The 72,089-nt window shown below is 39.6% G+C and overlaps 2 protein-coding genes across 4 annotated transcripts in view; one reads left to right on the plus strand and one right to left on the minus strand.

Annotated features, from left to right (window-relative positions):
• Positions 1-1,124, plus strand: part of USH2A (usherin) — a gene marked incomplete at both ends in the record, with an annotated part of 700,457 nt that extends 699,333 nt beyond the window's left edge. For both annotated transcript variants that reach the window (XM_080825193.1, XM_080825194.1), the window contains one exon: positions 1,035-1,124. In XM_080825193.1, coding sequence (XP_080681319.1) covers positions 1,035-1,124 — 90 coding nt within the window. The remainder of the gene's footprint in view (positions 1-1,034) is intronic.
• Positions 1,125-5,399: 4,275 nt separating this feature from the next.
• On the minus strand, positions 5,400-56,747 carry KCTD3 (potassium channel tetramerization domain containing 3). 2 transcript variants are annotated; one of them, XM_080824916.1, is made up of 18 exons: positions 56,618-56,747; positions 52,702-52,755; positions 52,151-52,196; positions 49,981-50,054; positions 45,768-45,826; positions 45,418-45,498; positions 44,357-44,497; positions 43,843-43,933; positions 38,644-38,834; positions 28,563-28,678; positions 21,152-21,239; positions 20,917-21,033; positions 19,059-19,229; positions 15,221-15,376; positions 11,534-11,630; positions 8,346-8,530; positions 8,127-8,265; positions 5,400-7,149 (listed from the first exon to the last, which is right to left on the minus strand). In XM_080824916.1, exons 1-18 carry the CDS (start codon positions 56,698-56,700, stop codon positions 6,591-6,593), a joined length of 2,448 nt encoding a protein of 815 aa, XP_080681042.1. In that variant the 5' UTR covers positions 56,701-56,747; the 3' UTR covers positions 5,400-6,590. The 2 variants fall into 2 exon arrangements, with proteins under 2 accessions (XP_080681042.1, XP_080681043.1); XM_080824917.1 differs by having other exon boundaries at positions 5,413-7,149; positions 8,127-8,259.
• Positions 56,748-72,089: the final 15,342 nt, after the last annotated feature.

Consider the following 72,089-nt stretch of genomic DNA (forward strand, 5'->3'; position numbering starts at 1 on the left):
GGAATACAGCAGATTTCCTGGCTCCGGGTTCCAGTCACAGGGAAAAATAGAATAAAATGCACTGTCCTCCTTGGCTGGTTCAGGACGATGTTTTACAATATGCATTTTGAAGTTACGGGCCTGCTTGACGTTGTGAAGGCTCTTGAATTCCCGGATTCCATTCCAGATCTGAAGTTTCTAAATGGAGGAATAATTACATTAGGTTGAAACACAAGGGATTGCTAATTGATCACATTTGACATGCAAAATGGCGAGTTTATGGGAGACAACATGACAACGTAATTGAGGGCTTACATGCCTATGTGTCCCCACCCAAGGATACACAGTCATTTGTCAATGGAATTGGTATCTTGAAGCCATCCTTTGATTACAGAGCCCTCAGTCCTCACTGTGACACTCTAGTGCCAGTTTTGCTTGCTTTTGACAGTAGCAGCAATAGGCGATGTGCGAGGCAACTTGGCGAAAGCTTTGGAAGTTGCCAGTACTTGAAAAATCATCTGTTCATTATAACGTTATAAACACTCTTACTAGCCCGCTTCGATAAATACAAAATACAGTAAGAGAGTGGGAAGCAATGGAGCAAAATAGCATGCATTCTGTCTCTTCTGCTTGCATTTTGAACTAAATCTTGGTTTATATCACGCATATATATATATATATATGTTATACATATATACATATATATATAAAAACACAAATAAAAATATAAAATAAACATGAAAAATATAGTCTCCCCACTTTACAGATGAGAAAACTGAGGTTTAGAAAGGTTGAGGTATGGCGCACCGTAACACTCAAACGACATTTTGGATTAGTCCACAGTTCATGTGTACATGTGATGTGATCCTTTCTTTAAGGTAAACTTAAGGGAAGGGCAGTCTCGAACCACGCCTTAGAGTTTTGAGCATAGGATGTTAGCCTTTAACAAAATACTTACTGAGTACTTTTTATATTAAATTGATAGAACTATCAACCGATGGCCAATACTATTAACAGTGAATGTCCTAATCAATGGTGATTGGCTTATTTTCCAGTATGTGGATGAAGAGGACCTGATGAATGCCATCAAAGGCTTCAGCTCTGTGACCAAGGAGCACACCACGTTCACCGACACCCACCTGTGAAGGCTGGAAACTTGCAACACAGAAACATGAAATGCCTGCCCCACGCCCCATCCCCACGGGGCTGTCACGGACTGACATACCATATATGCTAAAAAGCCATTGCTTCTTCTTATTCTGTAATCCTTTTTAAAATAACAAGGATTGTTTTTGAAATTGTTCCTTCTTAATAGAGGTCTGTTTTTCTGGTGGTCTGAAATAAGGGGTACTGTCAGTATGAAAATACTTATTTTGCTCTAATTTTGTGGAAGCTTAAATAAGCATATAATTTTCACTTGGCTCCAACAGTGACTCCATTGGTTAAATGAATAATTAGTGACAATTTCAAATTGGCCCACAGTTGTAACAAGTAAGTGAAGTTACTAGTTTAAAAACAAAGCAGGTTTTCTGAGAGGATGTCACTACTGCTCCTTTCAGTCCCTTTTTCCCATTCAATCCTGTAAGAACATGATCCTGGACGAATAATTCCAACGATGATAGCTACAAAATAAAATTCGAGTTTCAGGCCAAGCTGAATCAGTTACAGAACTGCACTGAGGGATACACACTGGACTGACAGTCCAATTTGATGACAACGTTTAGAGATAAGTATTTACCAAACTTAATGGGAAAAAAAAAGTTTTCATCAACCTTTTGACAGAGCACCACATAAACTTGTAAACCTCCGTCCTTGTATTTCTGAATCTTCTGAAAAGGACTAAAGAGCTATTTCCCACATATTTTACATGGCTTTGAAACTACAGAACTTTCCATAAAACTCTGTCAATTCACTGATTACCCCAGGAATACTGACATCTTTAACTTAGCACCTTTCACTTGGTTAAATATTTGCATTATTTAATTAGCCTATGTGGAATTTTAAAAAGGCACATTTTATGCTCCTTCCAGCTTTGAAATTGTTTAAATTAACACTTACACATAAACACAAGATGATACATAACCATATAAATCCTACGTATAGCTACGTCTATTACTCTGTACTATATCCCTTCATTTCAGGGACCTCACTGTTTTAGCCCTAGAGTCACTAAGAGCGGGTGATTTTCCACAGTTCCAATTTCCATGGGTCACAAGTTCTGTCATCTGCTCTACTTGGATTAGTCATTGGTGAAAGTCCTACAGTAAGACATTTTTTCCCCAAGTTATCAACATAAAATTAAAGGTATTCAGGTTTGTTCTTCATGGAAAACAATGTTAGAAAAAAAAAAAAAAAGTCTTCCTTATTCTTAGAGGTCTACTTAAGGATCCCAGGAAACTATTTTGAATCTCTAGGTCTCATACACAATTGTCTGACAGCATTTTGTGAGTTAATCGAGGGGTAGGTGGATTTTCCCAAAAATGAACTGGCAAAAATCTGTAAAATAAGGGATAACCTTATTCTGGCTCAAAACAAGCCAGACTCTGGATTCTGGGGTACTGAGGCTTTCGCCACATCTGTGGAGGAACAGCTCGTCAGACTGACCAACTCCGAACAAACCTTGCCAACTTAGTGTCAAAAGCACAGACCAGTATTAAACACAAGTTCTGCCCCCTCCTCAGAACTACATTAAGCAAACAAATCTGAAATAACTATGCGCCCTTGGCAATGGATGTACAAATTATAAGATTCTTTTTTTCTTGCCAAGTTTTATACTTTCTAAAATGGAAACACAGGATTGGCTAATTTAGTTTACTGGTTTTAATACCATTTGTTGATTCTGGGTCAAGTAGTTTAAAGCTCACTTCACAAATGAGTCTTAACCAAGCCTGAGTTTCTGAATCACACGAGCTACTTAAGGCCTATAGGGGAAAAGTGTTTTCTTTCCAGTCGTAAGCTTGCATCTTTATCCTTGGTCTACTCTTCTGCAAATATGATTTGCTGGTTACAGGTGGATTTAGGAGATTGAGGTCTTTCTCATTTTTGAAAAATTAACTAAATACCTTTATCACAATTTAAAACTTTTTTTAAGTGGTTTCCTCACATTGCTACTTTTTTTTTTTTTTTTTTTTTTAAATTCATGAGAAACAGAAAGAGGCAGAGAGAGAAGCAGGCTCCCCACAGAGCAGGGAGCCCAATGCGGGACTTGATCCCAGGACCCTGAGATCATGACCTGAGCCGAAGGCAGATGCTTAACCAACTGAGCCACCCGAATGCCACCACCACAGCGTAGAACCTAAAGAACACAGAGAACTGCAGGGGATTTTATATTAAATCATTCTCCATTTAACCTAATTAGACATTTAGTTATTACATGAATTATTTTCGCTGCATCGTTTACATTTTGATCCCATAGCTGGACAAAAGCCTGTATGGCTCCCACCAAGAACATTGCCCCCTGCAACACTCTGAACCTGACTTTCACCTTTTCCAGAGAAGCCCAAGGTTTTGTTATTTGCGCTGGTATTGTGTCCGCAGCCTCAGTGACGTGTAGACTCATCCCTAGGGATTGATTCAGTTGTCTGCCACGGGGCTGAGGCATCAGAGCTTTTCTTTATTTTTATGTATGTATTTGACAGACAGAGATCACAAGGAGGCAGAGAAGCAGGCAGAGAGAGGGGGAAGCAGGCTTCCCGCTGAGCAGAGAGCCTGATGCGGGGCTTGATCCCAGGACCCTGAGATCACGACCCGAGCCGAAGGCAGAGGCTTAACCCACTGAGCCACCCAGGTGCCCCAGAGCTTTTCAAAGCCTACAGGAGATCCAGGGGTTCTGGTGTCGAGAGTCAGTAGCGAAAGTCGGAAAGCAACCCAGAGGCACGCAGGGGCTGAGCTGTTAGCTGTGCTCAGGGATTGTGCCCCTGGGGTACACCACAAAGGAGGACGAGCAGGTCTCTACGACTCCTTTTAAATTGGTTCTAAATCTCCCGACACAGGTCTGACCACTCCCAGAGGCCACCTTCCCAGCTTCAGAACTACTGTTACGCCTAATATTAGCGGTTTGATAAGAGTGTGCAGCTATGTTTTTATAATCTCTATTAAAAATTTTATTTATAGATGAGATGTTGTTGTTTCCACTAAATGGAAAACCTAAATATTAATGTCTGTGTACCTGATGCTGATCTTAAAGTCATTGCTGTCATCAATAGAATTTAGCTCGAACAACCTGTAAATAAAACATAGGCCAGATGGAGTGATTCAGGGATAAGGAACTTAATGATGTCACATCCGAGTAGTTTATTTCCAACACACAAATATCATGTAAATTCATCTCAAGATGGTTTGCTTAATTTTTCCACGTAAACAAGGTTTATGAAAACACACCAACAGCTCTGAGTTATAATGTACACATAAATGATGATAAGGGTGAGCCCATTTCATAGGATGTTCTGATCTCTCAGCCACCAGTGTCCGTTAGAATCAACTGTGGGGCTTTTTTCAAAGCGTGGGCCCCACCCGCCAGATTTGAACTTGACAGGTCTGGAGGCCCCGCCAAGTGTCCGTGCGTGACCTGAGGTGAAGGCCGCGTTATCGGCCTTGATGAGGAAGCCAGGAACAAGTCCACAGGCTCCCGAAACAGGCAGACATGGGCTCAAACGTTGGCTCGGCAGCTGACAAGCCTTGTGGCTAAGCAACTTCTCCTCAGTGATCTCCTCTGCGAGCTGCGGGCGGCAGCACCTCTGCGGCCGGTCCGTGAGGCCTTCCGAGGCCACCCTGAGATACAGTTAGCGGAAACACTCTCCTCGTCGTGACAATTCTAATTCCGGTCCTGCTGTTCACCAAACACGAAGGAGACGGATTCAGCTCAAGTGTTTTCAGGGACAGAAACGCCTCCTGAGGTAGGCAGAAGGAAAACGCTGAGGCCCAGGAGGGCTCATCCGCTCCAGGCGACAAAGCGCCAGGCAGGCTGCAACCCCCGCCACAGCATCAAGGTTCAAACTCTCGGAAGTGAGAGAAACAAAAAGATCTGCCTCCGAGGAGACGGGCAACCGGCAACCGGCAACCTGCGCTACAGCGAGCTGCCTTCTCGTGGGCTTTTACTGTGCAATAGTCTCCAGCTCCTCCCTCCCCCGTGGCCTTTTACTCTTGCAGAAGGCTGGTTAAATACAATTTTTTCCACTCATTTTCTTACTCGCCCACCCACCTTTTACCTGACCGTGGGAAGGGGGAAGGCGGCTACGGAGATAATGGCAAATCCTTAGCGATATGGCAGTGATGTTGGGCCCGGCCCTCCCCCTCAATGAGAGTCAGTCAGCCCTGCGCCTCTTCCGCTCCCCCTCTGCCCTCGCCCCTTATCATCGCCGGGAGGAGACCCCAGCCAACCTTGTACGTGTACTTCAAACAGCATAACTACTCCTTAAATAACCGAGAACACATCGTCTTAACCATTTTTATTAGACTTCATTGATAAATAAATACAAGTGTTGTGAAACCACTAGCAATATAGTAAACTTTAAAGACTTTATTTCAATTTCACTCATTTTTTGACGGGGAATATATACATTATTCACCAATAAATGCTTAATGCTTTAAATTTACAACTGCCCTATGTGCAGAAACTTGAAAATTATTCCAAACGAAAAAAAAAGGTACAAAAAATTGTCTCATAATTCAAAATATATTTTAAAACAATTATTTGTTATAGCAGCCAAAACCTTTAACCAAAAGTTGAGAACTGCAGTCTGAGAAGCTTAACAAAATGGCAACATTCTGACTTAATTATTTTCATTATTGACAGTGGGGGGAAACGCGTGGCCCCTAAATCAGACAAGGCAGATGGAAGACTAGGATGGTTTCCCTTCTGGGCACGCAACGCTCTAGCCTTGATTATTATTTTTTATTTCATCTGTTCGAACACAGACAACTGCTCCAACTTTAAAGAAAAGTTTAAATGGACTTTGGGTATTTAATATTGGTGACACTTGCTAAGATTTAAGAACTCCAAATAATGAGAATCGGAAAATGACCCACGATTTAAGGAGAGTATCCGGAGGGACTGCCTACTACATAGTGTAATCTGGTGGTCAACATCAATAGTGTTTCTGAATTAGGTATTTTTTCACAAACATAGCACCTCATTAAATATCTGGTAAACACGTGGCAATCACAGAAGTGTTGGGAGACTATCCAGGGAGATTTAATGTGATTCGCTTCACAGGACGATTGGAGACAAATCTCAAGCACGATGAGATCAGGAGCGCCATCTGCTGGTCCCTGCGCCCTCGGGGATGCCCAAGTGCAGTGCGCCCCAGGTCAGTACGACTCCACTCGGAACTTTGCTTCCAAAATCCAGGGAGTAGCTAAACGTTGAAATGGACTCCTGCTTTACAAAGGATCTGTTGAACGAACTTGTAAAACTAAAAAAACTTTCCAAAAGGTCCGAAGAGACAGAATTATCTTTACCTCCTCACTCCAGGTAATTGTTAAAAAGATACCAAATGAGTCCGGCTTTAGTTTCTTGTGAAGTTTTGGTGTAAAGGCGAACGTACTGAAATCCAGTGAAGTTGTGAACCTTCATCTAAATTAACAAAACAACTATTTAATTTGGTGAGTTTTCACAAGCTGTATTCTTGACCTGAAGAATCGCTTTTTTTATGCCGAGGAGATGGCGTGGTCTTCGTCGGAGACGGGGATGCGGTCCCGGGGGAGTCCGTTCCTCCGTCAGAAGTGCTCGGGGATGAGGCCAGATAGGGAACTTTCTTTCTCCCAAGGAATCCTCCTCCTTCAAATCCCCCTTTCTTCCGTAATTCCACCTTATTTTCATTTTCTTCTTCTGAGGACCTCTTCTTGGACTCTAGCCCTTCGGCTGTTTTGTGCACTTCCAGTCCGCTGTCTGATTCTCTCAAGCTCTTCACTTCTGTTCCAGGAGACTTTCTCTCTGCCACGTTACACTCCCCTGTTGCCCGCTTTACTTCGGCTTGTACTGGACCCACGTTCCCATTTTCAGGGACACCTCTGTCTACATTTCTGTTCAAATTAACAGTCTGGAAGTCCCTGTAACTGTGGAAGCTCTCGGTCCTCCTGGCTCTTGCTAACAGGGGACTCTCTCTGTAGGGCCTCACGGAACCGTAAGTAGCTGCTTCGTGGATGGTTTCGTGGTGCTGGAGCTGAAGGCTGAAAGAAGAGTTTTTTAAAATTATAGTTCAGATTTCTGAGATTCTTCAGGGGCATATCTCATTAAACTACCTGAAAAGACATTATTTAAATACATAAAGAATCATGTAGGGGCGCCTGGGTGGCTCGGTGGGTTAAAGCCTCTGCCTTCGGCTCAGGTCACGATCCCGGTGTCCTGGGATCGAGCCCCACATCCGGCTCTCTGCTCAGCGGGGAGCCTGCTTCCCCCTCTCTCTGTCTCTGCCTGCCTCTCTGCCCACTTGTAATCTCTATCATATAAATAAATAAAATCTCTAAAAAAAATAAAGAATGATGCATCCTTACTTCTATATATACAAGTTTACTTATTAAGACTCTTTATAGTATGTATTAGCATTTGCATAGGTGTATGTGTATCAAATTACCAATGAAAATAATACCATGTACATATTCAGTCCAGCTGGATTTCTGAATAGCTGAAAAAAGCGAGGCGGGGACCGTTTAAAACTAATGCGGAACTAATATAAATCCTTAGTTCAAATTCTGGAATTGTTAAAAATGTGCTAGTTGGAAGATACACTAAGCCCCTGTATAAAAAGTACGTCATAACTAAATCCAAGATTAGACAGATGATGTAATCACTTTAATATGTCCCTGAGGCAACAGGAACAAAGGTCCACATACCATCCAAGGAGACATGTGGTTTTTCTAATTTCCTTTGAATGAACTCTTGACTGCATAAAAGGCATCCAGATTGGCAGCAAGTCACAAAATAAGTTAAAGGGAAGAAGTGTGTTTCTATGAAAAGAATCAGGTATGCTTGAGGATGAGAAATTACTAAAGCTTTTTTTTAAAAAACTGAGTATCAACACGAAGTCTGAATTAAAAACGTGCCTTGAACAACGTGGCTTCCAACAACTATGTCATTACGGGATCTCCCAATCTTCCCCAAAGCAACCAAGCGAACTCGCCACACAGTGCCCGACCCCGGCCCGCACCTGGAACTGGACTCCCGGAGGCGGCTGTGCTGGAGCACGGAAGTTGCTGGACTGATGTTAGGAGTAGCGCAGCGAGATGTGCTCAGGTCGCACTGATCCAGTAACTTGAGCAGCTCCTCCTCAGTGGGACCACCTACATCTTGGGAAAACACACCCTCATTACCATCACTGCCATCCGAGGCTCACCCTGCGACCCAGAGCTCTCGGCACGGAACCTACCCCTCTCTTCGCTTTTGTTCACCATATCCATGGCAGTGGTCAGGTCCCACATCTGAATGCTGCCGTTCGTGTGGCCCGTGAACAGGTAGCGCCGCGGCCGGGAGCCCATCCTGCTCGAGCCCTCACATTCTCTCACCGTGAACGACGATATTGTTGTGCAGTCAACAGCCTGGATCTCACAGATTCTGCCGAAGACGGGGAACAACTAACGCTTTGTAAGCCAGATTTTTGAAATCAATTGTTTATGTATGAGTGTCCTCTATGTGTAAAACATTAAAAAGTTCAAGGCAATTTGATAGAAATAAAATTTGAATGATGTTTCTTTGAGTACAGAGAAAAGGCTCTTATAAAACAATGTATTTGAATAACTGAAATAATGCAATAATTTAAGTCACCCTTAAGAGAAAAACAGAAAGAAAAAAAATAATGAAAAAATAAAAAAGAGAAAAACAGAAAGAACCTTGATAGGAATTGAGTAATTCTTTAAAAAGACATTATAAAACTAAAAAGGCAGAAAGAAACAAAGCAACTAGGCATGAAACTAGAAAAGATCTTGAGAGGTCATTTAAAACTTATGTGCAAATTACAAGTCTGAAACCAGAAAAAAAATGTAGAGCTGTATGGAGAGGTCTAAGTAGCACCCTCCATTAGGATAATATTCTTCACTTTTCTGAAGCATTTTTATAACTATTTCATTAATTTTCATTAAGGGTAAAAGAACCTGAGAATGAACAATTAATCCACGTTTGACAAATAAGAAAACTAAGGAATAGTATCAGCAAATGATGTGTCAAAGTCATGTAAGAGTTGACTGAACTGCACTTAATTGAATTATTTATCCCAGTCTACTTCAAAACAGAAGGGGCTTATAAATAAAAAAAATTAAAAAAGAAACAATTAGTACCAGGCAAATGCAAGGTCAAAAAATAAAGGAGGAAGGGGAAATGCAATCCTTATCAATGTAAGAAACAAAAAACAGAATATGAAGCATAGCTGAGCTTCCTGGCAGGCAGGGCAAAAAGTGGTAAGGGGAGAAGGGTTAATTACTAGAGGCCCGCATATAGTGATAGAGGCTGTCCTAGTCTCACTCCCAATCTAACGGAAAAGTTTTCAATATTTCACCAGAGTATAAAGTGTACTATAATTGTTTTTATAGGTATTATTTTCAGATTAAAAATAATCTGTCATTTTAAGTACAAGATTCCTTTTTTTGAAGTCAAAAATGGGTGAACTATCAAATGTTTTTTCTGTGTTTCTGAAGATAATTACAATTTTTCTTGATAGAGTGAATTATATTTAACTAATACCTGTAAATTGATATAAAATATTTTATAAACCTAGATTACTGTTTACATTTAAAATAAAGTGAAATGAAACAATATAAACCTATCTGCTTGAAAACAAAGATGATTTTGCTTTTTGTTTTTTCTATGGGCTAAGATTCCTTAGAATTACTTCTTCCTTTAGAAGGCTGACAAGGTTTGTTCGCTGCCCACTTTCAATAAAACCTTTTCATTTTACTTCTCATTCTTAAGAATCTGAACTATCTTTAAACAAAAGCTTTGCTTCACATTAGCTTCATAAAGGGTTGATTTCCTATTCAATTCTATAAAATAATTTCTGATTATTTTTATAAACTTATCTTTTCCTCTGGAATCATAAATATAAAAATTATAAAATTTATTTTGTGATACAGATTATAATTGATTCTAACAGTCTGCTACTGTTTACAGTAACAAAAAAGGGGCGCCTGGGTGGCACAGTCGGTTGAGCTTACGACCCTTAGTTTAGGCTCGAGTCTGATCTTGGGGTCATGACTGAGCTCCACATCAGGCTCCGCACTCAGTGCAGAGTCTGCTTGGGTTTCTCTCTCCTTCTCCCTCTGCCCCTCCCCCTTCCTGCTTGATCTCTCTCTAAAATAAGTAAATAAATCTTTAAAGTAACAGAAGAGGGGAGGCACTAGAATTGAACAAGGATATGAAATGTTACATCGTTAGAAGATGTTATGTGGCAGTTTTAATAAATATGCAGAGAACGCAATAAATCACAATGACTTATAACATTTCTCAAGATAATAATTCAATTCTAACTACATCACAGGCTTCTAATATATTTTCTTTAAGAAAAAAAAACAAGGTGACAAAAAGATAGTTTAGTACATAAAAATCATTCTCTGCAATCAATTCGTTTAACAACTGCTGATGACTACATGCAATGAACTTTGATGGAAGAAAATATACCTCCAAGAGATTATTCTTTAAAATATCAGAGACCACATGCTGAAGTGTAAGAACATCAGTAGCATTTGTTAATATTTATATGAAAATCCGTAAACTTCTTAATGACTACTAATAGGAATTCTACATTTTACTTGTTTGGCATGCAAAAATATCTTAGGTTTTCATTTTTATTTATTTTATTTAAGATGTTATTTATTTATTTGACAGAGAGAGACACAGCAAGAGAGGGAACACAAGCAGACGGAGTGGGAGAGGGAGAAGCAGGCTTTCCACCAAGTAGGAAGCCTGATACGGGGCTTGATCCCAAGATCCTGGGATCATGACCTCAGCGAAGGCAGATGCTTAACGACTGAGCCACCCAGGCACCCAAATCTTAGGTTTTTAAAGAAGAGAAATGTACAGCAGCTCAATCTGTGTGAAGCTACATGTAATAATTTAAAAGAAGTAAAATTTCACTCAAATGGAAAAGGAACGGGAAACTAACTTCCATTGTGCATCTGTTAGTGTCAGGGACCACACAAGATATTTCATGTTTTTAACTCATTTTATCTTATAATATCTTGCCAAGGTAGGTGAACCTTATTTTATAAAGAAACTGGGGGGGGGGCTCAGAAAAACAAAGCAACAAGTTGAATTTTCATAGCTAGTAAGAGCAAGTGCAAAAATTAGAATTTAGTCCAACTCTCTGCCATCAAATTCATGACTACTTGCTCTGTAACTTGTCCTTCACTATCCACAGCATGCTTGAAAATCTAAATAAATGCTAGAGGGTAAGGACTAAATACTGTCTTTATTTTAAGCTAAAATGATCACAAGATTATGACTAGATTTCTTTTTTCAACAATTTGTTTCTGGTAGCACTCTTTCATCAATATGCCAAATTATTCAACAGGTTTTTTAAGACAAAAGTGACTTCTGAATATAAACACCTCTACAATAAAGTTTTACCTTTTCCCAGTCGATGAGAGTCTTACGAACAGTTTGTTGGTGATGGGAACAACTTTCTGGATAAAGACCTGTTGATCATCTCGCTCTCCGAAAGGCCCTGGGTTAGGAAACAGACAATGCCAAAACAAGTTAACTTATTTGGTTGGTTTCACTGAAAAAAAGGAACGTGAGTTATCAATACCAAAGAGGAAAAAAAAGAATTTTCCATGCCTATCACTATATGGCATTGTGTATTCCATGTCCAAGTCAGATAAGAATGAAGGGCTTTGACAAGTACTCCAACTTGCATTAAATCTTTCTTAAAGAAATACATAATATTTCAAGTCACATTTTATGCACTACAGCCATTAAAGCTGAAGGCACTAATTTGCATAAGACTATACATCAAGAGTACTAGAATGAGACCTGTTAAAATATAGGCTCTACATGTTTTATCTCTGAGACTGTGCTCAGTTTCTTATAACCTCAGAAAAAGGATATATAAGTAAAATTATGTATTACGGATTTTACTCTTTTTTTTTTTGCAAAGCTGCATGCAAACTCTTAAAGAATAAAGTACAACTTCATTAAACAGAATTTAATAAAAAAACCAATTTAATTAATCAGAAGTCTGCTGTATCCTGCAAGGTTTTCCATCCGAAAAAAAGGATTCAATTATTTTTACTTGATTGTACTTGGCAAGGCAGGTGAATTGCTCATATATTTTAGAAAGATTCTGAACAATATAAAAAAAAGTATTTCATGCAAAACTTAAACATAACATTCTAATAATTCTCATTTTCATACTCACTCGCTAAAATAATACCAACTCGTTATTCACAAAAAGTATGTGATGTATGATACAATTTTACCTTATGTGAATCATACCTAATTAATAAATGGAACATCTTTATTAGCTAGCAAGTACCTACACTATGCTTACTGTGTGCCACAGTAAATGCTTCCCAAGTAACTCATTTTAGTCATCTTAACAACCACATAAGGGATACACTATTATTATCTTCATTTTACAGATGAGAAAAGTAAGGCATCAAGAGATCAGGGAACCAAAGACCTCACAGGTCCTGCCTAATGGAACTGGAGTTCACACCCAAGACGTCTGGCTCCTCGCTAGGCTGCGCAGGTGCTCAGCGACTGGACAGTCTTCTGAAGCCTGATTCTGAGAGGAAATGACGGTCCTCGTTCAACAACCCGTAACCGAAGTCAAAATAGTGACGATGAATAAAATAACCAGGAACGAAGGTTCTGGGACTGTATCTTCTCTCCCTTCAACCTTTACCTTCATGGGAGATTCTCACGTAACTTTTCGTACCTCAATGATCCACACCCCCCCACCCCGAACTTCAAGTTTCTCCAACTCCTCTCCCCAAGCTGGCTCCTTCAGAACACAAAACGCTCTCCGGTGTCTATCTTCAATGGTGAAGAAGGAGCAGGGAATCGGAAAGACTCCTCTGAGTCTTCTGAACTTCTGCCTCTGAACTTCTCGCCTTCTAAGTCGCTCTGTTCTTTGTTTCACAGTGGCCTCCGAGACTTAGTACTCAGCTGCCCACTGCCGTCCAGATCCCACCCACAGGAGCCTCTCTCTGAAGCTGGACTTTTTTTACTCTGTTCCACTAACCTGAATGTCTAGCTCTTAAAATATTTTCTTAAAGAACTATAAAGGGAGGGGGAAATCTCCCTTCCCTCTTTCAAATATTTCACAAGGCTACTGTCACTTACAGGGCTGTTCCAAAACATCTGTTTATTCACAGTGCACATGTTCTCCCAGATCCGACATTCCGCGGCGATCGGAGCCTGCCCCTCTACCCAGTCTCACGCCCTACTATTCTTACCCACGTACCGGCAACTACTAATGACCTTGACATTTTCTTAAACTCGCCAGGTTCTCTGGGCCTCTATCCCTCTAGCATGCTGTTTTCTCTGCCAGTAACGTCCCGATCCAGTAACGTTCTATACCTTCATGTCTCAGTTCAAAGTTTTAGTTCAAACATTAAGACCTTGCCAGTTTCCATCAATGTTAAGTGGCAATAATCTACCTCATAAAAATGTCAGGGAGCTGAACTGAGATGGTAGGCCGCAACGCCTAGCATGGAGACTAGTCCTGTCTGCCCTGGGTGCCTCGCCCCATGTAACTGTTTGCTTTTTATCCCCACTGGTCACTACACTGTAACTTGAGGTTCACTGCATTTCTTTTCTTTTTTAAGATTTCTAATACTTCGAGCAAAGGCACTCAATATAATTGTTGATGCTGTAACTTAACCCTGCACAATGTTGTATGTCAATTATAGCTCAATAAATCAGGAAAAAAAAAACATTGATGAGATAAAACTAAACTTCCAGTGCCAAGATCACATAGAAAACTGGGTCACAGAGCAATTAGTTCAAATCACCAAAACTGAGTGTTTCTTTGGAAAAAAAAAACACTAAGACTGTGATAGTACAATTCCCATAAGCAGCCTGTATTTTTTTCAAAGATAACTATTTTGACGGGCCCCTGGGTGGCTCAGTGGGTTAAGCCTGTGCCTTCAGCTCAGGTCATGATCCCAGGGTCCTGGGATTGAGCCCCGCATCAGGCTCTCTGCTCAGCGAGGAGCCTGCTTCCCCCTCTTTCTCTCTGTCAAATAAATACAATCTTTACCCAAAAAAAAAAAAAAAAGATAACTACTTTGAAATCTTTACCATGAGGACATATACTGGATGGACATATATTTAAATGTTTCACATAAAACAAATCTGGTAAAAGACCTCTCACGTACTCCCTATTTTCCATCAGTGCTACAATTTCTGCTTATTTAAAAAATGACCAGACAGGCTTAGGAGTCAGTGAGCAGGTCTTATGGAACTATTAAAAGTACGTGAGACACAATGTATATACACTAGAGATTCTTCCAAAAGGGTCCCTGGGGAAAATGACTGTCTCTGTGAAGACTGTGTGTGTGTGTGTGTGTGTGTGTGTGTGAGAGAGAGAGAGAATCCACAGCCGCACGTGTCATATGGTGTCATGACAGACAGGTCACACCAACTTTATATACTTTTGCTGAAGTATAAAGGGGGGGGTGAGGGGGGGTGGAGGGGGGGGAGAGAGAGAGTGTATGTGTGTGTGTGTGTGTGTATGAGAGAGAATCCACATCCACATGTGTCATATGGTGTCATGATGGACAAGTCACACCAATTTCATATACATTTTGCTGAAATCAGAGCGTGTCCACTGACATGTGCTATTATCATTTCCTAAAAGCCACTGCAATGCCATCAAGACAACTGCCAGCATGTAACAGCCAGCCCTTTGCCAGCTTCAAAATTTTATTTTCAGATTATTAGCAGTAAAAGAAAAAAAAAGCTGTAGGTGTCAAATGTGCGCTGCTATCCTGGCTTTTATTTATTTATTTTTTTCCCTATCCTGACTTTTAATTATAATCTAAAGTGGTTAGCATTTGGAGATATTATTTTAATAAGGAAATGATAAACAGATGAAAAAACTTTGCTCTCAACTTTTTAAACAGAAAAGGGCTATAATTTGTGAATTTATAGAACTAAGAAACACATTAAATTTCTTTTAAATGAGTTTCAAAACTGAAGTGAAAAATTTCTATTTGAAACTCAGTTTTAGGTTTCTACTACAGTTAACATACTACTTCTGCATTGCCCACAAAGTACCTGAAAATGCCCCCAAATTATCTAACCCACCTATGTCATTTCCAGAGGAATAGCTTCCGTGACTTTCCGTCTCCTCCAGAGACAGTATCTTGAACGACGCTAACGGAGTAGAACCTGGCTGAGTAGAGATCATGCCTCTGAATCGTGTTACCGTCCATGTCCGCACATGATTATTATCAGCACACACTAGGAAAGAAAACAAAAAATAAGTTGTTAAATATAGATTATAAAAGCATCAACAAAATAACTTTTATAAACAAATTTTAACTTTTTAAACTATAATCTTGGATAGATCACAGCATATTTTGAATGGCCGATGACATATTTATCCTAAAGTTATGTTTAATCTGTACCTAGCCAACAAAATTGAAAGAACTGAATACAGTTTACCTTGCTACAAATCTAAGGAATGTGAGTAAATCCATGGGTCCTTATAAAAGTAGCCTGTTGAGTATAAATGTAAAAAAGGTTAAAAAAAAAAAAAAGGTGTACACAAGACAAAAGATACTGAATATTATTTTGTTCTGTGGCTAAACTACATAGTAAATGAGTTGTGCAGTTTATTTTTTTCAACCACTAAAACTGCTTCTGTTAAATATTAAACAACCTAGATCAGGAGTTACTGAAAATTTACTGTCACAAATTACACTTGTCAAAAAGCTTGTATCGCCCACTCATAGCTATATTAAGAAAATTAAAATAAAGAAGTATTTTAATATAAAATGAGAGGTTGCATTTAAGAAACATACTCCAACTAGTTTTTTTTCATGTAAATAATATTAAGTGGATATACACTGAGATATCTAACAAGTACCTGACGTCTATTGTTTTATCTAAATACTCCTTTAGAAAATATAAACCAACAACTGCTATTAATGTAAAAAATAATGTACTTTTGTGGCATGCCTTATTAAAAAAATGTGCTTTTGTGGCATTACTTTTTAATGGAAAAGTGCAATTTATTTGGATTCCAGAGAATGTGCTATTATTAGCAGTGAGCTATGAATTCACCAGTAAATACTAGGAAAGTATCCAAACTTTTATATATACAGACCTTTCCTACTGGGTAAATCGCCACAGTTGGAAATTTGAAACAAATTTAATTTTAACAAATAGCAATAAAAATTCAAAGTATCAGGTGTTACTTATGTAACAAAATTCTCATGTCTCAGGATACTGGTTTCTGGTGAAAAAGGAGACATTTAGTTCTAGGCTGTTTAATCAACTTCATGGAAAATAATTTTCTGATTTCACTCTTACACTTACTAGGATTCAGAAAAATACCTTAAAAAAAAGAAAATACCTTAAACACTTAAAGTGATTCAATAGGCAATTATGGCTATTTTGCTAAAATTAATCATTTAAGTTTCTATTTAAGACATGAAAACTAACACTATCAGAAAAAGAATGCCGTTATATACATGTTGGTATCCACCAGGTGGCAGAATAATGTAACTGAGTTAACATAAAATACTCTATAGATTTTTGGCTCAACTGGACATTTTTCTTGACGAATTTAAATTTCAAACCTACAAGAAATATTTGATGTTAAAATGCAGATCGCACTGTGTAGTTCTCTGGAACCTCATCCTGCAGGAGCCTCATCACCATCAAAACAACAGCGATTATGAGTCTAAGTGTGGTCATTTGAACATCACAATAACCTTGGCAAAACAGTCTTATTTTCTCATAGGATCTAATTACCTCATTTTACGTAACATTTATTCAGCATCTTTTATGTGTCAAGAAGTATGGTAAGTGTTGAGAACAGAGTAAAAGAGCTTCTGCTACTGTAAGACTGACATTCTAGCAGAGGGAGACAGATGATAAATAAGCAAACAAAACAATGATCCAGGGGTAAGTCTATGAAGAAAACAAATCGAGACGGTGACAGGGAAAGCGACCTGGAGAGAGGTCCGGCTAAGTGGGACTGGGCTGCCCCACTGAGGAGGTCCTGGAAATGGACCCGAATGACAAGAAGGCAGCCAAACAAATATCGAGGAGTGAAAACATTTCAAATAAAAAGAAGTACAGTGGCTCCTGGGTGGCTCAGTGGGTTAAAGCCTCTGCCTTCGACTCAGATCATGATCCCAGGGTCCTGGGATCGAGCCCCGCATGGGGCTCTCTGCTCAGCAGGGAGCCTGCTTCCTCCTCTCTCTCTGCCTGCCCCTCTGCCTACTTGTGATCTCTGTCTGTCAAATAAGTAAATAAAATCTTTAAAAAAAGAAGTGCAAAAGTTCTGAAGCATTTTTAACAAATCAAAAAGCCAAAGGGTTTGGGTGTTGTGAGCAATGAGGAAAGTGACATGAAGGGCGAGAGAAAAAGAGGCTTGAAAAGAAGACAGGACCCGTAACTGGAAAAACCCTATTAGTTTATTTATCCTGCACTCAATAGGAAGCCATTGGGAATCAGCAAGGTTTACATTTTTAAAAGATATTTCTGGCTCTATGTACTCTAAGGAACATGAACCACAGAGAGGCAAGAGAGAAACAGACCAAAAAAAACACTTGAGCTCAGTGATCCGGGGGAGAAATGATAAAAGCTACCAGGCTGGCAGCAACGGACACCGAGTGATCAGATCTCTGACATACGTTGAAGCAAAGCTAAAAGGACTTAGTGACAGATTACACATTTGTGGGGAAATGTGTGAGAAAAGGGAAGAACCAAGAGCGGTTCCTAGGTCTTCAGCTTTAGGAAATGAGCGCTGGTGATACCGCGTACTGAGAAGGCTTCTGAGAGAAACAGCGAAAGTACTGTTTATCCAGGTGAATTCTGACATGTCTACCCAGCCGGAGACAGACACTAGATATACAGGTCTGGAAGTCTGTGAATGGTCACACGTGGAGAAAAAGTCTGGGGGTCACTGGCCCACAGAGGATAACACTCAAGTCACCAAGAACACCACAGACAAGGAAGAATGGAGACTCGAGGAAGAGCTCTGAGGCAACCCAACACTTAGTAACTGGGCAAAAGAGGAACCAACAAGAGTGTGACAAAGACTCTTCAGAGAGGCAGGTGAGTTGCTTTAAGAAAACCTAAAGAGGAGATGGACTGTTTGGGGTGGGGGTGGGGGGGCATAAGCATACTCAAAACCACCTGACTTTATACTCAAGCAATTAAATATCAATAAAAGCGCACCCATCCACCCACCCATCCACCCACCCATCCATCCATCCACGGACAAGGTATTTCAGCCCCGTGAGTGTTTACTTAGACTGCAGATTAGTCAAAGATGCATCACCTTTTAATATGACGTAGTCTTCAATAGACACTAAGCTTGATAGATGAAAATGATGCTTATAAAAAGTTTAAGTTAGGCAGGAACTGATCTACGAAAGACTTAATGTAAAAGCAAACTCTATTGATACACCTGACTCAAAAGAAAATTAAAGCCTTTTAGAAATTTCATATACAGTGAGCTTCATCAATGGAATTTTACTGTGTGATCATCATACTGTGAGTGTCACACTCATTAAAAGCTTAAAAATCTGTATCATCTAAGTATTAGATCTAATAGAATCTACATTTAAAAAAAAACCTAATGACTAAGGAACAACAAATGCAAAAAAATGTAATTTTCCTCAAATAATCTGCCAGGAGAACAAAATATTAGACTAGAGAGTAAGTAAAGATATGCCCAACTCTTTACTAGATTTATGTATACTACAATCAGGCAAAACTAAAAATAAATTTTCTTTAAAAGACAACCATAACATTTCTTCAGTTATTAAACTTTCCTACCATTTCTTTTAATATGTTTTTCTCACATAAACCAGTGTTTTTTCTCTTCTTTCCATTCGTGGAGTCTAGAAAATTACACACAGGCAACAAGGTTTTAAGGGGACACAGCTCCTCACCAGGACTTTACCTGACACCAGATGCTTCTCGGACAGCATGATTTTTGTAACAGGACTTCGGTGAACGGTGAAAGTCTGAAAAAGCTGCGGGCCCGAGCCCACCGTCTCCGGGTGCTGCACGATCACCCGCACCGCTCCAGAGCTCGTACCATAGGCAATCTCAATCCAGTTCCCAGAGACACCTGCACGAGGGCAGAAGTTGAAAGGGGGCACATCAGATGACGACAGAAAGCTGCCCTGGGAGAGAAGCGACAGAGCTGGATTCGGTGCTTTCACGAGCCCCAAATCCAGCCCGGCACAGGCACCGTATTAAAATCGTTGTTTCCTTTGCAAGTCCTTTCCCAGCCCTGCCTCCCGGATAGACTCGTGCAGCCCTCCCCGTGCTGCCTGTTAGGGTCTATCGCAGTCACTCTAACACCCGCTGCTCCTCTGTTTCCAAGTCTGTCTCCACTCGTCACTGACAGGGACTCAATCACCACCATCTTTTTATTTGTATCACCTTACGGAGTGCCTGAGACACGGCAGGTCCTCAAGAAATGTTTGAAGAACTAGTAAATCTGACATGCTAAGTATTTCCTAACAGAATTTCTAAAGCAATATGCCATTACCACTTCTAGCCTGGAATAACCATGTGTTTTACTTTTACTTTTGTTATATTATTGATTCTTTCTTGAATACTCACGTATATACTATTTAACAGACTCAAAACACTTAGCTCCGAAGCAAAGACACCCATGACGTCGCTTACATCATACTCACTGCGGTGCGTCTTCTAACTACGCACAGCTCACTGTGTCAAGCTCGCCTGTGTGTGTGTTTTTTTAAAAGACAAGTGTTCAGACTCCATCACATATTTAAGGATAGAATGGAGTTCAGTGACCACTATACTTAAGAGGTTCACAGATAGAGAATCTTTTGGCTTTAATAGTTATTCTGCCGATTCACCTGAAAACAGCTGAGTCAGAAGAGAAGGAGCGCCCCGCAGCAAACACTTCTAACCCAGAAAGTCACCCCGTTCTCCCCCTGCCACTGCAAGGGTTTTCCTCCCTTTTTAATTCGATTGCAAAGAAATGCACACCTCCTATAGCAGAGGACAGCAAACTTTCTGTAAAGGGCTGGATGGCAAATATTTCGAACTTTCCCTGCCCTACTGTCTGTCACAACCACTCAACGCTGTCAACTGCTGCATAAAAGCAGCCAACACGTAAGACCGTGTTTACAGACCCACTTTAGCACAAGACAGCTGAAATCCTACTGTAATATTAATCAAAATCATCTGCATGCATTAGAATATTTCCACTGAAGATCACTTCCTTCAATGAATTCAATAAAGTGATGATTTTAAATAAATACCACATTCAAATATATTAATATTGCTAGTCACGTTAGTATTTCCTGTAATTCATTACAGATAAATTTTAAATCCCATTTACTAAAATGTTTTTTTTCCATAACAAATCAAAATCTTTCCAAGGAAATAAGGCAATTTCCAACAGAGATTAACAGTCTGAAAGCTTTCTCAATTTTAGTTAATAAAAAGCTCCCAATTTCAAAACAAAATCGGCTACAGTAAATAGGAAGGTAAATGTACAGATTTTTTTTTAAATAACTTTAATTAAGACTGCAACGTTTTACTTAAATGTAACTCAGAAGAGGAAAAGTCCTATTTCCCACCTCAACTTATGCTTGCTTATGGGTCATGTCTGGCTTCAACACATAACCAAATATAAGCTTCAGACTGAGAGATGATCCTCCAAAATGCAGTTCTCAAAAAGAAACTATTATTAGTTTTAGCATAATAAACCAATAAATAAACATACATTCTCAAAAAAAGGTTAAGAATTTGTAAGAATTTTGCTGGGTACTAACTTGTTTTGGGTGTGAGGTAAACGCTCAGCGCCGTAATGGCATCATTTGAAGGATCGTGGTAAAGCTCAGTTACAAGAAGATCATTATCCTTCATTCTCAAAGGGAACTTCTGCATATCTAAAACATAAACATTTTAAGTATTAAAATAGTGCATCTATTTAAAATTTTAAAAAGTAGTATTTTATTTTTAAAAAATCATATTAAATAGGACCAGGCTAAATGGCCACAAACTAACCTATGTAGTATATTGATCCATTGTTACATCCCAGTAGCAGGAATGAGCCAGCAGTGTCGTAACTCGTTATAGGAACAACATCTTGGACCTGACGTAGGAAGATTATTATTAGATGTTAGGTATTAATTAACATTTACATTTCCTGCTCAATCTGCTGAAAATTTTGACTCTTAACTAAAACAAAACAAAACAAAAAACTCACTAGGGCTGTCTGACTAACTGAGTAAAGCAAGGAACTCAATCATGAGTTCAAGCATCATGAGTCTGAGCCCCACATGGGGTTTGGAGATTACTTAATTAAAAAAAAAAACAACAACCTGGGGCTCCTGGGTGGCTCAATGGGCTGAGCCTCTGCCTTCAGCTCAGGTCATGATCCCAGGGTCCTGGGATCAAGCCCCGCACTGGGCTCTCTGCTCAGCGGGGAACCTGCTTACCCCCCTCTCTCTCTGCCTGCCTCTCTGCCTACTTGTGATCTGTCAAATAAATAAAATCTTTTTAAAAAATTAAAAAAATAAAATAAAATATTAAAAAAAAGCCCTACTATCTAAACAGTGCTTAGAAAGTTCCTTTTACACACACACGCACTCCATAGGGAACTCGGAAGAACTAGCGGGACAGTTCCCTGGAAAATTCATGACCGCGTCTTTGACAAGATGCTGCTCTCTACCTTCCTTCCACCGAAGACCCTACCTCTGTTTCCTAGGAAATGGCAAGACAAAAATTCCCCTTCAACTTTTATTTTCTTAAAGTACTAGAATAAAAACAACAGCTACCCAAGCAAATCAGTCTAGTTAAAAATTAATGACTGTCTGTATCTGTGCTACAAGAAAAGCAAAGGGCACCGTTCTACTACAAGCCAAACAACCGATGTGTTTTAGAGCAGGGGCAATTAAGAAAGGTGAAAGTGAATCTTCCCTCCTCGGGGCTTGGCGGGAGATGCCTGGGCAACTGCAGAGCCGACATTTAAGCGAACTACTCCCCACGTATCGGGTTCTGGCCCAGAGAAGGAGAAAGCGCACTGGATGAGGGCTGTGAGATTTCACACTTGCTCCGTAAGAGCTCGTCAGCTTGAGGGCGAGAAAGAAACCTGAGAGCAAGAGAGGGAAGAAAAGACAACCACAGTGTGATGGGTGCTGCAACAGAGTGTGCGATGCCATCAGAGAAGGGAGCATTCTCTGCTCCGTCCCATGCGGGGAGGAGGGCAGAGATCAAGGACGAGTTCAGGAAGGAAATAAAACTTGAAAATCGAAGAAGTCGAGTGTGAGTTAGGTAGGGAAGGGCATGCCTGACAACACCGAGTGTGTCAGCGCACCATCTGGGTCCCTTCTAAATAAAAGGAACACGTTTAACCAAAAGCTGAAATTTGGAAGTAGTGATTCTGAGAAAGCTGTAGACACATGACCCTCGCTTCTACGTGAACCTTCTGGGGTCACACACAGAAATAGCACAGATTCAGTTACCACCCCCTGTGCTGACCCCAGGTCAGGGTCTCATCAGAGCCAACAAGTTCATCGAGAGCGACACAGAGCTTTTTCCCTCATATGAGTAAAGACGTCTGGAGAATGGAGGCAAGACGACTTGAACACCAGTGACCAGTTTCCTCGTGCCAAGTTCATTTCTTGGGTTCTAGCACTCCAGAGTTTCAACTGCTACCCCAGAATCTTCAGAGTGGGACCATGGGGACAGACAGGAAGGGCATGAGATTCCTGTCCCTTTAGGTCCCCTTTCAATTCAAGAGGCAGCACCTGCAGGATCCCAGGGCACAGCTCAGACAAACATTTCTACCGTTTGTTCTCCAGAACCATGGGCTCTAAGGTTAGAGCCTTCCCACTTCTCTTTCTGCAACCCTTGACCTAAATCCTGCTCTGCCTTCAGGCCTCCCCCTCAGTACAGGAGAACGGAGAAAGCAGGGGACGAGTGAGGTTACAGGAGTTGGGAATGAGTTCTTCTCTCCCAGCATAAGCGAGTCAGTCACTCTGTGGCCTCCTCTTCTTTACCCAAACACCTTCGCATCGAGAACCTGAGGAACTGTACTGATGCAGGTATGTGGCTGAGTCAGGACGGTCACAAAGCTATGACGGAAGTGGATTTTCCCTCTAAGGCAGCACACAGTGATGATCATCTCTTACGTGCAAAATTAAATGATATATAATTCGAAAACAATCAGTCTAAAAAAAAAAATCAATCTATGTTCCCGAGCAATACAAGGCCCCTAGGCTTTCAACCAGTCTCTACCTAGCTCATCATCCTTTTTAACAGCATGTTTTAACCCTCATCCATGACTTATTAAATAATCACTTATTTAGATTTACCAGCCTATCGATTTCTTTGCTGATGTTTATTTCATTCCAGTCCTTCCCCTTCAAAGTATAAATAAATATCCCTCTTATCAAAGGGCATTTATTTTATTTTATTTATTTTTGATGGAGGCAGGGGGAGGGAGGGAGGAGAGAGAACAGGATCAGGGGAAGGGACAGAGGGGACAAAGACAGGGGGTGGGGCAGACTCCCCAGTGAGCAGGGGAGCCTGCCAGGAGGGGGCGGGGCCTCAGTCTCAGATTCTGAGATCATGACCTGAGGCAGAATCAAGACTCAGACATTTAACCGACTGAGCCACCTGTGTGCTCCAGAGAGCATTTCTCTAGTGGCTTTTTCATTAAAGATTAAGGTTTAAGCAAAAAAAAGAACAAAAAACTAAAACGTCTCTTTAAAAAATCAATTTTCTTTTTTCTTTCTCTAATCAGGTAAAATGATTTTATAAAATTTTCATTAAGATCTTAATGAGGGCTTAGTCAGTGAAGCATCTGCTTTCAACTCAGGTCATGATCTCAGGGTCCTGGGATCAAGCACCGTGTCAGGCTCCCTGCTCAGTGGGAAGTCTGCTTTTCTTTCTCTCTCTGTCCTCTCCTGACTCCTGCTCTCTCCCTCCCTCCCTCTTGCGCTAATAAATAAATAAATTCTTAAAAAAAAAAGTAAAATAAAATCCTACTGAAGCTACCCGAGGGAGCCTGGGTGGCTCGGTCAGTTAAGCTCCTGATTTTGGCTGAGGTCCCGATCTCAGGGTTCTATGATGGGAGCCCAGCCTGGGGCTCCGCACTGTGTGTGAAGCCTGCTTAAGAGTCTCTCCCTCTCCGCCCCTCCCACCTTCCGAAAGCTGTCCTGATAAAAACCGCTACACCAACAATTTCACAACAGCCTGCAGAACTTACACACATATACGCACTCTCTCTTAGTCATCTGATTTACAGACTTCAAATCCATCTTGATGTATGTACAACAGCTGTCCTGTGTACTCTGTGCGTTACTCATGGGCAGAACCTTTGCTGAAGGCCAGAGCAGAACCTACTCAACCAGAGTCACAGCCGTCCCAGGAGCCAGCCTCAGGACAGGAGTGTCGGGTGAGATCTGCGTTTCAGTCGCTGAGACTTCATTACACACTGTCTCTGCTCTGCACAACGAAATTCATCCGCTGGCCTATGAGGCTTGTTTGCTGCATGAATGCCCAACTTTCCCAAGGTCTTCCTGAAACGCAGTAACAAACCTACTCTGTCAGATACGTTTTGAACTCATGCGGATACCGAACAAGGAGCAGCGAGTTACACCGGGACCTAAAAGCTTAAGAATAAAGGATGCTGGTACTTCTCAGGATCCCAAAGATACGAAAACTTTTACATGTAGTTTTGAAAACACTGGTTAAAAAAAAACAAAAAATAATAAAGAAGCATGTTCTTTACCTGAGTGGTTTTATAGATGGTATAGCCTCCCTCACCCACTAAAAGCTTTGATTTGACAGAATTAGCCAAATAAACTACCCGAAAGCAAATCTTGCATTAATCGTAAAAATTAAAATAAAAAAAAATGCTGAAAAAAAAATCGTAAAAATTAACATTCCTCTTTACAGAAATATCAGCAGCTGAAGAATCCACCCACCTTTCTTCAACCTGTGCTCTGGAACCACTGAAACCAGCCCTTCCCTACACTCCTCGGCCCATCACTGTGTGTGACAACCATTATACCTCCTGCTGTGCCTATACGGAAGGCGCACTCCAGCTAATATTTTTTTTTTCCTACAAACAGGACTTCTTTCCCTCTTTTAACATAAAACCTAATTTTCTCTCACCATCAGCCCCAGATCTCAGGAATGTTGCTCTACAAACTCAACTCATCGTGACACTCAACCACCATTTATTTCTACCTGGACTGTAACATCCAGATCAACCCATCACCCATCACCTCTGCTAGGATCCAGGCATCTGGGCCACAGGTGCGTTTCTTCTTACTCTCTACTACTCTCCTGGCACCTTACTGGACATGCCAACAGCCCTTACAGCTCGCTGAGTCCTAGATCTGACACTGTCACCTTCAAGTCAGTTCTACATTAGGATCACTGAGAACTGTCCCAACTCCAAAATCTTAAATTAAGTCTTTGACCACAACTTCCTATCTTCCCAACAATTCTCCTTCCCTTCAGGTCGTCAATCCGCATTAACATCCGTCAGTCCCCTGACGTCGCTGCGTCCTGCTCTGCCCGCACCTCCTTACTTCCTGATCTCCCAGTTTCAGCTACTTTGCATCTTTAGGTTTTCTCATCCCTTGGTGTGTCACATCCACCTTATTACAGCTCCGATCCTGGACCCGGCCGATACCGCTCTCGCGTGCTCTGCTCTTGGTACTGAGCACTAACGGAGAAACTCACACGGCTCTATCCCCCAGAACCCCTACAAACATACGGTTTCTCATCTCTGCAACCCCTGATACCTAAAGCCGCTTCTTTCTCTTCCTCTGAATTTACCCTCTTCAGCACTCCTTTCTTACTCTGTCAGAGAACGACGTAGCTCTGGTCTCTGCCAGACAAACCCCTCTACACGGTTTTAAATCTCACTCGCTCCTGACTTCCATGGGACTAGAAATCCTCTCCACTCTTTCACTCTGCATGTGCTTTCTCCGACAACTCCCCTCTCTGACTACAAGCATGCTCGAGCTTCTCGAATCCTAGAGAAAACATGAAATAAAGCAATGAACATCTTCACCACAATCTAGCCTCGATCCTTAAGCTATCACTTTGTTTTCCTGCTTTCCTTCACCAAACTTCTTGAAAGGTTAACTCTGAATTTGCTACCTCTAATCTCCGATCTTAATTCCTCAGGTCCCACAAGGTGGCTTTCTCCAACCCAAACCTAATTATATTTGCCAATCATATCCTAGACTAATGTCATTTCTCAATCGTATCACATATGTCCCTTTGTGGTTTCCTCTTGTCCCCTGAAATGCTAATGTTTGTCCCAGAGTTCTAACTCTGTCTTCCTACGTACATCCACTTAACAGAAAACCCTCTCCATTCTTATTTTTCAGCTATCACGGAAGTGTTGTGGTTTCCAAGTAACTTCTTCCTAGCCCTTTCTTGGCTCCTAAGTGCCAAAGGGGTACTCCCCAAATGTGTAGTGAACACCTGCACTCGGATACCCTCAGAAATATCAAAGTAAACATATGTCACCAATCTAATTATTCCTCATCCTGTCCCCCACTATATCTGCTTCTCTTCCTACATTCCATTTATCACTATCCATCTGTCAAAACTAGGACTCCAAAACTAGAAACACAGCTCCTCTCTCTCTCCTTCTTTAATTTCCATACCCAAACCAGGTATCAATCCTGTAATTTTAGGAAGGTTTATGAAATGTTTTTCAAAGAGTCTCATCTTTGCCATCTCTACCACCGCTGTCTTTAGTCAAATCTCTCCACTTCATTGCGGCATTACCCCCGCACCTCCGGCCCAGCTTTCATACTGTTTACCCCTGTGGCTTCCTAAAGCATGGATCTTATCATGTTACTCTTTGCTTAAAGAACTTTAACTTTTCCTCCCCTTCAGAATTAGGTAATAACCCTTTTTATACTCTTCTTCTTGTTCCTCTCAAGTTCTTGAGGTCATTTAGCTTGCTCTCTTCTCTGAAAAGGCTTTGTACGTTCACAAGGTCTGTGTTTCACTCGGGAAAAGAAATCTGCCTGGACTACTATTCCCAAAGCATGGAACTTAAAACATTTCAGAGAAATGAAGAAATGTCAAACCACAGTTTAAAATATTTTCCAAAGTAATTTAAAATTCTTGAAAACATAATCAAATCTGTATCTAGAAGTAAACTACCACTACAAATAAATATTCTGTGTCATCAAAAACAGAAACAAAAAATGGGCACAGGATCTAAGCAGACATTTCTCCGAAGACCTAGAGATGGCCAACAGGTGCATGAAAACATGCTCAACATCATTCATCATCAGGGAAATGCAAATCAAAACCACAATGAGTTACCACCTCACATCTGTCAGAATAGCTATTATCGAAAAGACAAGAAATAACAAGTGTTGGCAAGGATGTGGAGAAAGAGGCCCCTCGTGCATTGTTGGAGAAGGTAAACTGGTACAGCCACTATGGAAAACAGAAAGGAGGTTTCTCGAAAGATTAAAAATAGAACGACCATGTGATCCAGCAGTTCCACGTCTGGGTATGTGTCCGAAGTAAATGAAAACACTAACTCAGAAAGACATCTGCACCCCCACGTTCACCGCAGCATTATTTAAAACAGCGAAGATAAAGAAACAGCCTAAGTGTCCATCAATGGATGAAGAGATAAAGAACATCTAGTATATATATACAATGGAATATTATTCAACCCACACACACAAAAAAGAAATCGTGTCATTTATAATAATATGAATGGACCTTGAAGACATTATGCCTAATGAAATAAGTCAGACAAATTCCTATGATCTACTTATTTGGAATCTAAAAACAAACAAGTAAACAAACAAAATAAAAACCAATCAATAGACAAAACAGCCCGGTAGTTGCCAGAGGCAGGGGGTGGAGGGTGGGCCAAATGGGTGTAGGGAGTCAAATGATACAAGTTGCCGCCCCCGCCCCCCTGCCCAAAAATCAATGCCTGGCTGGCTCAGTCCATAGAGCATGGGGCTCTTGAGCTCAACGTTGTGAGCTCAAGCCCCACAATGGGTGTGGAGCCTACTTGGAAAAAAAAAAAAAAAAAGATACAAACTCCCAATTATAAAATAAGTCATGGGGATGTAATGTACAGCATGACAACCATAGTTAATACTGTACTGTATATCTGAAAGTTGCTGAGAGAATAAATCTTAAAAATTCTAATCATAAGAAGGAAAAAACCATATAAACGAACATGGTGAAAGATGTTAACTAGACTTACTGTGATCATTTTGCAATATACACAAATTACCAAATCATTATGCTATACATTTGGAACTAGTATAATGTATGTTAATTAAACCTCAATAAAAAATAAATAAGACACTATGAATTCCACAAAAATAAAGCAAATACATAATCAGCACGACTTTCAGAAACACTTTCATTTCTGTAATATGCTTTAGTTAAAACTAACCTGCCAGTGCTGAGTGACAGCATTCCACACTCCCACTTTCCCTGTATGACTCGTAGCCACCAGCTGGTTACCGATAAAGAAGAGAGCATCTACAGGAACGCCAAGGCTGAACACTCCTTAAATGACAACGAAAGATAAAGAGGTTAAACAGTCACTATCTTTAGAATTATTCAAAATCCAGATTAGAAACATTATGAAGGTGACGAATTTAAACTTGTTTTCATTTCCGTAAGTGACATGCTAGACACTTTGGGGACCAAAACCAAGAAACTCAGCAAGCTCTTAGCAGTTTGCACAACTAACACAGATAAAATCTGTCCTGAGGAATCTCACACTGATAAAACACCGTATTTTCTGAAGCTGTGGTTCCCACACTTGGGTGACCATCAAAATAACCCAATAGATTTATAGTGAGTAAAATAAAAAAAAAAAAAATCCTAAGATTCATCCAAGGCCTGCTAAATCAGAAAACCCATTACATTTTTATAAAATCTGTAAAAGATTTAGCTACAGCTTGCTAATGAAGTGGGAACCACTGATCTAAAGACACAGACTTAGCACCTTCAACCATCTAGAATGTTTCTAGAAATCTGGACACAGACACACACACCACACACAGAAAGGGAAAAAAAAATTACTAAAAAAACAAAACAAAACAAAACAAAAAACCATTCAGGACTATACTCAGAATTTTAAACTCCTTGGTTCCCAGCATTGCAGATCTCAACTTAATTCATTTTAGTAGGCCATGGAGTTAAGCAACATGAGAAGACAGGGTATTACTAGGTACTTACGGTTTAGAAGAGAAAAAAATGCAAACAACCAATTACAACATAAATCCAACAACAGCTGAAGGACGCACAAGGTTAAGCGACATTTATGAGGAGTAAATGGGGGTAAGAAAATGGGTCTGAAGATATTTCTTAGAAAAGAAGCCACCAGAGTTGAATTTTTTTTAAAAGGAGAATGGTTCATCAAATGGGGATCGGGAATGGGCAAGTCCAGGGAATCAAAGAAAGGGGAGAGGGGATATAGGTGAAGGAGGCTGTAAGGAGCAAATATCCCCATTAATAGCAAAGACCCAGGAATATTTAAGGGAGAGAATTCTAGGGTGACCCTGGTATGGCATTATGTCCCTTTACAGCTGTTTCTGGACAGTACGTAACAGGAACACATGCTGCATACGGCTTTGAAGAAACAAACCAATTAATTCCAACTGTGCATGTATTAAAAGCCTAAGCCAGAAAAGATAACTGATTTCTTTTGACTCTTACACCAGTGCAAGGTATTTCTCTTTCTGTTCAGAACTTTACTACATACAAGACAAAACCAGCAGCAATAAAAAACACCTTGAAAATTCTTTTTTTTTTTTTTAAAGATTTTATTTATTTGTCAGAGAGAGAGAGGGAGAGAGAGCGAGCGAGCACAGGCAGACGCAGAGGGAGAAGCAGGCTCCCCGCCAAGCAAGGAGCCCGATGTGGGACTCGATCCCAGGACGCTGAGATCATGACCTGAGCTGAAGGCAGCTGCTTAACCAACTGAGCCACCCAGGCGTCCCCACCTTGAAAATTCTTAACGAGGGGCACCTGGCTGGCTCAGGCAGCGGAGCATGACTCTTGCTATGAGGGTTTTGAGTTCAAGCTCTGTATCGGGTGTAGAGATTTCTTAAAAATAAATCTCTCCCCCGCCCAAAAAAATTCTTAGAAAGAAAAAGAAAAGAAAAAAAAATTTTTTTAAAGGTTTTATTTATTTATTTGACAGAGTGAGAGAGATCACAAATAGGCAGAGACACAGGCAGAGAGAGAGGAGGAAGCAGGCTCCCTGCTGAGCAGAGAGCCCGATGCGGGGCTCGATCCCAGGACCCTGAGACCATCACCTGAGCCGAAGGCAGAGGCTTTAACCCACTGAGCCACCCAGGTGCCCCAAGGAAAGAAAATTCTTTTTTTTTTTTTAAAGATTTTTTATTTATTTGACAGATGGAAATCACAAGTAGGCAGAGAAGCAGGCAGAGAGAGAGGAGGAAGCAGACTCCCCGCTGAGCAGGGAGCCCGATGCGGGGCTCGATCCCAGGACCCTGGGATCATGACCTGAGCAGAAGGCAGAGGCTTAACCCACTGAGCCACCCAGGCGCCCCAAGGAAAGAAAATTCTTAAACAATCTTGAAAAACCCAGGCCTGTAGCAGGAGGAAAACTGATAAATACCGGGGAAAGGGGCGGGGGGCAAGTATGCTATGAATGCTTTCTATATATTTTTAAAAATTTATGTAAAATATGCATTTATACACATGAATTATACCATCTCAGACCAACTGGTAAACCAAAAAAAACAAAAAAACAAAAAAAACCCCAGCAAAATAACACTCAACACACACACAAAAAAACTAATAAACTATTAACCAGATTAGCTGAGAAATAAGCTTGCCACTTCAAAGCAGAAAATCATTTCACACACAATTTTAGGAAGTCTTTTAATTGTGATGCCAAACAATGGTTCAGAACATGTGAACCAACTATACTCAGGACTATGGCCCACGTGAAAGGTAGAAATAAAAAACAAGAAAACCAACTAACATCTAACATTACTCTAGAGAAGGATGAGGTTCTGGGAAATCAAGGAAGACATTCTGAATGATCTCAAGAAATTTAAAGTGTCACTCCTACTTAGGCTCAACAATCTTGGCCACTATCCACAGGGAAGACACAGTACAAGTAATGACAAGCTCCCGTCTTCGGGGACCCTTTCAGCAGAATATTGCTTATAGCAGCAATCCCGCAACGCTGCCTTATACAGGTTATAATGAAAGGAGCCCAACCTCTGGAAGTGCTCTATCACGGACATAGCAGCCCTAGCAATTTTCTTTGGATGGTGTTGTCAAGTTCTGAAGAACATTTGTAATAATAAATGGTTTCTTTTACTGGACGTGAACAAATTACTATGCACCATCTCATACCATAGCGGCCTACCACACTGGCCTTTGAAAACAAAGCAAGGCACAAAACCTCCTTCCCTTATGGGTCTGTTACAAGTGGCTACTTGAAAAAAAGGGGGAAAAAAAAAAAAGAAATCACCACTTAATTTCTCTCTGTATAATTACCAGTGTATCACAATTTGAATACGTAACATTAAAACTTTTTTTTCTAAAGCTGTCGGGGAGGATTTCCACTGCCAGTCAGGATGGAATAAAAACGGCATTAGATGATTCCTTAAGGGGCGACAACAGCAAAGTGGCCGGAGTCCATGAGGCAGCTGTTTTAGACATTGGGCAACACGCAGCAGAAGGCTGAAAGCTGGGAAACAGCCGAGAGAAGCCCTGCATTCACCCACAGGGAGGTGAGACTCCAGTGTAGACTGATGCTCTCCCTGAATGGAAGAGTGGGAGACCAGCGTGCACAGCTGGGGAGGTAACTAGAACCTGTGAGCGAGGTAGAAGGGAGGGGGCAAGGGCACCAGGATGGGAGTGGGGATGCCACAGAGGTTGCACAGGGGACACCAAAAACGTCTCCAGACATTTCCACAGGCTCCCTGGGGGTTTCCTATGCCTTCGCAGAGGCCGGACTGCACCTGGGCAGGGGAAGCATCCCCCAAAATAGAAGAGAGAGGCTGTCACAGGACTGAGTGCTGAGTGGAGGTAACAGAGGTTAGTACACAGGTAGACGCCAGTAGTTCCAGCTCAGTAGGAATGGAGAACCCTTGCTGAACACCTCAGATATTCCTCAGTAGAGACTCCAAAAACCCAACACTTTGGGAAAAAGGACCACACCCCTGAAAAGGAGCCAAGCCCAGAAATAAATGAGCAGAGGGAGACTACCTCCCCTTAACGAAGCATAACAAGCCAAGCAGGATCAGGAAGATCCTCCAGTAATGTAACTGCCTGCCGGGACAAAACTCACGTATTTTAAAGGAAGACGATATCCCATGTCCCCTACATAATGTGTCATGCAAATGACCAGCATAAAATCAAAACTTCCTAGACATGTAAAGCAGAAAAATGTGACCCAAAATAAAACTATGAACATCATCCAGATACTGGAATTAAAGTAAAAAAAAAAACAAAAACAAAAAACTGAAACAGCTTTAATGAATATGTTAGATTCAATAAAAAGTAGACCGTAATGAGTAAAAAGATAAGAAAACTCAGGAGAGAAACTAAAATGGAATCTGGAGTTAATTTTAGAGCTTAAAAGTCCTATATCTCAAACAAAAAACTCACTAGTTGGGCTTAACTTCAGAGTGAATACTGAAGAAAATAGGTAAAAAACATTAAAGACAGAAAAAAGATTTTATCTAAAGAATGAGGAGTAAAGAAATAGAAAACAACAAAATAGTGCTTCAGTGATCTCAAGGCCAGTATCAAGTGGTCTGATAGAGAACTGAGTCCTAAAAAGAAGGAGAGAAAGGGATAGGCCTTGGAGTGAAGGGGGAACTGAGGGAGGGAGGGAGGGAGGGAGGAAGACAGGGAGATACATACACTGAAAATTCCCTTAGCTGTGCCAATCAAAACTGTCTCCAGACATTTCCACATGCTCCCTAGGGGATAATATTACACCCCCCCGCACCCTGGTTGCAAACCTCTAATCTGGAATATATAAAGAACTATTACAAATCAATGACAGGATGACAAACTCATAAAAAGAGAATAATGATTTAAAGAGACTTCCCAAAGGAAATAATACAAATGGTCAATAAGCACATGAAAAGAGGCTCAGTATCATTCATCAACAGGGAAATGTAATTAAAACCACCATTAAAATCACTGCATGCTCATCCCAGCTAGCAGAAATGTAAAATAGTACACTTGCTTTGGACACAAGTTTGTAAATTTCTTCTAACACTAAACATACACTTTTCATGATTCAGAAAATCCACTGCTAGGTATTTACCTTGAGAAAACCTATTCACAAAACAACAAGAAAACACGTCCAGAGAAAGACTTTTTCTTGGATTCCTAACACCTCTGCGTTGGAAATAAACCAAATGTCCACCAACATATAAATGGACGAACGAATTCTGGCACGCTAATTCAATGGACTGTTACTCAGCAATAAAAAGGAATGGGCCACTGATACATACAACAATAGGGAAGAATTTCAGAAACACTGTGATCAATGAAAGAAGACAGATGCAAAAGAATACACGCCATGTAATTCCACTCATGAAATTCCAACCAAGGTAAATCTAATCCATGGTGACAAAAAACCTCAACTATGTATAAATGGGGTTTACGCTGAAAACCTCAACTATGTGTATACAATGGGGTTTATGCTGAACACCTGCTTTCCTTTTGGAAATCTGGACCCTTATTATGTGCTAGACAGAGGGTGCCTATGTGTGAGCCCCAGGAACAGACCTGGGGACCAAGTGTCTAATGAGCTTCTGTGGTAGCCATTACACAGGTCGTGTCACAATTCATTGCTGGAGAAATGTTTCTAGCTTCCACTAGACTTACCCTCCATGTCTTTATGCTGATTTTGCTTGTATGTTTTTGTTGTAAGAAATCATAACTCTAAGTATCTCTTGCTGAATCCTATAAGTCCTCCTGGCAAATCACTGAACCTGAAAGTGGTCTTAGGGACCCCTCACACAAACGTAATTCTGAAGTTCAAGAGAAGGGGTTCACATGAGATATACGAACATGCAAGTCATCAGCAAACAGAATGCAAAGCCATTAGTCTATGGTATCACTAACAATAAATACGGAAGAAAGATGAAATCCAAGGACTGAACTCTGGGGCATGCCAACATTGTGAAATCAGTCAAATGAGGAAGAACTATTAAGAGAACTGAGAAGAAACAGAGAAGTAGGATAAAAATCAGGATTACAAGGTATCCTGGAAGCCAAAGGAGGAAAGACTTCAAAAAGATCGTTAACTGTATCAAATGTATCAAGTGACTGCTCTTTAAGTTTTAATAAGATGAGACTAGGAATGGATCATTGCATTTAGCCGAGAACAGACCACAGGCAGTACTAACAAGAGCAGTTTTACGAAGTGTGAGCTAAAGAACGCTTAGATCAACTTCAGAAAAGAAGAGAAGCGGACAGAGAAACAAGACCAGGTCACTCTTACCTTCTGCTTCAGGAAAACAGAAAAATGGAGCAAGAACTGGAAGAGACTGGAGGGTAGTTTTGTTGTTATTCCTAACAGAGAATTACAGCATGGTTGTGTGCTGGTGGAAAGGATCCAAGAGTGAGGAGCTTTTACAATGAAGGAGAATGAAGAAAGAGCTACTGGAACAATGTCCCTGCACAGGTGAGAGCAAACAGGATCTAGTCTACAGCTAAATACAAAGAGCTGGCCTTAGATTAAAGCAGAGACCATTTAATCACAGTGACAAACAGGACGCTAGAGTGTATGAGCACACATACACGCAGATGGCCAGATAGGATTTGATGTTCTCTATTTTCTCAATGAGAAAGACACAGTGTTAGAAGTCTAAAGAAAAGAAAAGCGGCTGAAATAGTCATTCAGGAGAGTGACAGACCTGACAAGGATAATGCCATAGGATTTCTGGGTTGCATGTACAGGCCCACTTCAGGGTAGAGGTCATGAATTGAGACTAAGTATTGTTTTGTGTGTGTGTACGCATTTCTTTTCCCTCATCCTATTTAGTTATTCAGGTGGAAAGGTGGATCTGGCCATGGTTGGGATTTTTCCAGGTGAAAACAGCAAAGAAAGTGGTGCAGAAAACCTGAGGCTCTGTTCGAGGGTGACTGTAATGACAGAATCTAAACTTGATAAAAAGGGAAATAATAAGTGAAGATCCCGGTGTAGTTAGAGAATCTTTTGAGCTGGGGAACTAGAGGTGATAACTTCAACGGAATAAAGGATACTGACCCAGAAGCAGCTGAACACTACACCAAGTACAAGTCCAGGTGGCATGAGATCTGAAATCTAGAGAGGTAGGGTGGGAACTTGGGAAAGAAGGAAAATGGTCTAGAACAGTAATTCTCAAAGTGTGGTATGTGAATCTCTGTGGGTCTCTGAGACTCATTCTAGAAGTGTGAGAGGTCACGACTATTTTATGTAATATTAAAGAATTATTTACCTTTTTTGCTCTCATTATCTCAAGTGTACAGAGGAATCTTCCAACACTACGTGACATGATGGGGTCATCATGATGACAGCTAACAGAATCTGTGTGTTTATTCTTATGTTTTCTAGAATTGTCTCTGTTGGTAGCTTTAGGATATAACTAACTTTGTAAGTTTCCCCGAGACTTAACTTAGTTTGTTCTAAATACTTCCACCATGTTCTTACTGGATGTCTTCGGTTTTAGTTGCTATAATCTCTATAATTGCATTTTTGTCCAATAAATTATATTAAAATCCAAATTTTCCTTGAGCCTACAAAGAAACACAACAAGAAAATAAGTACATTTTGCTGTGTTTTGCAATATTATTATTAAAAATGCTGTGGAAACTTCCACAGGTTTTTTGTTGTTGTTGTAGTTTTAAGATTTCACTTATTTATTTGACAGAGAAAGCAGAAGCAGGGAGAGCTGCAGGCAGAGAGAGAGAGTGAAGAAGGCTCCTTGCTGAGCAGGAAGCCTGATGCAGGGCTCCATCCCAGGACCCTGAGATCATGACCTGAGCCAAAGGCAGAGGCTTAACCCACTGAGACACCCAGATGTACCAACTTTCATAAATTTTTAAAACTTATCTGAAACTGTTTAAAATATTTTAAAATAAATTTATTTTAATACATTTTTCATCTACTTATTGAAGATTTTTGGCTTCAAAACCAAAACATTAGAACAGGTGCCTGCTCAACCCACAGCGGCACCCCCCAAGCCTAAGGGCCAACAAATATATGTGAACTGGAAGGGGCCTGGGCCAACGCTGAGCCAAACAGGAAATAAATATTAGAAATATTAAAATATAAAATATAAAAATCACCTTCCCCTCAACTTTATAGATGTTGATCACCTGCCGTATTTGCTCTATGCAACAGGACATTTTTGCATACTGTTGTAATGCCAGTTGTGGGTTCATGGAGACCAAATATTCAGAGTTTAAAGAAAAAAAAAATACTTTAAATGAAAATGGGAAAAAAAGTCTTTAAAAGCCAGAAACTGTTCTAAAATTTCACCCTGAGAATGAAAAAGGCCCTGAAGCACCTTCCGGGGTAAGTTATGGCACCGCGGCATCTGGAGAGGCGCGCAGCAGCGCTGCGAAGCCAAGACAGCCTTGAGACGTGACAACGCCGATGCCTGCTAGATGGGAGGTCAGTGAAAGAGGTCACCGCGCTGCCTCTTTGCCGTCACACAGGAAGGCCCTGAATTAAAGATGTGGCAGACGTGACACCTTGTCAGCAGGACTACAAACAGATGAATACCCGGTCGTAGCCGACCCTGGTATTTTACTTCTATTAATCTGGCATCAGCCCCAGCCAGTCATTAAAGATCTTTTGCGTGAATGTTTGGCCACTAACACATGTGGTGTTAAAATATTCCACGTCTTCAAAACTTTCATGAATCTCATGCTTTCCCCTAAAACATCCGTGTTGACAGCTGCACTGACAGCACAAAGCAGTGTCGGTGAAAATGGCAGGCATCTTAGCATGAATGAAATGAGGGGAACCAAACTGTTCAGTAATCTTTCAGTTCTGTGCCACACACTCTCAAGGAAAGAAAAAAAGCCCAGTTTAACTTCAGAATGTCCTCGATGAAGCAGTGTGTATAAAAATTTGTACTAACTAAATCTTCACTTAGTAAATACTAAATCTTAATTTGGTATGTGTTCTTACTCTTCTGTGTGACTAAGCACTATGTGTCAAGAAAAAGCATCTTCTGGACACTGGAGCTGAGAGCTAACCTAGCTGTTCTTTTCGCAGAATACCATTTTTATTTGAAAGGATGACAAATTCTTCTAAGTCAGATTTGAGTACTTGGTAGACTTTCCTTAAAAGTGAACAAAGTAAGCTTTTATTTCAATGATAAAAATTCAATGTCTCAACTGAAAATTAGAATTTTGGAGAACTTTCTGCCACAGTCAATGTGATGGTTTCCCAATATGTAAGAATTCAGGGATGTGGTCAGTGGCTATAGTAATAAGTGTGATTTGGGGGGTTTTTTAAGGGGGATATTGTACAATGAAATATATCAACATTTGGAAGATCTACGTAACTCAGTAAACCAACATTTTCCAAATGACCAATTCATGATGTCACAAAATGCATGGATAAAAGATTCGTTCAAAGTATAAAACAGACTGATGAATTTTAATTTAACAGTATGCAAAATTCACTGACATGATTTCATGTTTAGGACAGTAGCAAAAAAGAATGTCCATGGTTATCTGAAAGACCGTACAAATGCTTTTTCCAACTACATATCTGCATAAATCCAAATTTTCTTCATAAAGTTCAACCAAAAAGCATAATGCAGCACACAAATTCACAACCAGGCGCCAGAACTCAATAAAATATTGAAGAGATTTACGAAACTGTAAACCAATGCCACTCTTCTCACTAATGTTTTTGGAAAACAAAGCAATTTTTCATTAAAATGTTATTCATGTCACCATGCAATGGGTTTATTATTGCTATTTTTAAACTAATTAATATATATTTATAAAAATGTCAGTCTTAATTCCCATTATGCTAAGTAACAGAAGATATAATCTACACAAGCAAACTCTCTTAGTAGTCCTGAATGACATTTTAAGAGTACAAAGTAGTTCTGAGATTAAAAGGTTTGAGAATATCTGGTCTCGAAGCAACAAATGAGGAAAAGCAAGAAAGTTATTTACCTATCTTCAGGCCCTAAAGCATGAGGAACTGGAGAGAAAGCAGTAATCACTAACCAGGATCCAGGAAAAGCACATTCTCATAAAGCGGCCAGGTTTCAGCTAGAGCATACTGGTAAAAAGATTCTATCCTCGCACCCAAAACACTTTTCCCCCTCTTCCAGATCTTTCCTCTCATATGGGGTGGTCCTATTATCACTGAACCCTGTCAAGATGATGTGGCAGCTCTCCTAAGTAATAGTCCAGGTTAGTTCTTATAAAGATGGGCAATCCTTCTTAAAGTTCAGAATATTATATGTATCAACAAAAGGTAGCATAAACAAGGTTTTCCCTACCAATTTCACTTCCGCTCCCTCCATCCTGGACACTCCATAAGATGATGCTACTCTCTGAAGCAACAGCAACCATTTTGTCTTTGTCTCCATGTGGACCTCCAACCACTTTTGCATTTAAAGCTACTCGCTCAATAGTCCAGTCCAAATACGGACTTGTAAACACTTGTTGCCATCCTGAAGATTCTTTGATTCTGTTAAGTAAGAATGGAAACGTAAGTTAGACTCAGCAGCAATTAAGCAAATACAAAGAACTGTACCAAAAAATTTAATCACAGCTATATTTATTAAATATAAAATTTTTCTCATGTATTTCCTCTACAAAGCCAGACCGTTATTTCTAAGCTACCTTATATTTATCCACACAGGACATATAAAGCACTTAAAAAGAAACTAGAGTTCTGTGTTTCTCCAAAGAAAAGTTCAGAAAAATCCTTCAAATTGGGAAAAAGTTTTAACAGCTAAAATAAAATAAAATAAAAAATATCTTTAACTTTTCTACACAGAAAAGTGCTACCATCATCATCTATGGACAGGAATGGTCAATAAAAACTAGAGTTTTAGGATAATTATTATTCCTTTCAGTTAATTAATCAGTTACTCAGACATTAACTGAAACTACCTGCAATCAACCTATTATTTTTTTGGTATTTCAGATAACAGGTAACAGTCTATCCAGGCAAACCAAGATAAAGGAGTAATCTGGTATACACCACTACGCATTCCAAAATCCTGGGCAACCAAATGAATAAAAGGTAGGGCTTTGGAAACCCTTAGATTTTAAAGGTTTCTTTCTAAATGAAAAAATTTCATGAGTCTATTGATTCCCCATAAATAAAGGCCTACTAAGGTTCAGATTTGGAGTTCAGTGAATATAAATGCTTTTTAATATTTAATTTCTAAAAAACATATTGATAAATTTTTAATAATTTTTTTCTGCCTTATCTGAATTTAAGTTTCAGACACATATTCTGCATGATTACACAGCCAGCCTTCATACATTCAGAACTTAAGAGTTATGCAATCACAATAAGGGATGACATAAACTTTAACAATGGAGTATCTATTTTTAAAGTTACTGAAAAAATATGTAAACAAAACTATAAAGCTTTTATTTGCCTTACCTAAAGAGAATAAGCACCCATGAGGAGAGTAAGTTCTCATTTATATATTATATATATATATATATATCACTTATATGTAATATATATATTATATATAATATATAATGTAATTTATTACATTATATATTAATATATAAGTATATTAATATTTATATATTACCTAACTATAAAGCTTTTATTTGCCTTACCTAAAGAGAATAAGCACCCATGAGGAGAGTAAGTTCTCATTTATATATTACCTAATATATATATAATATATTATATATATATTTATATATTCATCACAAAAAAACAAACTTCAGTATTCATAAATGATGGTTACCGGAAGACCTAAATGGAATCGCTTCAGGTTCATTTTTGTGTAAAAATGTAAGCTAAAGTAATACAACCACAATTCACAAAAAAATGCAATTTGGCCTTATTAATTTCAGTAACTAATGATTTCCTTAACCTCAAAGGAATACACAGAAACTGTACAATTTTTTTGAAGAAAGTGTACAATTTTTCCTAAGCACTGTATGATCTGCAATTACCCACTTTGGCCACCAGATGGGATGTGTTATGACCAACAAAGAGAAATAATCATTTAATAAACTAAACATTTACAAGCATTGAGGTATGAAACATAGGCGCTCTTAGGAACTCCCAAACTGGGCACAAAGCAGGGACTGCCAGCACTTCAAGAATAATGACAATACGCTGCTACGTGGATGCGAGCACATACCAGGCTCTTAACAGTGTTCAATAAAGAGATGCTATATTGATTTAATGAGGTGAATGATGTGATTTTGTGATCATTAATTCAGAAATATAACAAAACTGTATGTGACCTAACCTTTCGCAGAGATTCTACTTCGAAGTTATCTTTACAGAAATTAAGATATTATAAAATAAAGAGATGCCAAAAAGAATAAAAGAATCAGGACAACATATTTGAAAGTGATTATAACAATTAGAAAATCTAACTGTATTGATATGATACTTTTGTTTCTAAGTTAAAATTAAATACAAAGATTAAAAAAAATGTGCTTTACGATTTTCCATACAAATAATACAAAACTGAAAAACATAAAACAAGACAGAATGAGCTCTGAACAGCACTCCATCTCCTTACTCCTGCCCACTGAACCAACACTATGAAATCAGGACAGCTATGCATCTTCCACATCATAATCTTAAAGAAATATAGTGGAGGAGTCATGTCCAACAACATTCTGAAACTTAATGCAAACATACTGTACGTCAAATTGTATGGGAATAGATAAAATATATCAGAAAAACAGAAGACAGTCTAAAATTGGACCCAAGTATACATATAAATATAAAGCAAAATAAAGAAGGGCGTTCAAATTCAATATATAAGGTAATTTATGTGATAAATAACCAGAACATAATTCGTTACTACCCACTTGGAAGAAAAGAAAAGAGATTCCTAAATCTCACACCATAAACCCAAAGTAAATTCTACATGATTAAACGTCTAAAAAGAAATGCAAGCTCCAAGAGGGCAGCAATTTACAACTACTCTCTGGGGCGCCTGGGACACAGTTAAGCAAGTGACCAACTCTTGGTTTTGGCTCAGGTCATGATCTCAGGGTCCTGAGGTCAAGGCCCATGTGGAGCCCCGTGTCTGTTCTGGTCTGGTCCGGCTCTGTGCTCAGCATGGAGTCTCCTGGAGACTCCTTCTCCCTCTGCCCCTCCCTCTCATGATCTCTCTTTCTCTCAAATAAATCTTTGGGAAAAAAAAGGAAACAACTCTTCATTAATAAATATATATAAAAATAAAGCCTGAGAATGTAGAAAATCAGTGAATCTAGGTGAGAACACACTGGTTCCAAGTACTATTTCATTTTTTAGGGTTTTAAATTTATTAATACAAAAAGCTGTAGAAAAACAACTTGTGGAAAAGACTATGCTATTTAAATAATCTGAGTATTTCTTTTGAAATCTTTTTATTGCCACTGTGTTAAATGATTTAACTGTACATGAGGAAATGTAATATATCCTCAATTGTTTTCCTTTGTCACTATGCATATTAGTCTGTCATCGGTGACATCCAGTGAAAGCAAAGGTAGGTCATGGTCAAAGGCAAACGCAAAGAGTGGAAGATGTAACAACATCCTTCTTTTTGTATTTGTCATTCAGTGAGTAAAGTTTTGTGTAATTTAACTGCATGCTTCTGTGCCTGTCTGGCAAGTAGCAATCTTTAGCACTGCTAAGCAGTAACATAAATTACACCTGGATTTATTATAATTGTTTCGTAATTCCTCTGGAATTCCTTATCAATAAAAATATGTATATGATATTTGAGCAAATTAAAAAGTAAAGTCTAAAACAGTTTTCTCAATTTAGATCCATAAGTTAAGTTCAAAACACTTCCTAAGGAAAAAAAATCCTTCTTTCAAATCAGTCTTGCTTCATATGAAAGTCATCCCCCAAAGAAATCACCCAAAGCCATTTCCATAGGATTTGCTAACTGGAATAAAAACATACAATGCTCTCAAAACGAAAAGTTGGCACTGAATCCCTACTGCAATGAAAACATAAAGCAGAGACTACCGTTACAAAAGGCTTTTTTACACACATGGCAACCCTATTATAAACTTAGATTAAAAAAATAAATCTGGATTCTTTTCTTTTTTTTTTTAAGATTTTATTTATTTAGGGGCGCCTGGGTGGCTCAGTGGGTTAAAGCCTCTGCCTTCGGCTCAGGTCATGATCCCAGGGTCCTGGGATCAAGCCCCGCATCGGGCTCTCCGCTCAGCGGGGAGCCTGCTTCCTCCTCTCTCTCTCTGCCTCTCTGCCTACTTGTGATCTCTCTCTGTCAAATGAAATAAAATCTTTTAAAAAAAAAAAGATTTTATTTATTTATTTATTTGACAGACAAAGATTACAATTAGGCAGAGAGGCAGGCGGGGGGCGAGGGGGAGCAGGCTCCACGCCGAGCAGGGAACCCGATGTGGGGCTCGAACCCAGGACCCTGGGATCATGACCTGAGCCGAAGGCAGAGGCTTTAACCCACTGAGCCACCCCAGGTGCCCCTAAATCTGGATTCTTAAAATGTATCTATAAACTTTAGAAGACTTATTAAATATTTTTACCCTATTATGGTTCTTTTTTCTTATCTAAACTCAACAGTGACAAAATGTTTACATATTATTTTATTTTTCAGCACTTAAGTGGGATCATAGTCTAAGCTACAATATCACAACCATTTATGTGCTTCTACACCATTCTGTCATCATAGCATTGTCTGCAGTGATTCTGAACTAAGAATCCTACCCCTTCCCCAATTTAAAAAACAAAAATCACTGGTCTACACTCTTCCTCATTCTCTTTTAGTTTCTGAGAATGCAAGAATTAATAAAACCAAACTGTGTCTGTGTGAGTCTCACACATTATAGATATTAAACTGTATCACTTATCCCCACAACTGTCTTGCTTCACTACCTCATTCCCAACTATTTGGTAGTCATGACCAACGCAGAGTCTTACTACCTCCAAGTATAGAGTACAAAAGACTGAAATCATTATTCACAGAAAATCACAGGGCTCACATTAATAATTCTGCCTAGTCATTTAGTACAATAGTTATGTGATTCAGAGGTTGTATATAATAAGCAAAAAAAAGTAACTTCTGGGGTGCCTGGGTGGCTCAGTGGGTTAAAGCCTCTGCCTTCGGCTCTGGTCATGGTCCCAGGGTCCTGGGATCAAGCCCCGCATTGGGCTCTCTGCTCAGCAGGGAGCCTGCTTCCTCCTCTCTCTCTGCCTGCTTCTCTGCCTATTTGTGATCTCCATCTATTAAATAAAAAAATAAAATCTTAAAAAAAAAAAAGTAAATTCAAGATAGCTTAGTTGTATCGGTTGATAGCAAGTGGGAAATAGACAAAGGCTATCTGTAAATCTTACCAATTAGCTATAAAAATTAAAACAAACTAAATCCAATGAAGAGATACAGAAGTAGGCAAGATATGCAGGAAAAAAAATGACAAGCAACTCTTAAGTCTACAAATATAAAATCACAGTTATTAAAAACCACCCTCTCTCCACAATCAAATAATTATTAATTATACAGTACCTGTAACACACAGCAAAATGGGCATATGCAGCTACGATCCAGTTGTGATGGCCAGCAACTATTAGCACCTTTCGTGGATCCACAGGAAATCCTGTTGGTTTTCGAAAAAGAAATACTTTATGTTCTAAAGCAGGGGATGCTAAACCATGGCCCATGGGCTGATTCTAGGCTTCTGCCTGTTTGGATAAAGTTTTGCTGAAACAGACATGCACATTTGTTCACATGTTGTCCTTGGCTGTTTCCACGCTGCAATGGCGGAGTTGAACAGTTCAGACAGAGCCGAAATGTTTACTGTCTGTTTCTTTACATAAAAAGTTTGCTAATCCCTAGAGGTTGAGAGCAAACAGATCACCACACACTTCTGAAATAAAAATTACGTTCAACAAGACTTTTCAAGATATAAATGTTAAAAAGGAAAATGAGGCAAAGATAACATTTTTAAAAAATAATTACTCAGTGTCACTCAGAACTAAAAACATATGCATTTTTGTCTATTTCTGCAGCCTTTGCTTACCTAGCCGCACAGTCTCTTCCCCTGTTCCAGAGAGAGCAGGCTGGGCTCCGTTCCCCCGAGCTTCACCTTCTGCGGAATTCAGGCCATTCCTAGAACCAGCAGAGGACCTAGTTGTGTTGTTTATTTTACGACTGGGGATACCTATAAAAAGAAACAGTAAGATAAATTTATTTCTAAGTTCCACCTACTAAAAATTTAGAATTTTATATGGTAACAAAGAAATATACAAATGTGAATTTCATCATAGCCAAAATGTATCTTCCAATATAGCAATTTATTGCAAATAATTACCATAAAAAACAACAAAATGAAAATGAATTAAGTTCTTTCAACAGATTTCTGATATTTAACATCTTATGTGATAAATAAAATGAAGATTTATCATATTGCATTCCATTCTATCTAGCTCTAGGTTACCGAACTCAATCATTAATTCATTCAGTCTATCGCCAGTGTTCACATTTACCGTAAGGTAGCTTTGTGTGAGGTACAACTTAATCATGGCAACTTCTTTACAGCTTATTGTCAAATGTCTTTTATTTGACAGGGGAGTCTTTTTTGGAAGGAAATCTTGCTCAGAAGCCCACCTTAACACAGGTGAAGGCAGACTCTATTAACTGACCAAGGTTGGGGCGGGGATGACACACGACTCACTGCCTCTTTCCTGTACACTGACCTATTTCTGCAGAGCTCCCGGGGTTCTACCAAAAGGACAACTGACTGACAACCAGTGCTCTGATATCGGGGTTGGCAAACAATGGGCCACGGCTGTTTATGTCAATAAAGCTGTACTGGTCGCACCCATTTATTTCCATAGAGTGTATGGCAGAACTGAGCTTGTAGTTCACAAGCCTGTCTGGCCTTTTACGGAAAAGAAAAAGTCTAGCACAACCTTGTTCTAACATACAGTATGACTTCCGTTAAATTTGAAGTTCGCAACATTTCCAGTATATTTTTACATGAGAAACTCAATAATCAAAACAGAGATTTTCTAATATACATGTTTGTACTTGCTTACAGATAAAAGCCATTTTTTAGAAGACTAAATCAATGAGAAGTACCTGGCGGAGGCAAGTAACCATGGAAAAGGACACTGCCACAAGACGAGCGCTCCAATTCCTCACATAAGAGAAGCCTTCTTACTGAAAACATTTCAAAGCAAACTTGTCAAGAGCACATGCAAACAGAAAAACAGTACTCCATTTTTATTTTCTCTAGTTCAAGAGGATAAGGAAAGAAAAGGGAAATGTTTAAGTTAAATCAGTTGACATCTATTTACTACGAAAAACCACAAAAAGCACACTGAACTAGTCCATCAAAAAACGGGATCTAGTATAAAATATATTTCATTAGGCAAGTTTGCTACATGAAAGGTCAAATCATAAATATAAAATATCAGGACAACACATACCTAATGGAGTGATTCCATAAAATTCTGCTTCATGCCTGAGAACATTAATACTCACTCCCCTACAAAGAAAAACCAGATTAAGTGATATATATCCCCCAGTAGCAGCAACTTGGATTATCATCTGAAGCGGAAGTAGTAGTACTAGGTTCTTAATGTGGAAAAAGTATAAGGCTTTAAAACTTACTTTTTTCCTAGTATCTTCAGTCATTTTTAAATGTCTAAATAAAAAAATTGCATGCCAACAAAAACATATCCTTACATAAAAACCGTTCCTGTGCAGATGAATTGGGTGACTTAGAGATTGGGGCTTCAAAGGTCTAGCGTAAGTTAATTATCAGTAAAGTACCTAATAAGGCAAACGAGTAGAAATCATTCTTGTATGGCATTAATCGCTTTTCTATTTTCATAGTAATTATTTCTACACATATTTTAAATGCCCCAATTACACTGTAAAGCTCCCTACAAGCATGACCTCCTTCTATTTTTGTATACTTCACATAGTGCTTGTATATGATAATTACGTAATAAATATTCGTTGAACAAAGAAATTCAGATAAATGGTTCTCCTCTCATTAGAACAAAAATAAAAGCAAACTATAAAGTAAGAGGAGGGGGAAAAAACTAGCCTTAGAAAGGGTTAGGCTAACCAGATGTTACAGTACAGTCAAATAATATGAAAACGAAGAGTAAAAACAACAGATTAAGAGTTTACGACTTAAAAAAAAAGTTTACAATACTAATGGTTCATTTTAGGCTTCAGTTATGATTTGTCCTTACTTAAAAAATATTAACTGGAAAGAAATGAGTCAGCATCACTACAGATTCCATGGAAATTAAAAGGACAATTAAAGAATACTATGAATAATTCTATTCCCACATATTTGATAACCTAGATGAAATGGACCTGGACCAATTCCTTTGAAAACACACTTTGCCAAAACTCACCCAAGAAAAAAAAGAGACAATTTGAGTAGACCTATATCTACTGAAAGAACTGAATCAATAATTAATAATCTTCCCAAACAGAAAGTAACATGCCCAGAAGGACTCACTTGTGAATTTTACCAAACATTTAAGGAAGGAATCATACCAATTCTCTAAAATCTCTTTCAGAATAAAGAAACAAGGGAATATTTCCTAACTCATTTTATGAGGCCAGCATTATGCTAATACCAAAACCATATATGTTATAAGAAAACTACAGACTAGTATCTCTCATAAACACTGATGTAAAAATTCTCAACAATGCCATACAGCAACAAAGTGAAATAAAGGCACACAAAGTGGAACAGAAGACATACAACGGTTATTCACAGATGGCATGATTATCTATGTAGAAAAATCCAAAAACATAGACAAAAATCTCCTGAACTAATAAATGATTATAGTAAGGTTGTAGAATACAAGGTTAGTATAAAGACGTCAATTGCTATGTACCAATAATGAGCAATGGAATTTAAAATTAAGAATACAATACTACTTATGTTAGCAGCAAAAAAAAAAAAATTAAATAGTTATAAATCTAACAAAAACTATGCAAGATTTATATGAAGCAAACTACATAACTCTAATGAACAAAATCAAAGAACTAAACAAACGGAAAGGTATTCCATGTCCATGGATTGAAGATTCAGTATTTTGAAGATGTTAGTTCCTCTGAACTTCATCTAAAATTCAATTAAATCCTAATCAAAACTCTATCAAGTTATTTTATGGATAATGACAAACTGATTTTAAAGTTTATATGGAGAGGCAAGACCCCCAAAAGGAGAATAAAATTGGAGGACTGCCAGTACCCAACTACAAGATTTACCGTAAAGCTAATAGTAATCAAAGCAGTGTGGTATTGGTGAAAGAAAAGGTAATCTGAAAAGTCAACATACTGTATTTTTCCCAATATATTACTTTCTAGAAAAGGAGTTAATAAAAAGATCAATGGTTGCACAGAGTGGGGATCAACAGGCAGAGCACAAAAGATTTTTAGGATAGTCAAAGTACTTTGCACGATATTAAAATGATGGACATGGGTCATTATACACTTGTCTAAACCCACAGAATGCACAACACCCCGAGTTCACTGTAATATAAACTATGAGTTTTCTGTGGTTATGATGTTGATAGTGAGAGAGACTACATATGTGTGCGACCAGAGCAGGAAATACGCGGGAGATCTCTTTTCTTACTCTTAATTTTGTTGTAAACCTGAAAACTGCTCTGAAAAACTCTTTCCAGAAAAAAAAAATTCCTGTGTTTCATAAATATATGCAACTGCAGTATTAAATTTCTTTTATTTGTCACTGGTTGTGACTGGTTTAACACAGAAACAGTTAAACCTTTCTTATTCTAGTTCAATACCCTCTGTATTAACAGTAGAGTAGACTGGCTAATTACAAGGTGGCTCAGGACACAGCAGTTCTTGAGAACTCCAGTCTCCTGAGGAGGACAAGAAAACAAACATGTAATTTTAAGTGTGATAAGGGCATCACAAGAATTTTATGGAGGGTAGAGAATTAGAATACAGTATTTTTAAAATCCCTTCCTATCTTCTTTCAAAAGGTAACACTCAGAAAATTCTAACTTGCTAGGCCTCTTTAAGTGAAATAGGGCAGCAATTTACAAGTAGAACACTCAATAAATGCAGATATTTAATTCTAACTAGTTCTGACTTTCCTGAGTTATCTAATGGTGGATTAATCAACAAGGACACTGACTAGAAGTAAATTTAGGCTTCTTTAATCAAATGCTAGGGGTCAAAATAATTTTACTCAAGAAGTAAGCAGTTAGTAATTTATATGCCACTTCCATCTAGACCAAGAAAACAAACAAAAAGCTCCAATGAACTTTTTTATTCATTCAATAAGTATTGAATCTATTGAAAATCTATTGAATAGATAATATATTGAAAATATATAATCTATTGAAAAGCTACTATATGCACTATTTTAACACTGGAAAAATCCCAGGAAACAAACTACACCAAAAAACTGTTCACCTTTAAGGAACCTGTATTCTAGCAAACATAAGTCAAAAATCATATAGTATTATAAAGAAGCAGGTAAAATAAACTACCAGAATTTTTTTTTAATTTCTTTAAAAGATTTTATTTTTAAGTCATCTCTACACCCAATGTGGGGCTCGAACTCACAACCCTGAGACCAAGAGTCACAAGCTCTACCAACTGAGCCAGCTAGTCACCCCTAAACAACTAGAATTTTAAAAACTGTATCTAAAAAAGTATAAAGAGATGCTCAGTGAAAGTTCACTGGGAATATACAGAATAAAAGAATAATAAAATTCAAATTAGATTATAAATTCTTGGTAGGAATCCAGACTATGGCAAAGTTACAAAGTTAAAGAAATAGTTTAAGTGGTCATTCGTTTATCTACAAAAACCCATGTTAGATCCTGGGAATATATAGGATAATGCTTGCCCTGTTGGAATTAAAGTAGAACAGAAGAGAGACTACTGGATAAGGAATACATGTAAGGAATGCTGTGGTGGTAGCAGGATAGGAAACTAGGAAGACCTGTATTAGGCGGACACAGCAGAGATCACTGAAGAGGTCTGGATTAAGCGAAGACCGGAACGGGGTGAAACTATCAAAGCAAGAGAAATTCAGCAGAGGCAAGAGCACAGACAGTCTTAAGAAACAATAAAGTCCCAAATCCCTAGCCATTAATCCAAGAATATATTAAATGAGAGGATTTTTGTTTTTTGTTTTTTGATTTTTTTAAAGATTTTTCATTTATTTGACAGAGAGAAACAGAGTGAGAGAGGGAGCACAAGCAGGGGGAATGGGAGAGGGAGAAGCAGGCTTCCCTGAGCAGGGGGCTCGATCCCAGGACCCTGGGATCATGACCTGAGCAGAAGGCAGACGCTTAACCACTGAGCCACCCAGGCGCCCCTTAAATGAGAGTTTTAAGCAGAGTAGCAACCAGATGAGATTTGTATTTGTAGAAGGTAATCTTGGCTACAGTATGGAAAACCAAGCAAAGGAATGGAGGACTAAAGGCAGGAAACTGGTTAGGAAGCTGCTAGGAGTAGTCTAGAGAAGAGGGAGGATAGGATGGTCTCTGTTGAGTTTCATTTGGAGAAAACTTTCAAGCAAAAATAATTTGCGGGGGGGAGGGGGGGGGACCTTCCTCTCCACAAAATATACCAGAAGTACATACCTATCAATAAGAATTTACTTTAAAAGGATGCATTTCTTACCGTAAGTCTAGTTCTTTTGTCCGAAGAAAATTTAAAATGGGTGCAAATGCTGCTGGATCTCGATCAATAAATATCTATAAAAGAAGAATTATTTTTTAAGAATTGTTTTATTTTCAAATTAAAAATAAACTAACATAAATATGTGAAATACAAACTTAGGGAACGAACACTAAATTATTTAACTACTATATTTACTTGATTCCACTCCTAAATTTGAATACTTCTGAAGTTGGAACGCAACTCTAATTCTGTGCATGTCATATAGTACTGTCTCCCCACCCCAAAAACCTATTATTATACTGATAATATTTTAATTTGTAGGAAAAATGGCATGTATTTATTGGTTATCTCTGGTAAAAGGGACACCCGAGGGAAAATTTTTATCTGAAATATAGTAGAATTCAGTAAATATTTCAAGAACATCACGCACAAGTAATACCTTCTTATATTAATTATTGGTGACAGTGACATTATTTGTGATTCCTATGTGAATCATTCAAACAACAATGTACTTTTATAACACAGGGGTAATCAAGGCAAGTAAATACGGCACATTGCTGTCAAAACTGGAAGAGAGAGGCACCTGGGTGGCTCAGTCAGTTACTCATTTGCCTTTGGCTCAAATCATCATCTCGGGGTTCTGGGACTGAGCCCTGTGTGGGACTCCCTGCTCAGTGGGGAGTCTGCTTCTCCTCTGTCCCTGCCCCACCTCCACTCCTGCTCCAGTGCACTCTCTTCTTTCTCTCTCTCAAATAAATAAAATCTTAAAAAAAAAAAAACTGGAAAAGAATACTATTCTCCTAACACCTTTATATCCTATTATCCCAATTTCCTCAAAAGCTAGGGATGGGGGATGACAACAAAAAACATTTCTTAAAACCACAGAATATATACCAAGAAAATAAAATGCTTTAGAAAATATGAAACATATAACTGATAACTTTCTACGGGAATGTATACCAATGTTATTTTGATTTAATTATAAAAGTATGGATCATAAAACTGAACACCTCTTAAAGCTTAGGTTAGTCAGCTAGACAGGGGAATGGTAGCTTACAGTAAAGCTCTTTATACTGTGATTATGTTTATACAATGAATGAGGCTGTTCTAACTTTATAAATTCTTGCTTTTGTTTTCATTAGAACCAATGAGAAGCTGGAGAAACACCACAGATCCCTTTAGAGAATCTTATTATTGTTATCTTTTTTATAATCTCATATGGACAAACCCGCTTTTGCTGCTTTTCATATGTAAATCCCATCACAGCAAATAAATACCTCTGGCCAGTTTGTTGCCTCCAAATAGAAAGCTTTTTTTTTTAATGAGTACTAGCCATTTACTTTATATACAATGCTGCACACATTCTAACTGCTTTTTAAATGTATAAACCAGTATTTTTGTACTAAAACCTAGTAGTTCTTTCCTTCCCTCATTTTTCCATTGCTGTACAAGTTCTTCAGGTTATTCTCCAACAAAAAGAAATTGCAGGACTTCACTAATTAACAATCTTAGCATTCTAACTCAGTATCAAAATATTTTAGTATTTATATTCATCTATTTATTGTTAACGTTTTTTTTAAGATTTTTTTAAATTATTTTATTTTATTTTATTTTTTTATTGTTAAAGTTTTAATTACTGATTAAAAGTACTTCCACAGGCGCCTGGGTGGCTCAGTGTGTTAAGCCTCTGCCTTCAGCTCAGGTCATGATCTCAGGGTCCTAGAATCGAGCCCCGCATTGGGCTCTCCGCTCAGCAGGGAGCCTGCTTCCCTTCCCCTCTCTCTGCCTGCCTCTCTGCCTACTTGTGATCTCTCTCTCTCTCTGTGTCAAACAAATAAATAAAATCTTTAAAAAAATAAAATAAAATAAAAAAATAAAAGTACTTCCTCTCCGGACAATGTGAGCTCATATCCTTGTGTCCCTCTAATCATAAATACTTACTTAAGTTGTTATATTCACTATTCCATTTAGAATTCCCTTCTATTAACTATAGAAAAACTATATACAACAAGAAATTAAGCTTTTTAAGTACATATATGTCACTTTCATTTAGCGGTTATTACAAGATTAGCTTTTCTGTTTGTTTTCTTAGAGTCACTATATAATAAGGGTCAAGCGTTGTAAGCATTAATTGATTCAGTTTACAAACATATCAACATATTATACTCACAGCACCAGTTTCATCTCGAAGTGTTGAAATTCTTCCACTCAGCAAACTAGAAGACATGAATAAGCCAAAGTTAGTTCTTAAAATCTGACTATGAATAAAATGTACTAATTCTATATCAAATATCAAAGACCAATACAAATGAATCATCCTGTCTCCAAAGTAAAATAAAAAATTTTTAATTCTATTTTAAGAGTTTAGATTTTTTTTTTAAAGATTTTATTTATTTATCTATTTGACAGACAGTGCTCGCTTCAGCAGCACATATATATCTATTTGACAGAGAGAGAGAGATCACAAGTAGGCAGAGAGGCAGGCAGAGAGAGAGAGGAAGAAGCAGGCTCCCCAGCAAGCAGAGAGCCCAATGTGGGGCTCGATCCCAGGACCCTGGGATCATGACCTGAGCCGAAGCCAGAGGCTTTAACCCACTGAGCCACCCAGGTGCCCCAAGAGTTTAGATTTTTTATCCAAGAAATAAAAACATTAACCGGAAAATTTTATTATTTTAATGATCAAGTTTTGAAAAAATGGTATTAAAGAATTACATGAAATACCTGGAAAAAAAAGAATCTGGAATCCACATAAGAGTTTGTCTTGAGGTACTAAATCTGTAATTAAAAATTATCCGTTATTATAAATAAGGACATGATTTGAAATTTCAATATCCGCTAACCTGCTTTAATATGCTGGGTAATAATTTAAAAGTTGTTACACAACTATAGCTACATATATTGCACATTCATTATTTTAAAATTTCTCCACTTTCAATTCAGAGTTAAGATTATTCAAAGGGCTCTCAACAAAATCAAATAATTAGCTCACTGACATATACTGCTTCTTAAAACCCTATTTTCCAGCATGCCCATCTCCTGAAGAATCAACAGTAAGTCCATCACAACAAATCCGAACTTCTCAACGTAACACTCAAAATTATCTTTGGGTCCTGTTTCATCTTTCCAACACGAATGTCTTCTCATCAGTAAGACAATACTTCAATACCCCGGACAATTCGAGCTTCCTACCATTTCGGTATCTTTACCTCCATCCATTTTCTTGACACCACTCAAATGATACCTTCTCCTTAAAGGCTTTTCCAAATATTCTATCCTATGTTATCTTTTGAGCTTTTGCTGCGTTCACTCATTCAAAAACTGCTCAGTAAGTAGCTCACTGTTCTGAGGTGAACAGCCACTTGATCATGTCCAAATTGTCTCAGTAGCACCAGTTCTGGGCGGACTTTATCGCAGCCTACTGCAGCAACTACCTGTTGCCGTTGCCATTACGGGTCTTCACACAGAACAGAGCCTAAGAGTCAGCTTTGTTCCTCCACATTCATTATCTAACATTATTATCACTGCTTTAAAGCAGTCCCCATGCCCATTAGCCAGATTAAGAAAGGATCCAAGCAGTTCATTCAAGAAACCATGGCAAATTTTCCTAAATGTGTATCTTAGCAGAATCTTAAGAAAAACTGAGGAACAGATTACAACAAAGGACACTGACTTGGCCAAATAAATAAAACCCAAGTCCAGTAAATGGCAAACTGAAGGATACAAGGATCCACTGCCCAAATTAAAAAATAATAATAATAATAAATCACTGTGTTCCGGAGGATATCAAATTAATTCTAAATAAGGTCATTATAATTTATGCTCTTTCATACTTACTGATTATTCAGCAAATTGTTTGCCAGATAACTCAAATTCTGTGTTACTTAGAAAATCACACAGGTCTGCTTAAAGTTGTATTAGCAGTTTCAATTAAAATCAGCAGTTTGGGGTAGGTTTGATAATTTGAAATCTCTGGGCAAAGGGACTGGATCCTCACCCCATCAACTTCTTTCTTTTTTCAAACAAGAGGAAGACAAATGGGGAAAACACACAAAAAAACAAAAGAGACCCCAGAGACCTTTAAAACTAAGATCCAAGTATGACTTCATTAAAATGACAACATTTAAAATTACATATGACAAGCATAATTTTCTGCAATGTATTTGAAAGCCTTTTCTAATGTTTTTTATCTCATATCCCCAATGTGCCAAGAAGATGCCATATAAAAGATGTGGTATACATATACAATGGAATATTACTCAGCCATCAGAAAAATGAAATCTTACCATTTGCAACGACACGGATGGAACTAGAGGGTATCATATGCTAAGTAAGTCAGTTTTCTCATGAGGCCTCAAATCATACCCATTCATAACAGAATTAATCACAAATTGAGTCACATTAGGTTTCTTTCACTTCTTTAGGGTTTTTTTGGTAAATAATGTTAATTCTAAATGAAACCTCATCTTCTGTTTCCTGAATCACCCATAACATGTAAAATAAATCATAAAAAACATTACTCATTTTTATAATTCGGTTGAGTATTTCCAGTTTCACATCCTTGTGGGGGGGGGGCCCGCAGGGCACGCAGAAGACACAACAGTAACAACAACAACAACACACATCTTACCTGTAACGTATGCTTCTCTGCTCACAGCACACTCTCCTTTTGATTTTCACTCTATCACCTCAGAGCCTACTTTCATTCTATGCCACAGGTGGTTCTCCTAGTGGCAATTCCTCAACTTTAATGACAATGAAATCGGGATTTTTTTTTCCTTTACAATGATTTAAGTGATTGTGTTAACATGTTCTGTACAACATATACAGATGCCTTCTGAATCCCTTCCAGCCCTAAAACACTCCCAAGAGTCTATGATACAAAGAAACTCAAGAAAATATTCTCAGAATGCCTGGAGTTGGATGTTCTATTTTTCTATAGGTCATGTCATTCCTTATTTCATAAACTATGTCATCTTAGCAAATTTAAAGTTCGTGGTATTTTTACTTAATTTCTCATTCCTATCTAACAACTTTCATCTTTTCCAAATTGTTCAATCTAATAATACATTTACCTTATTTTGTATTCTTTGCTAATAGAAGGAAAACCTTATTATGATCTGGTTCTATACACAGTGAAACAAAATAAAATGTTCCAGCTCCAAGATGGCTGCCTTTTATGATTTAAAAATGTAAACTGAACTCTACACTCATTAACAAGAATGCACTCATCCAACCACCCACTTTCAACATACAGCGAATAACAACACATTTAATTTTTATCATACTAGCGTTATGTCCTTTAGAATGCCTGAAAAAAGATGTCCACAATCTGTAGCAATTAGGAACCAGGGCAGGGATTTTAAATGCCTCTAGTGCGACTCCTCAGTATTAACATACACTCTAGGCCAACTCTCGTGGAACAGTCGGTCCATTTTTTGCATCCGGAAGTTACCAAACCTGCAAAATTTTCATGTGACTTTAGAGAAAAAATCCATTTCTTACATTAGGAGACATAAATGTTCTCCAAAGGACTGGTATCTATATAACGCAATAATGTAGTATCTTATCTTACACTGTTCAACAGTTTTGTTTCCGGATGTGAGGGACAAGAACAGGGAAAGAATGAAGAATTACTGTTTCTTGGGCTGAATTCTCAAGCACACTTAGAAAATGATTAAATGTTTAGGACTAAACATGATACGGCCCACAGTGCGGCTGGTTTGCATTTTAAGAAATACTAGTTAAGTTTCGCATGTTGAAACCCTTTCACGTTCTCGAGCATTTCATCGTTCACCTCCTACCAAGCTTTAAACTCAACCACCCCTTCCTTCCAACAGAGCTGGCAAAGTCCCATTTCTGAGAAGAGTGACTCATAAGCCATAGCAAATCCACAAAAAATGACACCCCCCCCCCCAACAAGCTTAATAAAAGGCACAGACAGGGAGTGGAAAGCAGAGAGAGGATAAAGAGGTTTCGGTCTGTCTACTCTGTGCCACACTGTGCCAATATCCAAGGCTTTCCAGAGCTGGTAAAACTGCAGTTCCTGGACCCATTGCCCTGCAAGTTGAACAGATCGTCCAAAGCCATGCACCCAGAAACTGAAAATAAACAACAACGTACTGCCAATCTACTGCACCCCATCCACCGAAATCCTGACATTACAAACCCTCCTCAATTAGGAGGGGAAAAGAGCATGGCACTCCGCATCCAAGCCAACCGACCCCCTGTTGCCCGGAGAGAAGGCAGGTTCATCTGCAAAAGCCAAACCACGAGGCCAGGCTTCTTCAAAATAAATTCCTCAAATACACTGTAAGGTGAGGTAAGGAAGGCCTTTTAATGTTCCTCTTAGCCCGATAGGTCAGAAAGGGGGAGGGACAAAGGTTGGCATTCTAGGCAGGCGGACTCGGGCACATGGGCCCGGCTCGCGCTCATTCCAGAGGCCCTTGCAGCCGCTCCTCCCGGAGCCCAGACTTCAGCTCGAGCCCCGCCGACATTCCTCCCGCCGGGACGGCCCCCCGCGTGCCCCACCTGGCTCGGCTCCCACCGTCGCCCCTGTCCCCGCGACACCCGGCCCCCGTCGCCCCCGTGCAGGCCGCCCGCGGCATCCCGGCTCGGAGCCCCTTCTCCGCCGACTCACCTGGTCCCCCCCACGTTCAGCTGCACGATCTCGCCGCTGCCGGCCGCCGCCGCGGCGAAGCTGCCGCAGTGCCCTCCCGCCATCTCCGGCGGCTCCGGGCGCGCACGCCGCCCGCCCTCCCCGGCCGGGGCCGTCGAGCCCGCGGCGGGAGCCCGAGGCGGCGGCGGCGGCGGCGGAGGCGGCGGCGGCGGCGGAGGCTGTGGCTGGGCCAGCGGGGCGGCGGCGGCGGCCGGAGGGCGGGAGGTGCGCGGAGCCTCCCCCACCTTCCCCGCGGCCGGACCGAGCTCCCTCGCCGCCGACTCTTCCCCTCCGCTCCCGCAGCGCGGGAGGGCGGCCCGGCCTCCGCCCCTCGCGGCCTCCAGGCCGCAGGGCCGGCCCGGACCTCTCCTAGCGCTCAGCCGCCGCCGCCACCGCCACCGCCACGGCGGCCGCCGCAGCCTGCCTGGGAGAAGGGGTCGCCGCTGGGGACAAAATACCGCAGCGCTCGCCCCTTCGCCCGCCGCTGCCGCGAAGGAGGTGGAGGAGGAGGAAGGAAGGGCCGGGGAGGAGCTTCCCAGCCCAGCGGGGCCGGCGCGAAGGGAGGTGAGGGAATGCGCTCCTGGCCCGCCGCCCGCTCGGGCGGGATTCCTAGTCTTTCCTCCTCCCCGCGCTCCCAGCCTGCTCCCTCTTACATGTAAGGTTTTCTGACATCAGGAGTCGGATTCCCCGGTTTGGGGGCAAGTCTGGGCAAACTGCCCTTAAACAACTTTATTTATTGTCTCCTTTCTCCACACGGATTGGGGAGGTGAAGAGAAGTTTCCCCGAGAGCCAGTAGTTGATGCCTAAACGTCGAAGGTGTCCGTGCTGTGAACATTTGGGAATTTTATAACCTGTTCACAGCGTTTACCGCAGCAAGTTTGTTACTGTATTACCCTCTTCAGTCTCCACGCTGGTCCCCCAAGCAATTTTGATTTTTTTGTTTTATTAAGCAGGGAAGGAAACAAAAGGACGCCAACAAACAACCCTTAGACAGCAGGGCAGTGTGCTTCTGGAATATGGTAAGCGTTCGGTGGTAGTCACACCCAAACGCACACTTTTAAAAAAAAGTGTTTACTTTAAATAGTGTATATACTGGAACCCCAAAACTTAGTAGCTACTGAAGTATATTTTTAAAATCTTAACAGAAAGGGGGTACCCGGCTGGCTCGGTCCAAAGAACACGGCAGATCTTGATCTGGGAGTTGTGTTCAAGCCCCACCTTGGGCATAGAGATTACTTAAAAATAGAATCTTTTAAAAAATAAAATCTTTTTTTTTTTACGTATTTTATTTATTTACTTGAAAGAGAGATGACATGTAGGCAGAGAGAGAGGGGGAAGCAGGCTCCCCACCGAGCAGAGAGCCCAGGACTCTGGAATCATGACCTGAGCCAAAGGCAGAGGCTTAACCCACTGAGCCACCCAGGCGCCCCCCCAAAATAAAATCTTAACACTATAACACTTCATATTAGCTAACAAAAGCGAAAAAAGACAGTGCAGTATGTTTCAGAGTTTATTAATCTGTGGTACTAAATTCTGTTAAAAAGAAATAGTCCCAATATGGAGTCACTCTTGCTAAGCCCCATCACGACTAAATGCCTAACCTGTGGGGGCCTGGTTGGGTTAGTGGGAAGAATTTGGGAGTTGGTTCTTGCCATCCCGTTCTTGCAACCTGAGTTGGAGCCCCAGCTTAGGTGTGGAGATTACTTAAAAATAAAATCTTAAAAAAAAACAACAACAACAAAAAAAAACAACCAATGCCTAACCTAATTGTAGTTTCAGCCTCTCCTAGCAGTGGAAATTTAAACCAATTAGTCTGGAATTTCCAGATCAGCATTAGTGAGGTAACCTGCTAGATAAGGCCTCTGTCCTCCCCTGAGGGAAGGTAACCTTGCCTGAAATAATTTAGTCTTTTAACCTCCCAGTCCTACCTTCCTTTTGCCTCTAAAAACCTTTCATTTTGTACCACTCTAAGGAGCTGCCCAATTCATGAATCACTGAAAAAAGCCAATTAGATCTGCAATTTTACTCAGTTGGATTTTGTTTAACAGGTTCTTAGCATGAATTGTGGGGTTTTTTTTAATAGTTTTAACATTAAGAATTCAAACGGAAGACCTACTTGATGTTATGATTTTATTTTCATTGTCATAATTTTTTAAGAACACTGCTGAAAAATATACCAATGATATGACTTTATCCAAATTTGATTAAAAAGAGGATAGCACAGCTTATAATATTACCTCAGTTAATAATGATGTTAATAATAATAGCTATTTTGTCTTGTTAAAAAACAAAATTCAACTGAGTAGATTTGAAGATCTAGTTGGCTTTATTAAACAATTCATGAATCGGGCAGCGTCCCATCTAGCAAGTAGAGAGGAGATTCTGAGGATTTTTACAAAATGGAGGTTTTTTATAAGAAGGAAAGTGGGGCAAGCAAATTAGTAGCAAAAGAAAAGATTGTCTCAGGCAAGATCATTGTCCTTTACAAGGAGGGATAGGGGGTCTTATTGAAATTACCTCATCTTGGGGCGCTTGGGTGGCTCAGTGGGTTAAAGCCTCTGCCTTCGGCTCAGGTCATGATCCCAGGGCCCTGGGATGGAGTCCCGCATCGGGCTTTCTGCTTAGCAGGGAGCCTGCTTCCTCTCTCTCTCTCTGCCTGCCTCTCTGACTACTTGTGATCTCTGTCTGTCAAATAGATAAATAAAATCTTAAAAAAAAAAAACAAAGAAAGAAATTACCTCATCTTTTTGAGGGATGGAGAAGGCCCATTAACAAATTATTTTATTGGTACCAGTTAGAAAATTCCTGAATGACTGGTTAAAACTTACATTTCTGGGGGAGGTTGACACTACAGTCAGGTTAGGTGTCAGCTGGCACTTAGATTTGGCCTAAGTGATATCATTTTGGGCCTATGGTCTTGTTTTCAACAGGATTTATTAAGGATTTATCACATGCTAGATGGTTTAGATATTTCTTGTCATTTTTTTTCTTCACATCTATTATTACCACTATTTTACAAATTTAAAGAAAACCCGAGACTTAAAATGTTGGGAAACTTGCTTAAAATTACATAGCCGGCAAGTGGCATAGCAGGAATTTGTAGGTAGGCAGTTTAATTTCAGGACCTCTCTGCAGGGTATACCTTAAACCTTCATTTTATACTGAGAAGATAAGTAACAGTTCCAATTAAAAGAGCGGGAAATTAAGACTTGCTCATACTTTAAACAGTGTTAGCTGTCTTTGCTCTAACCCGTGATGTCTGCTTCCTACCAGAATCTGAAACTCTGCCTTCAAAGCTGCAAGATAGAAATTAGGTGCCAAAAAGAGACCGCTTAATTTCTCCTAGGCCCGTACCTTGGAAGCATGTAAAAAAGATCACTTACTAACAGATTTTTGCCTTTAAGGAATTCAAGAGGCAATGTGGAGTTAAACTAAGGCTCATGCTAGTATGATTTATAATAAGAAATAGATATGTGGCCTTCAACCTCTGTTCTGGGACAGAACTCCTAAAACCATTATAAATTCCTAAATGATGAGAACAATAAGCATTTCTTTAGTTATGATAATGAGTGACTTCTGGAAAGCACTTAGATAACCTAAGGTTAGGAGCTGGTTCCTCAAACACCCAACCCTGTGATTAGTGGGTTGGAACTTTTAGTCCCACAATCCCCAACTCCCACCTCCAGGAAGAATCAATTACCAATGGCCAATGATTTAATCAATGAAGCCTTTGTAAAACCCGGAGGAGACAGGGCTGAGACAGCTTCCAGGTTGGTGAACATGTGAAGATTCAGGGGTATTGGCACTCGCTGAGAGGGCATGGAATCTCCGTACTCTTTTCCCATATCTTGCTCTTTAAATCTCTTCCACCTGAATATTCCTGAGGTATATCCTTTTGTAATACATCCATGATCTAGGGAGTCAATGGGTTTCCTGAGTTGTGTGAGCTGCTCTAACAAATGAATCAAACCCAAGGAGAGGTTTGCAGGAACTTATGATTTGTGACCACCATTCGGAAGCACAGAGAGCAACCTTACTTAGCAACTGGTGTCTCAAGTCCAAAGAGTAAGTTGGGGGACCCTCTGATCTATAGCCGATCAGTCAGAAGCACAGGTAAGAACCTATGCTTGTGACTGATATCTGAAGTAGAGGACAGTCTTGTAGGACTGAGCTCTTAACCTATGGAGTCCGAATAGATAGTGTCAGAATTGAATTGAATTGTAGAACTGCGCCCCCCTCCCCCTACTGGTGTCCAGAGAATTGCTTGATGGTGGCAGGTAAACCCCTCCTTTCCCCACAGTGGGATTGTGTGCAGAATCCCTCAGTAGGTATTCAAGTGAGATGTTGCGTAGGCAGTTGTAGGAGGATAGTTGGAAGACAGGCAGGCAGGGGCAAGGGACCTGTCCTGAGAGAAAACTACCCTTAAAAGGAAAAACATCCCATCCTGTTATTCTACATCACCCTAGAAGGAGCTGCCTCCCTTGCCCACATGAACAACTATCTGATTGGTAGATGAGCACATGGACAAAAACCTGATTGGGTGACAGGGAGGTGGAAAGTTAATCAGATTAAAGCAGCCTGTCAACAAGCCCATAAAACACCTGGATTTAAATGCCAAAATGGCAACCCTCTCAGGTCCCCTTCCTCTCCCAATAAACTTCACTTTGCTGCCAACCGCTCTATGTCTGGCCTAGCTCTTCATTCTTCAAAGCGGCATGACCAAGAACCATGGGCACTGAAGGAAAAGAAATCCCAAAACACATTTGTATATAGAAGTTGGAAGTTTGGAAGAGAGATTCAAACTGAAAATACTTTTAATCTTTGCCAAAATAAAACTTAGGGATTAGCAAATTGAGATGGCGGGTAGACATGGAACTGACTAAGATTGTAAGGGGCAGAGTGTAGAATGAGACAAGAATAGGGATCCAGGAGAGAGCCCTTGACTATCTAATTTGGGAGACTGGGAGAGGAAGAAGATCCAGCCAAGGAAAAAGGAATTCTGGCAAGATGGAGGAAAACCAAGGGATTAGGGGGTCCAGTGAGATAATGGGTCAAATAAAATAACTGAGAATTGACCACTGTATTTAGTAACATGAAGGAAATTGGTGACCACCTAAGTAAGGTTAGTTCTAGTGCAGCAGTGAGAGAAAGAGCATGTTTAGTGGGGTTTTGCTGTAAAGAAAAGTAAAGAAATGGACAGTAGTAAGCAGGGGAAGTAAGGTCAAAAGAAGGCTTTGTAAAGATGGTAAAAGAAAGAACTATATACTGATGGAAACCATTTAGTAGAGAGCAAAAACTGGTAATTCAAGAGAGGTGGAAGATAATTATTACAGTTATGTCTTTATGTAGATGAAAAAAGACCATATCTAGCCAACACGTAAAGATAAACTGAGCCACAAGGATAGATAATTTGCCCAGTGTTTGCTGTTGTCATTGTTATTACGGTTGTCTTTTGACCCACCCTGGGTGTAGATACACCCATTATTTGGGTATGTCTCTAATGGTATACTCTGTGTATCAAAGGTTATAACCATAGGCATGAGATTACTAACCTCCCACAGAATTGTCAATATCTAAAGGCAAACCATGAAAAAATGAAAAGTACTCAGAGGTTCACTGGATCCCATCCCTCAAAACTGAACAAACAAAACACATTCCTAATCTGATGGCAAACTCATCAAAGAAGTTATAGTTTAAGGGGAAGATGTAAGGACAGTAATCTGGAAAGACTGGTGTCGGGTCCTAATGCCGTCTCCCCTCCAGGCCCATGGTATGAGGATTATGGGAAAGAAAATAACCTACAGTTGAGAAGGAAGCAAGGGAGCCAGTGTCCGTAGGGGAGAGTCTGCTTTTAGCCTGTGCCAGGAATATTTAGAAAAGAGAGTAAGGGTAAAGGGAATTTTCCTTTTGAGGGACCATAAATTCCAAAGCTCACATCAGACAGGTTGTGTGCTGGGGGAGAAGACTAACCTAAGTGCTGAATTTTTGTGTGCAACAGTATAAAATGGGAAAATTGGCATGAACAGATTAGTCCTGAGGTTCCCTTAGGCAGATTGTGGTGGTGATTCAGAGAAGGTTTTGTTTAATTTGGGGGTGGGGATGACAGCAAAGGCCTTTGCCTGAAGCAAAGAAAGTTCAATGAACACTCCCAGAAAGCTATTAAGGCCTGAGATGATCTCATACACCACCTATCAGCATTCAGTCTCCTGCTATCTTCTTCCCATATTCACTCCTACCTCTCTACTCCATTCCAAGTACACTGGCCACCTTGTTATTATTCCAGAATGTCAGATATGCTCCAGCTTCAGGGTTTTACACCTTGCTGCTCCCTCTGCTTATGAAGTTTTTCCTTGAGATAGACAAAGGGCTCGCTTCTCCAGAACTCTGCTCAAATATCACCTTAACAGAGAGATGTTTGTTCTTCTAAGACAACAAGAGAAACAGAATCATAACAAATATACTTAATTAATCCAAAAGAAGGTATAAAAAGAGTAAAGCAAGATAGAAATAGAAAACAATTAGCAAGGTGGTAGATTTCAACCAAGCCATATCAATAACCACATTAAATGTAAATGGTCTAAACACACCAATTAAGGCAAGGTTCATCAGACTGGATAAAAAAGCAAAACCAGGCACCTGGGTGGCTCAGTGGGTTAAACCTCTGCCTTCGGCTCAGGTCATGGTCCCAGGGTCCTGGGATTGAGTCCCGCATCGGGCTCTCTGCTCGGCAGGGAGCCTGCTTCCCCCTCTCTCTCTGCCTGCCTCTCTGCCTACTTGTGATCTCTCCCTCTCTTTCTGTCAAATAAATAAATAAAATCTTTAAAAAAAAAAAAAAAGCAAAACCTAACTATAGACCACCTAAAAGAGAAGCTTTTAAAGTATAATGTCGCAAATAAGTTAAAAGTAAAAGAATGAGTGAAAGATGAAAGATGAATCAGATGCATTGGACTGAGTATTTGTGTCCCCTACCAAATTCATATGCTAAAATGCTAAACCCCGGGGGCACCTGGGTAGCTAAGTGGGTTGGGCCTCTGCCTTTGGCTCGGGTCATGATCTCGGGGTCCTGGGATTGGCCCTGCTTCAGGCTCTCTGCTTGGTGGGGAGCCTGCTTCCCCCTCCCCCTCTGCATGCCTCTCTACTTGTGATCTCTCTCTCTGTCAAGTAAATAAATAAAACCTTAAAAAAAAAAAAAAAGGATAATATATGCATAATGAGATGGGGTTTTCCCCAGGAACGTAAGGTGTCTTTGTGTTTCAGATCTCCCTTTCATCTCTTTTATAAGGATCCCAGTCATTAGATTTATGGCCCACTCTAAATCCAGGACTATTTCATTTCAAGATTCCCTAACTTAATTACATCTGTAAAAATCCTATTTCAAATAAATTCATATTCACAGTTTCAGGGATTAGGACTTGGAAATATATTTGGGGACCACCATTCAACTCACTATTTACATGTTCTTATAAAAACTGTTACACAAATATTTATATCAACTTTATTTGTAACAGACAAAGGTAGAAACAATCCATCTGTTGATCCTCAGGTGAAAGGCTAAACAAATTCCATTCCTTATAGTGAAAGGCTTCTCAACCATAAAAAGGAATGAAGTACAACACATAAAAACCTAGATGAGTGTAAAAATAATTAAATGAACATGAATATAACTGTAAGTACTGTGTGATTACATTTATGTAAAATTCTAGAATATATAAACCAGTCTTTAGTCATAGAAAGTGGACAGATCGGTGTCTGGGCATGAGAGATGGAAAGGTATTTGGTGGGGGGAATCACCAAGGGGTACAAGGAAACTTTCTGAGTGATGGTTATGTTCATTATTTTGGTTGTGGTGATGATTTTCTGGATGTACATGTCCGGCCCAAACTTAGTAAGTTGTATACTTTAGTAAGTGGAGTTTATTGCATTTTTAATTATACCTCAACTACATTGTCAAAAATAATGTTTCCTTGTAGATCCTGCAACACCTTATCATCTGTGGTAACTCCTGGAAGTAATGCTAAGCCACTTTCACACTCCTTAATTTTTTTTTTCCTTTTTCTTTTTTCCTATGTGCTATGCGACCCTTAAATTAGGGACTGCATCACATGGGCTCCCTTCCCGCTGACTTGCAATTGGTGTTAGCCAATGGGAGGTGCTAGCTAGAAATTCAGGACACAGGGAAACCGTGGCCAGGGGATTTATTTTTCCCTGTTTCTCCACAGTTCTGGAAGTGTTTGCATTCTTAGATGGTCACACTTCATGTAAGTTATCCCTCCTTCAGAGGTCTAGCTCTGATTAGGACCCTTGTAAACCATGTCTTCCCTTAAAACAGGTAAAGTGGCTACCTGTTGTTCCTACTCCTTGTGTATTTTTCCACCCTTTCCCGGATCCCTGAAATCTGCTCTCACCTCTCTAAAGGGTACCTTTATTTAAACACTCTTTAATTAATATCTTTCCAGCCCCCTCCTCCCCTCTCTTTCTCTCATACAATACACACACACACACACACACACACACACACACACACACCCCTCCTAAGGTAAAACAAAATGTTCTCAGGGATAATACTCCTAACAGTGATAATATAATCTGCTAAAATTTCCCGGATCTGCAATGGAAGAATCCACAATTACTAGGCAGAACTGTTTCAATTCTCCTTTATCTTCTTATTTCTGGACAGTCATTGGTAAACTGTGGCTCAAAGGTCAAATCTGACGCATTATCTGTCTTTGTAAATAAGATTTTATGGAAACATAGTTTTATGGAGACACAGCCAGGTCTATGGCTATTTTTACACCACAATGGCAGAGGTGAGTAGTCTTGACAGAGACCACGTGGCCTTTGAAACCTGTGATATTTGCTATCTAACCTTTCATAGAGAAAGTTTCTTAACATAGGCCATGCCCAGTGCCTACTGGTGCTTAGTAGATCAGGCCATTATTGTAACTTTCCAAAGAACAGAGCAATCTTCGCCTTTAGACAAATAACTGGCAGAAGATTTGAGATTAGGTTTTTTTTTTGTTTTTTTTTTTCCCTGCTATCAAATTTTTAGGCAGGACTATCTTCCCACATTGTCACCATAAGCAGAAAGACAACAATATAATGATTTTCTTTCACCTTATCCAGAGGAAACTGGGTTGTTGGAACCCAGAGCTTGGATTATCCTTCCCATTCACCCCTGATGTCATGCAACCTTAAATCAGAAGTGTGGGTTAATTACTGAAATTGAAATATGAGACTTCTCATAAAGTTTGAAACCTAAATACAACCAGATATAAATATGTGATTTATACAAAATTTTGTACCAATAGTTCTGTAAAGTGTAGGAAGAACTAAAACAGATGTCTTTGGCTACATTAACATTTCTATTTTGGAACAAGTTCTCTGATGATAATATTGATTAATATATTCAATAGAGTACTTTTATTTTATTTTATAATTTTTTTATTTTTCTATAAACATATAATGTATTATTAGCCCCAGGGGTACAGGTCTGTGAATCGCCAGGTTTACACACTTCACAGCACTCACCATAGCACATACCCTCCCCAATGTCCATAACCCCACCACCCTCTCCCTACTCCCCTCCCCCCGGCCCCCCTCAGTTTGTTTTGTGACATTAAGAGTTAGAGTACTTTTAAAAATCTTATATTATTAGTGAGTAAAAGCCTCTCATAACCATTAGTCAATACATATTGAATTCTCATTAAAAGTTAATAAATCATTATATAAAAGTTCTTTGAAAACTATAAATCCAAATTCCATCCCATCATCACCAGGTTTGAAAGAAATGGGAATTAATCAGAACAATTCTTCATGTGTTCAAATTGTAATATTATGCCCCATGATTTAGTTTGTTCTTACAAAAGCACAGAATATAGAAACATTTCCTCTGTAATTGATATTGCCCATCTACTTTCATAGGGATGACATCTTATTTCTTATCTGTTCAACCCCAACAGCTTACAACATAGGGATGATACATTCTCTTTTTATCTCTGGCAGTTGGTTCATTAGAGAACATTATTAAAGGCTTTGCCATCCAGCCATACATCCTTGTCATATTTAGTCTTCATCATAGTTTACATACAAACTCATTTCTTTACCTTGATGTCTACCGAATCTGGCTACTGACCTTTAAAGACCGAAGATTCAATAGTGATTAAAATATCCAACCATTTGTCCTGTATGAGGGGATAATAAGCTCATTACCAGCATTATTATAGGGAATGATGCTCCATCAGAGTCATTACTCAGTTAGCTCTTCAGAAATTTTTTTTGCCTTCCCAAGCTGATTTCCAGACATAGCTAACTTCTGGGCAGGTGGCCATAACCTGCTTTCCATTATACGCAGACAGCTGTTTTAGCAACATATCATTTTGATTTATGGTCACACTGAGTGCAGATCTCTGGTGTTCATATCTCCTTTATACATTGATGGTAATTCTCTTTTGTTGTCTAAAAAATACCCAAGTGGTAAGCATGCACTACATAGTATGAGTAGAGTAATAGCTATAATTGATTACCTGTAAATTGAGTCATTAGGGTGTTGTGTTTCTTCTTTTCCCCAAATTATGCCAGTGGTGTTAGAGCTTGCAGAATACCAGAAATACGATCTTCATTCCCTGGAGAAAATGAGTCCTAAGTGTTTTTCAAAACACTGGATATCAGTCAGCCCCAAATCTTCATCAGAAGAAATATATCTAGATGAGCCAAAGTGATAGACAATTTACTGATACAAACATTTGTCTGACCATTTCTTTGGAGTATGATTCTTAACACAGAATAGAAACAGTTCTCCAGTTCCATGATTTTTCATTTTTAGGAAGGCAAAGTTTGAGAACACCGCAATCATTTTGGTTGAATTGTTATAGAATACTGCAGTAATCAACCAATTCTTATTTTTTAATTGGTGTATAAGTTGACATTTAATCTAGTAAAAGGCAGGAAAGGGGGAAAGGGAACAACAGCAATAATAACAAAACAACAACTAAACAACAAAAAATAATTTTCTAGAAAACAGCAAGCAAAATCGTATGGTTGAGTCTAACCATGCCAATAATTGCATTAAATATAACAAGTCTAATACCTCAATTATAAGACAGAGATTATCAGATTCTATTTTTATTTTTTTAAAGATTTTATTTGTTTATTTGACCGATAGAGATCACAGGTAGGCAGAGAGGCAGGCAGAGAGAGAGGAAGGGTAGCAGGCTCCCTGCTGAGCAGAGAGCCCTATCTGGGGCTCCATCCCATGACCCTGGGATCACGACCTGAGCCAAAGGTAGAGGCTTTAACCCATTGAGCCACCCAGGCGCCCTAGATTCTATTTTTAAAAATCAAGACCCAAGTGTATGCTGTCCATAAGGAGTCCACTCAAATAAAAACATACAAGTAAAATAAAAATAAAGAGATGTAAAGGACATACCATGTGTGTCAGTTACTAATTTGTAGCCCCAAATTTATGCTTCATTATCTCATTCACAAAAATAGATCTGGACCATATATATATATTTTTTTTTTCTTTGCCAGCTGGCATAAAACTAAATTTTGTTAATAGTGGTCACTAGAGAGACATTGCAGTATAAAGGAGCAGGTTCCCAGAAAGCCCACCTTCTTCTCCCCCCCTCAGCCAGTGCATTTCCTCCAGCGCAGAATGCCTGCAGGGTACAGCTTTCTACAATATTTGGCTGCTCCTGGATATTTCACTAGCTCTTGACTCAGACCACCATATGACCTGGGCCACCAGTTTTTTCTTAGGTTTTCTCTACCTCTGACTTTCAGCAATCCCTGCATGCCTGAATTTAGAGGGAGCCTCTGTCCATTCTCTTTCTTGTCCCTTTCCCAAGAGTGGATTGGTGTTGTTTATCACTCCTGATGGGCTTGTGGTAAAGGCAAGGGATTCTTGTTTGCCTTGGTTTATCCTCAGTCTTACCCTAAACTTATACTCCTGGACCATGGGAATGGGACTTTCTTCCTATGAAAGGTCTTTAACAGGAAAGAGTTTCCTGGTCATCCCCCCCATCTCTACCCCTGTTCATTGGCTTTTGCTTTGTTACTGTGAAAGATCTTGAGCCTAAGGGGATCTCCTATTTCCTTGCAAGGCGAAGGGCCCTTGCTTCAACCTTACCCCCCAGAATCGGTTTATTTGCTCCTGTGATTCTTTACTACTCATGCAAAACACTTCATTTCTAACACTTCTGGTCACCAAATACATGTGTGGGGGAGTTCCACACAAACAATTCTTTATGACATCAGCTGGGTGTCCTACAATCTAACTTAACTCTGACACCAGCTACCTGAAGAGTGTCAGTCTCCACAGGTTAAGGACTCAGTCTTACAAGACTGTCCCCTCCTTCAGATATTAATCACATGTAGTAGTTCCCTGGGTTTCCCACAACTTCTGTCCAACTTGGCCATAAATCAGCTGTCCCTATAATCCCTTTCCTTGAATTCAATTAATTGGCTAGATCAGCTCACAGAACTTAGGGAAACACTTACATTTACTAATGTATTAAAGGACATGATAAAAGATACAGATGAACAGCCAGTTAAAGGGATACATAGGGTAAGTCTGGAAGAGTACTGATCACAACAGGAGCTTCTGTCTCTGTGGGGTTGGCGTACATCACCTCCCTAGTATCTGGATATGTTTGCCAACCTGGAAGCTCTCTGGGATTTTTATGGAGGCTTTATCATGAAGCTTTGAATAATCTTTAATTCTATTGCTAGCCCCTCTCCCTCCTCAAGAGAGTGTGGGATGGGGCTAAAAATTCAAAGTTTCTAATCATGGCTTGGTCTTTCTGGTGACCACCCTTATTTGGAAACCATCTAAAAGCCCACCCAGAGTCCCCTCATATAACAAAAGACACTCCTATAACCCAAGAAATTATAAGGGTTTCCAACCTCTGTGTCAGAAATTAGGGGCAGATACACACACACACACACACACATATATATACACATATACATACATATGCATATATATGTATGTATATGTGTATATATATGTGTATGTATCCCTATACATGTATACGGATACATGTATATATACACACATATATATGTATGCATATACATATGTATATACATATACATACATATATATGCATACGTATATATGTGTGTATATATGTGTGTGTGTGTATATATATATATTTTTTTCCTATTGTCTCACACATGGTGATTGTCTGGAGTGGGTGGTTCTGGTACTGGAAGAGGGTGGTCAAAAGGAAAAATAGGTAAATAAGTTAAAAGGCATATTATAAGGGTCTTATATGCCGAACTGGAGATTTTGACATAGTATTATAGACTGGGGCAATCACTAAAAGATTTTTTATTTATTTTATTTTTTTTTTAAGATTTTATTTATTTATTTGTCAGAGAGAGAGGGATAGAGCGAGCGAGCACAGGCAGACAGAGGCAGAGGGAGAAGCAGGCTCCCTGCCAAGCAAGGAGCCCAATGCCGGACTCCATACCAGGACGCTGGGATCATGACCTGAGCCGAAGGCAGCTGCTTAACCAACTGAGCCACCCAGGCGTCCCTAAAAGATTTTTAAATAGGAGTGTATGCATGGCTCAGTTGGGTGATTGTCTTTGAGAAAAGATTGGTTAGGAGAGAGATTGATGGTAGTAGGTGTCTTGCTAGGAGTCTGTTACACTATATCAGGTAAGAAATGGAGGCATGGAGGCTCCTGGGTGGCTCAGTGGGTTGAGCCTCTGCCTTCAGCTTGTGATCCCAGGGTCCTGGGATTGAGCCCCGCATCGGGCTCTCTGCTCAGCGGGGAGCCTGCTTCCCCCTCTCTCTCTGCCTGCCTCTCTGCCTACTTGTGATCTCTCTCTCTGTCGAATAAATAAATAAAATCTTAAAAAAAAAAAAAAAAGAAATGGAGGCGTGACCCAGGACAGTGCCGGTAGATGAACCTTAAGAGGACATCCTGTCAGTATTTGAACTTTGTCCTTTTTTGTAGACTAAAACATCTGTTTCTGTGAAGCAATTTAACGAGTACTCTGAGACAAACTCAGTGGAATTCAATGCTTATATAGGACTAATTATGAGGTAGCATATGGTTGCTTCTGGTTATTTTTTTTTAATCTTTACCATATATTTGATAACGGTTCTGCAAACAGTCACTACTGTTGAGCCAACACTCATTTGCCTAAATGTGAACATAGTGCATGTTCTAGACACCTTTTCCCTCCCCTTTCCACATTAATGCCTCTCTTTTTCATGCAGTGGTCAGTACTTTTTACAACAGTACAACATAAATATCTAATCAAATTTCTGTGATACCCCAGATACCCCAGATACCCCAGGGGCTAGCCCTCAAGAAAGGAAAAGGAGCCCTTGCCAAATGAAGCCAAGCCATTCATATTTAGTGAGGAGGGAAAGGAAACTGTTCCAGATTAAGAACACCAGGAGCTTCATGGCTATCCCATGTGAAACTAAACTTTCTAAATTCTCTTTAATTTTAGAAAAGTATTTCTTAGTTGAAAGACTAAAAAGCCCAAAATGCATCTTAAAAGCAGCTTGAAATTGGAATCATTTTTATGAAACAAATGTTGTAATGAATTAAGTAAATCAGAAATACATGTCTTGGGAGCCTGGGTGGCTCCGTGGGTTAAAGCCTCTGCCTTCGGCTCAGGTCATGATCCCAGGGTCCTGGAACTGAGTCCAACATCGGGCTCCCTGTTTAGTGGGGAGCCTCCTTCTCCCTCTGCCTGCCGCTCCCTCTGCTTCTGCTCTCTCTCACTCTTTCTGACAAATAAATAAATAAAATCTTAAAAAAAAAAAAAAGAGTATTTATAAGAATCCCTTCTGATACTTGGATTGTACCACCACATTGATTCAACACCTTGAGAAATAAATAAATTGGGCATATTGAAAAACTTCAATATTTAAAAAGTAGAATATTGGCTTTTATAAACTGAAGTAGTTCTCTAATATATATTGTGTGGATTTCAGAACTCACTTCACATGAAGGCCAGAGTAGCTCTGTGGCAGAAGGGGTAAGCAGACCAAAAATGGACCCTGTATGAGACCATCGCCTGGTCAGGAGTGGCGGGTTTGTTTGTTTTTAAACTTTTTCATTTCCTACAAGATATGCTGCTTGTTTTCCAATATCCATATCATCTTATTGAAGTAGCAAGAACCTAACTCTCAAACATATCTCGCTGGAGTGCTCACACACACTCACACACACACACACACACACACACACACGCAAGTTGTTGTCAGCACAGCCTCTAGATGCCGTATATTGTCAGCTTTTATATGTTGTTATGGGAAACAGAGCCTATGCACTATGTGAGTTTTAAACGCACACTTCTCTACAAAATTGACACAATCAGGGCTAAGTTTATCAAAATGAATTACTGGAAATACAATGAAGGTTCTCCTTGTGTGAATTATAGTAGCTTTTATAAATGCTAAAATCTGCAAACCTGGGGGAAACAT

Source organism: Martes martes, assembly GCF_963455335.1.
Source record: "Martes martes genome assembly, chromosome: 15".
In the NCBI taxonomy this organism is placed as follows: domain Eukaryota; kingdom Metazoa; phylum Chordata; class Mammalia; order Carnivora; family Mustelidae; genus Martes; species Martes martes.

Excerpts from the sequence above, each read along its gene's own strand:
- KCTD3 (XM_080824916.1), bottom strand. The coding sequence starts at position 56,700 with ATGGCGGGAGGGCACTGCGGCAGCTTCGCCGCGGCGGCGGCCGGCAGC. Across the intron at positions 28,679-38,643 it reads AGGGAGCGGAAGTGAAATTG|GAGTGTTCAGCCTTGGCGTT; the intron begins GTAGGGAAAACC and ends TTGTCATTTAAG. Across the intron at positions 15,377-19,058 it reads CGAGAAGCATCTGGTGTCAG|TGTGTGCTGATAATAATCAT; the intron begins GTAAAGTCCTGG and ends TTTCTTTCCTAG.